Source organism: Electrophorus electricus, chromosome 16 (assembly GCF_041902795.1).
Source record: "Electrophorus electricus isolate QZ-2024a chromosome 16, ASM4190279v1, whole genome shotgun sequence".
Lineage (NCBI taxonomy): Eukaryota > Metazoa > Chordata > Actinopteri > Gymnotiformes > Gymnotidae > Electrophorus > Electrophorus electricus.
Window position 1 is genome coordinate 13480171 of NC_137512.1, and position 72089 is coordinate 13552259.

The window sequence follows — 72089 nt, forward strand, 5'->3', positions numbered from 1 at the left end:
ACACCACAGCATTGCTGAGCTAATGCCAATCACCTTTATTGCAATTAAAAGAAGTGTGTATGATTCAAATGATGACAAGGTTACAAAGGAGCTATATGCATCAGGAACAGCAAACTCATTAAATCTTATGGAATATCAATCATTAAGCATGGACAGTGTTTTAGTTTTTGATTGACTGTGATCAAGCACATTGCAATAGGTTTCAAGACAGATATTTCCTTTTGCGTTATTAATTTTTACCATGGGGCACTAGAAGTACAATATTCCCAAAGTCTGCAAGCCAGCTTGAGTTCATTTGGTTACATCCACTCTTTTTTAAGAGTGTCTTAAAACACTTATTCCTCATAAACTTGATGTTCACTTGTACTGTTGACCTGAATGAGCTGTGCTAGCTAAAAGCACTATAGTGAGAACAAAAAAGGTTCTGTGTGTGTGCACGCGCTTGGAAGGGTGAGGGGTGCACTTGGATCACATGTAACATGTGACTGCTTGGCTTTGGCTTCAAAGAGCAGAGTGAGAGCAGCTGGAGACAGGAGGTACATTGGAGATCCGCCATACTGCCAAACATCTCTCAATAAAGTAAACAAAATGTAAACCACAGGATGTCAATTTCAAAACCACTCAGTAGCCTACTGATAGGCATTGTACACTGGTTAATGCCATTAGCTTTTGCAAGAAAAGTATGGGACCAAACTATAGCAAAGTGTAATTAATTCTTTATACTTCCCCTGGTGCAGAGGTCACTTTTAAAATTGCCAGCATACTTCAATCCTCTTCTCTCTGCCAACAAAAAAAACACTATAGAAGTGTGAAAGCCAAGACAACAAGACTGGCAAATAGTTTCGACCCAGAAGCAGTCAAACACTTGTGTCCTTTCCCCATACTTTACACTCAGGCACGGCTCACACACTCTGTCCCCTGAACTGCACTGATCACTCCCCATATACATACATACTCATTGAACTGTTCACACACCACAATAGTAGCAGCTGCTAGTTAACAATTACTGTTTTGCAATAACACATTGCAGTACTGCACCTTATGGCTGCTACTCCTTGCATCTGTGTACAATATACACAAGCAACTTTATAATTATTTAACAATAAGCACAATACACACAAGCAACTTTAACTCTGTATAGGTGTCTTAGTTTTTGTTTATTCATAGGTTGTTGTCTTCGTGGTCTAGTTTTGTTTTACCTAGATGTCCCTACTGGTCATGAAATAAGTAAAAATCGTTTTGTCCTGTGTAACTGTTTCTTTATGCTGTTCAAGAATTTATTGCCATATGCACTTGAAACTAATCTAGATCAATATTCAGATTTTATCTAACTGGCAGCAGTTTGTAGATTTGAATGGAGAATTCTCTGCATAGACAAAAGTAAAATTTGGTAGCCCATATTATTGAACCACTGATTTTTGGCAAACAGTCAAAACTGAGAAGAAAATTAAACAATACAAAAACAAACAAACAGGACCCAATAACTTTACAGAATTGAAGAAACTAACTGGACACCAAGATATTTTCTCTTAACTTGGATTGCAGGTGAGTAACTACACTGTACTGTAGTAAGAGATGTAGAGATATTCAAAATTACAATGTATTTTTAAATTAGCCATCATTTCAGTAACTCAATTTAATGTAATAAATGAGAGATTTGTGTCTCTTTTGTTGCATGTAACACCCGGCACTACATCCCCTAGGGGGCTCTATTGCTCAGCTTTGCCAGTGCATTGATTACACACCACTTCCCAGCAAACACCTGCAGGACATTAACTAAATCCTTTATAAGGCTCTGTTATGCTCAATGCAGTCTCTTGTTACTGAGCCTTTCCTGTTTAAAGTATTTACCATTTATTGAACCTGGTTTTGATCTCAGATTGTTTTTTGACATTGCTTTTGCTGTGCCTCTCATTCTCCTGTTTGGCCCCCTTACAGTCATGGGCAAAAGTTGAGACTAGTACAAATTTTGGTTTTCACAAAGTTTGCTGCTTCAGTTTTTATGGTGGCAATTTGCATTAACACTAAATTGTGAAGAGTGATCACATGTATTGCAATTAATTGCAAAGTCATTCCTTGCCCTGAAAATGAACTTAATCATAAATATTACTGCATTCCAGCTACTGCATTTCAGCTCTGTCACAAAATGGCCTGCTAAAATCATTTCACTGATCTTATCGTTAGCTCAGGCGAAAGTGTAAACAAGGACAAGGCATCTGAGATCACTCTGTCATGCTGATTATGAGAGCAGTCTGGTTGCTTTAAAAGGTTGGTGTTGGTGTTTGTTTTGTCTTGTTGGATTATCATCTGGTTGGTTAAGGTAGGCTCTGAGTTCACTTACTTTTGCATTAGATTCTGTGAAATTCAAGGCTTGTTGTCTAAACCTAGTTGTTAGTTGCTTGTTAAATGTAATTACTCACTACAGGTGTAGTTTTGCCCTGACCTTAGGTGTGAATTGTGGAGCAGGCTCAGCACTTATTGAACCGAGTTAAATTAGGATGGTAATCAACATTTGGAGAAGGTTTGTTGGTGCTCTCAATCAGTTCACCTACATCTCACCTACAGGACTTCACAAACTCAGCTAAGTATCTTCTCATTATCTCAATCCTTTATCCCATACATTCACAAATCAAGCATCTGAAACGTGTTTCACAATTCTTGTCCACATATCCCACAGATCTCCTTGACGCAATCATAGACGGCACAATCTCAGCAACCTCACTGACTCTCAATGCTCGGCCCCATCACCTATTGTGGTGGCAGGAGGGCTCTGGAACTGCCAATCTGCTGTCCAGAAGGCTGACTTCATCTCTGCATTAGCATCCCTCCACTTCCTACACTTCCGTTTCTTTAGAGCCAGGATCACCCCGAGAACTTGGCGACTCCAGCTGCCCTGTCCTCTGCCTTTTCATTTATACATTCTCCGTGGTGTCTCAGCAGAGGTGGTGGCACAGGTTTACTATTGTCTCAAGAGTGGTGTTTCACTCCACTTTCCTTCTCTACTCTTTCCATCTCCTCTTTTGAATTTCATGCAATTACAGTGTCTTCCCAACAAACTTCTTAGCATTGTCATCTACTGCCCTTCAGGTTCCCTAGATCCTTTTAAGTCAATTCTCCATTGAAGAAAATCCACTCACTCATCCTCCTTGGTGACTTCAACCTTCCATCAGACAAGCTGCATTCTTCCTGCATCCTTCCGCTGTTGACAGCATTTGACCTCACCCTCAACCACTCTCCTACGACTCACAAAGTGGGCAATGTTCTGGACCTGATCTTCACCCGTACCACCACAACATTGGACATCGCAGTCACCCCCATCCACCTCTTGGACCATCACTTTCTATCCTTCTGTCTCCCTTCCTTCTCTTTCCATCCAGTCCTCCCAAAATGTTCCTCCTCCCTCTGTCGCAATCTGTACTCCATAACTCCCTCTTCCCTTACTTCTACTATTTTGTCCACCCTTCCTCATCCTGACACTCTATACTCTCTCTCTTTGGATAGTTACAAATTCCTTCATTTCTACACTCTCCTCATCAATGAATCTTCATTGCAACAATCCACCAGTTCTTTTCCTTTGTTCCCACTCCTCCAACCAGTGTGCATTTGCCAACATCCAACTGAGTTCATTTCCTCCTCTCTCCTCAGATGAAATTCTTCAACTCCTGACTTCCAGCAATCCAACTACAATCCGCTGGATCCAATTCCTTCTGCTCTGTTCCAGACAATCGCAAGAGATCTGCTTTCTTTCATCTCTGTCATCATCAACAAGTTTTTATCTTCTGGATATGTGCCTACTGCATTCAAAACTGCCAGGGCGGTAACAATCCTCAAGAAAGCCACACGACAGCTCCAGCATTACCAACTACAGACTGGCATCACTTCTCTCTTTCCTCTCAAAAGCCCTTGAACGAGCAGTTTATAATCAATTGTCTCTTTTTCTCACCCAGAACCAGCTGCATGATCCCAATCAGTCTGGCTACAAACCGGCACATTCTACAGAAACGGCCCTCATAGCAGTGATGGAAAAAAGTTATGTTGCTAAAGCTGCCAAACTGTCATCTGTTTTGATTCTTCTGGACCTTTCAGCAGCCTTTGACACAGTGAACCACAACATTCTTCTCTCTGTTCTCTCCAGGCTTGGTGTGACCGGCTCTGCCTGGAGATGGTTTCAGTCCTATCAGGTGACATGGAGAGGATCCACATCCAAAACGTGTAGACTCTCCACTGGTGTTCCATAAGGCTCATTATTGGGCTCCGTTCTCTTCTCCTCTTTGTATACTCACTCATTCTCGATGTTATGCTGATGATTATTTATTTCTTTTCCACCCTCTGACACACAGGTCTTCAGACGTATCTCAGCATGCTTGACATCGTGTCATGGATGACAGCCCACCACTTGAAGCTCAACCCCAGTAAAACCAAGCTTCTGGTTCATCCTAGGTACTCCCAACCCTTACCATGACCTCAGTTTCCTTTGAGAACTCCCTGGTATCCCCATCGGAAGCTGCCTATAGCCTGGGCGTAACTTTGGACAACCAGTTGTCACTCTCAACTCATGTTTCTAATCTAACCCGGTCTTGCAGATTCCTCCTTTTGTAACATATCAAGGATTCGACCCTTTCTCTCGCAGGAAGCTACGCAGGTGCTTGTGCAGTCTCTTGTGATCTCCAAGATAGACTACTGCAACTCACTACTTCCTGGTCTTCCTCCAAGAGCCATCAAACCTCTACAACTTGTCCAGAATGCAGCAGCATGACTGGTCTTCAATCATCCGAAGTTTAAACGTGACTCCACTGCTACGCTCCCTTCACTGGCTCCCTATAGCTGCATGCATCAGATTTAAAACCTTGATGCTTGCCTACAAAGCCAAAAATGGACCAACCCCTTCATACATGAGGTCAATGGTCAAAGCGCGAGCCGTACCTTGAGTACTTCGAACCAAGTATAGCTTGGCTTGAAATACCTTGGTTTAGGTCTTATGGACGACAAGCATCGAGAACATTTTCTGTCCTGGCTCCAAGACGGTGGAATGAATTCCCACTTGCTGTCCGGACAGCAGAGTCCCTTGCAGTCTTCAAACACAGACTGAAGACCCATCTACTTGCAGAATATTTAAAGGACAACTGACACTGCTCCCATATTGATTGACTAAATTAATACGTATTGTAGGGTATTGTTCATGTTGTTTAACATACTCGAGAGCACTTATCATTGTTTAAGATAGACCTTATGTATTTTGTACTTCTAGGTATCAGTAGTCATCCCTGTATTCTAGTTCATCGGTACGTTGGATTCTAACCTACTGTACTAGGATATATTCTATGAGTAAACGACAAAGCACTTGTGTAAGATGCTCTGGATAAGAGCATCTGCTAAATGCCATAAATATGTTGCTTTAAAGTTTTCTTCTGTTAACCATGGTTACTGCCAAGGAAACATGCGCAGTCATCATTGCATTACATCAAAAGGGCTTCAAACGCAATGACATTGCTGCTTGTAAGACAGCACCTAAATCAATCTTATGGAATCATCAAGAAGAGAGGTTCAATTGCAATGAAGGATTCAGGGTGTCCATGAAAGTCAGTCAAGCTTCAGGATCATCTCCTAAAGAGGATGCATCTATGGAATCGGGTCACCATCAATGCAGAGCTTGCTCAGGAATGGCAGAAGGCAGGTGTGAGTGCATCTGCATGCACAGTGAAGCAAAGGCTTTTAGAGGATGGCTTGGTGTCAAGAAAGACAGCAAAGAAGTCACTTCTCTCCAAGAAAAACTTCCAAGGGCAGAATGACATTCTGCAGGAAGTATAGGGATTGAAATGCAGAGGGTAAAGTCATTTTCTATGATGAAGCCCCTGTTTGGGACATCTGGACAAATGATTGGAGAAGAAAAAGGTGAATGCTACCATGAGTCCTGTGTCATGTCAACAGTGAGGCATCCTGTGACCATTCATGTATGCATTTGCTCAAAAATGTTGCCCAACAACACTGCCATGAATAAGGAATGGTATCAAAACATCCTCCAAGAGCAACTTCTCCCAAGGATCCAGGAGTGATGAACAATACTTTTATCCAGCATGACTGAGCACCATGTCACAAGGCAAAAGGGATAACCAAGTGGCTCGGTGAACAAAACATTGAAATTTTGGGTCCATGGCCAGGAAACTCCCCAGATCTCAATCTTACTGAGAACCTGTTCTCAAAAAGAGGTTGGACAAACAAAAACAGAAACTGTGATCAACTCCAAGAACTGATTAGGAAAGAATGGGTTGCCATCAGTCAAGATTTTGCCCAGAAGCTGATATCCTGCATGCCAAGGCAAATTGCAGAAGTCTTAAACAAAGAAGGGTCAACACTGTAAATATTAAGTCTTTGCTTACACTGGATGCATTTGTCAATAAAAGTTTGTTTTGTTTTTTTTTTAAACTTAGTGCTTATAATTGTACTTCACTATACCAAATAAACATCTGACAAAAGGATCTGAAAAAAAAAAAAGGCAGTAAACTTTGTGAAAACCAAACCTTGTCAGTCTTAAAACGTTTGGCTATGACTGTACATTCTGACTGTTTTTTTACTTTGACCTTTGCCTACCTCGCATATTGTTTGCCGCTCATTTACCTGCATTTTTGCAATAAAACTCTTCTTCACTCGCTTCGTCTCATCAGCAGATCTGTTACATACTGCTAGTCACTAAACTGAGTGTCTGAGCTATTTTGGATGAAGTGATAATGCTGCTTTCAGTTTTGATACCTTGCTATGAATTTGATTACAGATTCACTGAGAGGTCCAAGAGATTCACTGAGCCAGGGGTTAGTCCGATGCCCTTTTTGTTTTGTTCAGGAATGCATGTTTTCAAGACCTGCAGATTGTAGCTTTACAGCTAATTTTAGCTCAGGCAGGACTTATGTTTGATAGCCCAAATTCTTAAATCATAGGATGTCCAATAAAAACAAAACATTTCTTGTGGTCATCAGACATACTGTTTTTGCTGAGCCAATGCCCAAAACTTAAGTAACAACTTGCAGGTTGAAATTAGATTTCACAGTAGTCCCTTGACAGGGACTTGAGTCAGGCTTGAGATGCACTTGCCCTTATAAATTCAATACTTACATATTTACAAGGGAATCCAGGTAATCGAGAGCATTTAAGTTTAATTTGAGTACATCCATATCTTTGATTTTATTACTTTTACCATCACCAAAATAATAAATAGGGAAATACAAACAGCTTGTGTATAAAAGTAACTTTGACAATGTGCTTAATTTGAGAAGGCTCTTGACTACTTTGACAGTATAGTCTTGACTTTCTCCTTAGACTCGTGTCACTGTTGTCTTATTTTCAACATTCTGCATGAGACTCTATTGTGGCAAAGCGGCAACACACTAAAACAATGCGAAACCATACAAGCCCATGGTAAAACAGGAAATAATCATGATGGATATGTCCACTATTTAATGTGTGTGGAGGTTTGGATAACTCAGGTCATTGTATGGCACCAATCATGTCATAGTGGTATATTTAACTATGCATTCTTGTGCAATGATCTGCATGTGTGTGTATTTATTTATATATATATATATATATATATATATATATATATATATATATATATATATATATATATATATCTTTACGAGTCAAATCCCACTTAACCCCCATTTTGTATTTATGCCCAGTTGTCCTTGAACTCCAACCTGCCTTATTTCAAGAGTTCCAGGAACAAAAGGCAGGACAAAGCCTCTCATCTTATCATGGGCTGAAAAAGTCTCTAGAAAAACACCCTGGATGCAGTGAGGTCATCAAAGATGAGTTCCTCAGGGTGCCATTTCCTTGGCGCACACGCCCCCTGCTGGATAAACAAGAAAAAAAAAAACAAGCCATCAGAAATACTATGTTTTTAATCATAGGCATGCAAATGGCCTAAGACGTCATGTCATATGCCAGATAGATTGCATGGTATGGATTAAAATACTACTACTACTACTACTACTGTATAAACCATTACCAAAATTGTTTTACTTTGAGCAATAGATGCTCAGATAGTGATGTCTCTGACCTTGGCATGGACTTAGAAATAATCAATCATTAATAGTCAGATGTCGCACTATGTATTGAAAATCACATTCTGATAACTTGAAGACTATGGCATTTCTTCTTTTGCTGCAACAAGTTTATCCTATTTGTTAAATAGTGAGTCACCTTAAATAATGGCTGTGTTATTTGCCTCTAAGATTGCGCTGATGATCTCACCTAAGGAGGCTCTCATGTACGCAGGGTTAGATGTCTAGCGCATTCGCATATGTAAGCTGTGCTTGGGACCATCCACTCTCTCCAGCTTCTCAAAATGCTTCCTAGCATTGCGAATATTGATGAGGGTGGCCGCAGATGCTAAGAATAGGAGAAAAAGGGAAATGAGAGAGGAAGAGAAAGAATGAGGGACTCTGCTAAGAATCATACCATCCAGAAAGAATGCAAGATCATTACAAAAACTATAACAAACAAACTCTGGTCACATACAAATACACAATTTCCCAAATAAAAATATCACAACCATACACACATACAAGCCCTCCCAGCACCCCTGAGAAGCGTTCAGAATAGGCCTTACGTATAGAAGGGTCAGACATGATCACCATGACATAGGTATTGGATGTGAACACATCAATGAAGGCAGCAAAGTTGGAGTTGCGCACTTCCATGCTCTGGAAAGAGGCAGCCAGTTTACTGTGGGATGAGGTGCAAGGGACAATTGAGTTTGGGACCGAAATTAGTACAGCAAGTCAAAAAAGCAAAAACAGTATATCCTGGGGGGTGGGGGTGGGGGGTAGGTTACCTGCAGCTCAATTTGAACTGTTTAATAATGTTGCTTATCTTCTCAAAGCGATGGGCATCTCGCTGCTCCTTGCACTGATAGTGTGAGATTACCTGAATAAGCATATAATGTGGAAAATGACTCAAAACCTCTCATAATATTTATGGGGAGGTAAAAATACAGTAGCAGAGGTTACCACTTTCAGTCAAGTAAAAAAAAATAAAAAAAATAAAAATAAATAAAAAATAAAAAAAATCTAACATGAGCCTTATTAATTACAAAAGCATAAAGGCGACAACCTATAGGTGTAACTCAAGCGTCTGGAAAGAAGGAAAACAATTGGTTACAACTGTAAAAGAAAGAAGAGAAGATAAATAAACCCGAATAAAGTCATCAGGGGCTGCAGTAGTCTTTATTATCTGCCCAGGGGATGTGAGAAGCTGGAAGAGAACAAAAGCCTGCTCTGTCTAGGATCTTTCACTATACAGAGCCTATGCATTGGCTGGGTTCCTTCACTACCTCATATGCACAAAGCCTGTGTTTAGGCTATGGATAAGGGTATGGCAAAGACCTGGGCCTTGGGTGGGTTAAGAAATACCACCACCTGAGAACTACACAAACACCTCAAGGCTAAACAAACACCGTCTCAACCACCAGATTTACACACATCACCCTCAGCCAACCTACGACTGAATCCCTAAAGTGCTGCCTCTGCTATGTTTCACCTACTGCCAAATGAAACCACCATTTTTTTTTAACTGACATGAACATGGAAGTGAAAGTTATGGAGCTGATCAAGCCCTGGTTTCCTGCATCCAAGGCCTGAGTCACATAAGCATGTTGGAAAAATTCTAGAAAGCAGTAATAAAGAGAAACAGTAAACCAAAGGTAACATGAGAGGAGCCTGGTTTTCTTCATGCTTACTAAGAAGGTAGCTCGTTCAAAAAGCAGGACCTCATCTGCCTCAATGATCTGGGCGAAGTTGCGCAAGTTGGACTCCAGCTGCTGCACATTGGGGATCAGCTGATAGACAATGCTGGACCATGCCTAGAGTACATGCACAGAAACAACATTTTTACATTTATATTTTCTGAATTTGGCAGACACTCTAATCCAGAGTGAAATTCAAAACTGCTTTGTCATATACTCATACCTAGTACAGTAGGTCAGAGTCAAAGATACTGTTGACCCAGAATACTGCTAATATACAAGAATAAATGCTGCTACCTAAAAGAAAGGCAAAATAAGCCAGTGAAGGGAACACAGCAGTGGAGTGACGTGTGAATTTCACACTTTGAAGGTTAGTCATTCTTCTGTGTTCTGGATCAGTTGTAGAGGTCTGATGACCTGCAGAGGAACACTAGCAAGTAGTGACCTGCAGTAGTTAAAATCTGAGATTAAAAGAGATTATACAAGAATCTAGGTAGCTTCATGTGAGAGAAAGAGCTTTGTATGTTACAATCTTTTGTATGTTACAAAGGAGAAATGATCGTGTCAGGTTTGAAGCATGAGCAAAGAACAATAACTCCAAAGTTGTCCACTGTTATGTCAGCACTATGAGCAGCTCCAGACAATGATACCAGGGAGTTCTTGGAAAAAAAACTCAGATTAGGTCATATTATCCACACAGTGGATCTTATGCTGAGGCAACAAAATAGTAACCATAATTTCTAATTGGCTATTCACTCTGACTGCACATGTACAAAGCATGGGTAAATGGATAATTTCATAACTTTCATACAGGCAAATCTCAATCAGTTATGAAAGGCTGCCATCTCACTTATAGCAGCACTCACCATCATAGCCAGTTACAACTTTACAAGGTACAAGCAATAATACTGCAATACTGTTAATATGCTTTCTTAAAATGAGTGCAAGCTCACTGATGCATCAAACTCTGCATGTCTTTGCACTGGGGTGATGAAACAGATGGCTAAATAAAATGCAACATTTTTTACTCTTTATATAGTATTAAAGATTTTTAAGCACTACTAAGTAATACGTGATGCTTAGTCAAGTTTAGTAATAAGTGATGTTAATGCCAGTTTCCGCAAAACGAGACTAAAGTAAGAATATTTTTCAAAGGTTATTTAAATGCTTAAACCATTTTCAAGAAACTGGGCCATAAAACAATACTTACTTATTAGAACTCAGAGACCATTGCTGACACCCAGGCCATTATATGTGTCAAACTGCTTTTGTGCTTGTAATGGAAGTTTTGATCCTCTGTATTCTACTACTAAATAAGCACATTTACTTGAAGAAGCCTAATTCACACAACTAATTCATTGTAAATACCAAAAGGAGTACATACATACCTTATAAAGTGTCTCATCCCAAATAGAAGTTCTGAAACAGGTGCACGCAAGAGGGCGAGACAGTCTTTTCAGGTCCTCCTCACGCTCTTTAAAGATCTACAGCAACGGATGAGCATGTCTGAGCAATCATCAAGGATGCATGCACAATTTGACAGTCTGACCAATATTCTTACCAGATCTCTTTGATCTTCCTGAACTAGGTCCATTTTGTGAACTAGACAGAACACCTTGGCATCAGGTGAATTCTGAAGGATAGCTTCCAAACAGGACTGGTAGTAATGCATGTCTTTCTCCAATTCTCGGCTCTCCACATCAAACACATAGATCAGCACCTCCACGTTGCGAAAGATATTATCTCTCTGACTGGTGAAATAGTTCTCCATGAAGGTGTCCTGTCTAAAGAGGCAAATAAATAAAAACAATACCTTACATGAAATTTTACAGCTACATACTGGGGGGTCGACTAATTTAGAGAGGTGCTTCAGCACTGGGCCTTTTTTTAATATGTCCACAGCACGTGATTATCAACATATCAACTGCAGAATCAGCGAGGCCTTAACACTCCACAGACTTTGTAAAGTAGTAGTATAAAACCTTGGAAGTAGTCCAAATGTAGTACAGTGATTTGGAGGCTATGCTTACCCTCCACAGTCCCACAGGTTCAGTACCAGATTGCCAAGGAAACGCACATGGGAATGCTCCACGTCAACTGAAAGGAACACATAGTTGTTAAGCTATTTCTGCTTTGGTTGACAGTTGATTTGACATTTAGCCAAATGAAAAACTAAGGGCCTTAGTGTTGGATCTGAACCTGCCACAAAACTGAAACCACATGCAAAAAATAACCAAGTGAAACCAAGCTGGATCGCAAACACCTGTTTCTGTTCTCACTCTACAAGGCATGAGACATGACAAAAGAAACCAATGGTATGCCAACAACATGCAAATATGACAGACTTACACCTACTGTAACACCATGATGTACAATACTACTTATGTTTTTGGTATAACATCAATATGCCACCAAAATAACACAATTTCTGAATTTATGCAGAAGTGGAGACAAAACAAACAAACAACCCCCCCGATAAACAGTTAAAACAGTTCATTGAGCTACAAATAGCATTTCTAACCCATTATTTGATCCAGACCAAATTAAAAACACTATTAAATGAAAAAGTGATGAGGATTAAATGGGTTATGGTGCTTTTGGTACTTTTTTAAAAATCACATTGTGCATTTGGGGCCTATTTCTTTGAGCATGGACTTCTTGGTTCCTTTTAAGAAGGGCACAAACAGGTTGTTGAGATTAATAACCGCAATGTCACAAGACTGATCCCCCCCCCCCCCCCCCATTTTTCCACAAGTTATTCTTAAATTGAACGTTCAATAAGGACTCAGGTGGAACAATGAAAAGCCAAGAAGGCAGACTATGAAATCATTCATTTGGTAGGTGCTGAAACATCTTACTTGTGGCTCCCAGTCGGCGAGTGTCTCTGGCAATATAATTGGCAAAAATGATTGACCTCATGCTGGTCTTCCCCGACCCACTCTTTCCCATCAGCAGCACCTACAAAGCATCAAAAATATGATGAATGCAGTTTCACAAATGCACCACTCAGATGAGCTCCAACAGCATCGTAACAGGGTACAAGCAGAACTAGAAACCCCTGAAGCTAACGTATCTAATTTTCAGAAAGAAGACACACAAACATAAATAAGCATGGAATTCTGTGAATTACAAGTACTGAATGTTTCTGAAATACAACCTTAAGATCAAACAATGGTAAATATCTATGTTTAGTTTTTTTTTTAATTTATTTAATTTATTTTTTTACACGGAAAGGCATGTTATTTGTTTGTTTGGTAGCGGCATGAACACATTTCAGAACTGTTGGTTAATATTTTCCTTGTTCTTGTGTTTGCCGTGGCCTTATCTTAAATAATACATACCATTAACTTACCTAAAACATGCCTTGATTCAAGTGGTCTGCGACGGAAATGTAATGCAGCTATTCACAGTAAAAATGGTTACGGAAACAGTCACTATTAAAGAACATGAGAGCACATTTATAAAATTCACCTTTTTCTTCATGGCTGTACTTGACATTTCCCCTGTCTGAGACAGAGTTTGGTTTACACAATTCCAGCAGGGCACACTCCAGTAAAGGGCGAAGACCTTGAGTTCTCAAATCTTAATCGGAAGAAAGGAAAGTTTAAAAAAAAAAAAAAAAATACACTGGATTAGAACAGCCATGCCACTCATTTTACGATTGTCTTCTCTGAACTGTAATACTAGCTATAAAACAGGAACAGGCACAACTTAAATGCGTCATCTAACGTTTTTTGAAAGGTTTCAAAAATAATGAGCCAGAATAGTAAATAGCGTAGACCTGCAACTTGAGAAACAGCAGTCAGGTGACTAGCTAGCTAGCTAAGTAATCACAAGTTGTCGTGTTAAAGCTGTCAGGCTCAAACCTTGTAGACCTGGCCCTACAATGAAACATTGCGACAATATATATCACAATTATACAAACCCAACTGACTACACATTATTTTAGAAGTGTATTTAAAAGGGGGAAACCGAAATGAAATTTTGAAGTAAATTATCTAAAACACAGTTGTTTTTTTTCTTTTCAAACTAAATGAAGCGACCTATGTTAGCTAGCTAACCAGACAGTTTACCTAACGGAAGTGTAGCATTATAAAAATATTGGTGAAACATGGAACCTTTTTTTTTCATTGTTTAAGATTGATGTCCCGATAGGCTAACAACAAGATAGTTAGCTACTGGTCTCATTACTAACCAGCTAATATTAGGTAGAATAATAACATTAGTTAGCTGGCTGGCACGGTACGCGTAGGTGTTCGTCTAGTTAGCTAACCGAGCAATAATAATAATAATAATAATAATAATAATAATAATAATAATAATAATAATAATGAGCTAGCTAGCTTAAAATACATGCCTACTAACACTCCACAAACTATTCATGGTCAATGCTATGCCTTAATTTAGCAGGTAATGTTTAGTTAGTATAGCTGGCTAGCTAGTTAGCGTTTCTACTGCTGTAGCTATAGCTAGCGACCGAATACACAGCAAGCTTATTATAGTAACAAGCCGTTCGTGAGCAACTAGCTAGCGTTAGCTATCTTAGGTTAACAAACCAGCTGGAGAATGAAGAAAATCGTCGAATACCTTGGTAGTTAATTCCTTAGTTTCCAACTAAATCCATTCAATGAGATCTCAAAGAAAATATGAACTGCATCCCATAATTTGTTCAGCCGGACAAACCACTATTCCAAGAATTCCCTTTAAAAAGGCTGTTCGTCGAAGAGCGAGCATGTGACCAGTTGTAAACACCGGGGAAATTCAAGTAAGGGTGCGTTTAAGAAACGCAGATTTCACCGAGCGACAGCTCTGCATAGATTCACCTTGCAGCACAAGCAACAACTGAATCAAATAATAAACTTTACTGTATACAGTGTGTAATTTTAATAACTAAATCCAGTTCAATGTAGCGTTATTGTGATGACTATACCGGATTCAATTTTGACAACTAACTAGCGTTAGCTAACTTATTAGCTAGCTATCTAGCTAACTAAAATATGCGCATAAATACTTCGTAGACATGTGTCGGTTCACCGAATATAATGTTTTTAATAAGGAAAAATCAAACCCCTCAAAAGACACAAAGTTAATACATACAATGACTTAAATATATTATCTATGATTGTTACAAGTCAGTTATGACATACAGTACATGGTAGTTTTAATGCAAGTTCTAAAAATAAAAATGTTGATGCAGATAATTTTTTTTGGAATGTAAGTTTTGTATCTCAAAATAAAATGTTCAGTATCAAAAAGTGTGGTCTAAAAATACTGGCATGATAAAAGATGAATTGGAGCTCAAAGTAAATTAACAAGATGATTACATGTACAGGTAGGCATACAATATAAGATATTGAATGCATTTGTCCATGTTGCCAATCTTTTTCTCTATTTTTCCCCCCCAAGATAATCTAAAACACTGAGACACTGGTTAGGGAGTTAGTTTATGGACCTAAAAACAACAGTAAAAATAAACGTTCAAACAAACCACGGACTTATTTTAGCAGCTAGCCACATAGACGGAAGATAATCCTCTTTATGTCTTTTTATGCTTAATGACATTCATTATTCTTAACTTAAAGCAAAAGTAAACGTAGCAAAATTAAAGGAAAACAATAGGTCTATATACACAGTAACAACGGTGCCTGTTAACAGTCTTTGTATCAGCTTTGGTTACATTTCCAAGAAACTGAAAAACCATGAGAGCAGTAATACAGTAGTTTACACTTTTAAAGCTTGTGCAGAGGGAATCAAATGTCTACAGAGCCCTTCAGCTACAGCAAGAAACTTTAATTCAGCAAGAATAGGTAACCAAATATTGGGTATGTAGGAAACTTTAGTATCAGCAAGCAGTCCTGTTTCAATCTTTAATCTGATGTCAAATGGACACGCAAGTGACAAATGCAGGAGGCTCCTTGGCTCCTCAGAACTACCGCGCCCTCTGTTGGACAAAAACTAACTAGGCCGCTTTGAAGGAACATTTCATGTGAAATCCATCATTTATCAGAGCAATGTGTCATTCCTGACTGTGAACACAGTTAGAAAATGTTTACCATTTCTTTTGTTGGTTAAATGAATTTGCAGTTAACTAGTGGTTATGCATTCTCAGGTTTTATGCTCTGCTCTCATCAATATCTGTCTGACTGGTTTAGACACAGTAGTATTAGTGACATATATGCTTTGCAATGATCACATAATTTGCATGAACTAAACTATTAATTTGCATAATTAGTGATCAATTGATCTTTTTTATTTAAACTTTAAAAAAGGTTTAAATATACTGTGTAAGTAAACCATAATTAAATCTCTTGCAGAAGTGATCATTTTCACTTGCATCAAGATCCAAGTGGTCCTCTTTGTATTTTAATATATTACAAAATGGCAAAATGCCCATTTGCAAAGCTTCTCTGAAGTACAATTCTACCAAATCTGGGAGGCTTTAAGGGAAATGTAGCCCATTACTGTCACCACAAATTCAGCAATAATGTTAAAAAATAATGTTAAAAAAAAAAAATAATAAAAAAAATACTAGGCTAATCAAATATTGGTCATTAGCCACTTTTTAAAACAGGATCCCCCATTCTGAGACCCCAAGCAGGGGTCTGGCTATATTAAACTATTGGTCTTATGATGGGGTTAAATAAATTACTCCAAACTGCCATCAAAGACAGGAATGATCCCATATTAAATTATGGACTTTGTATGACATGCTCCATCAATAAAAACTGCTTTTGTATAGTATGGGTATATATTGCCTCTTATGTGCCAGTCTGTAACAAGTTTAATGTTTTGTTTTGTTTTTTCTTGGCATGATAAAGAAGTTAAGAATTACAAGAAATAATGTGTGTTGTAGACCAGCACTTCTAGAAGACATTCTGAATGAAGTAGAATTCTATTAGCTACAAAATATAAGGCATTCATATGTCAGTTATACTGAAGGAGATACAACTAGAGTTATTTGAAATATAATCCAATACATGTAAATATGAATGCCCCAATGCAATATTGGTCATATGAAACCCTGAAGACAGAGGCTGACACAGTGAAGCAATATACCATAGTTACAAAGCTCAGTGAGAAAAGGATGAAAAAAACAATGAAAAAAAACCAAACGAATGGTTAAGCCTGAAGTTGCAGCATTCAACCTAAAATAATACAAAGCCACTCTGGAATGGCCTTTGCACCATGAAACAGATACAAAGGACAAAGAGTACACAGTTCAGAGTCCAGAAAGAAGGACTTACAGAGTAGAAGCTTTCTTTATGGCCTATAAAGGACATCAGCAGCTATATAAGGACATTTCACAGCTACTGGAACAGGTTAATGAAACACCAGCACCCCCTGCAGGAGATGTTGAATGTTGGCCTGACCACATAATTCACCAAGCTTGGCTGACTGAGAGCTGATCTTGAAGAGAGTATTTAATTATAGTCAATAAGAGTTGAAAGGCATACAAAGATTCTATAGCCGCACAGTGACCTATTTGTTACATATGACCCCTGGTCAGATAGAGGCACTTCATTCTGGGTCTTTTTCATCCAGCACTATTTTCTATTTAAAATGTTAATTTTTTTTTAAGCACTATATCTATGGGGACAATGTAGAGTTAAAAGGGGAGTATATGAAATCATATAAAACATTTGTCAAATAAGGCAGTCTGACAATTACAATTACTCATTCTGGTCCAATGATCATAATTTCCATAAATTTATCATTGCAGGCCAATGTAATCTCATGGGCTAAAAGAGTATCTTCTAGCATCAGAACATCAAAGACTTAACTTCTTAAAACTACAGTATTACTTTCATGGTCATATTATATGGCACATATGTAGTGTTTTAAACTGAAGTGAATTTAAAGTACTGGATTAAGGTGTTAAGGTTAGACCTAAATAAAACTGATTACTCTGTCAGGACGTTGTTAAATTACATATATGAATATTTTTAAAGGCTCAAATCCCAGTTATGCCCTTTGCAGTCCCTGGTCAGGGCTCGTCAAGAACGCTAACAGTCACATTCTCCGAAAAAGGTGAGGAAGGCCACATCCTGCCCCATCCAGCCTTGCTAAACTACGCAACAAGCATGTTTGTCTTAGCTCACTTTCCCTGCTCAAAATGCCCATCTTGCCAGTCGAGGGCAAATGGCCGGCTTCCTTGGCGCTGGAGGCGGAGTGTGCTGGTGTCCACCCTCCCAGATTTCTAAAGCTGGACAGCAGGGTTGAGGCAACAGTGAGAAGTCCCTACCAACTAACTGAGAAAATGAAGCATGAGAGAAAATCATAAAATAAAACTCTTAATCCAAAGCTTCACTGAGACCAGAAAGGGACTATTCATGCTCAGTTTGAGCTAAAAAGAGAGACATTTATAACAAATGCATATCCATATAGGCTGTCCAACCAATACTGACATATTTGTTTGTACATGAACATAACTAGAATGTATGTATACTAACATATAAGGACACACTGGTGACAGCAAAACAATCTAGCTCTCCCAATGTCTGATGTATATGAAATATTATTTATGTTGTGGTTATGATATAAAGCATTCTAAAGAATGTGAGAATATTTCTTATCTGCAGAGTACACTGAACTCCAGTCATTTACCAGGGCACTCTTTTCTATACAGTATCTACGAAAACTTTGGCACCATCTCCCTTTTCGCTTTCACTGATAAAAGTAAGAATATTGCCATTGACACGGGCAAGAGACTCATCTTTTTGTTAGGCAGTAAAAAGCACTCAAACACCAAGACTTACTGTAAAATAACAATAAACTCAAAATGCAACCATTAATGGGGGTGTTAAGATTTTTCTCACAACTGCCAAATGAGGAAGGAAGTCCTTGTGCATTCAGTGAAGGCTACTGTATGACAAATTTTAGCCAAGGTAATCAAAACATTGAATTTGCCTTGTCTAGGGGCTGTATCAAGATAGATTATCTGATTTCATAAAAATATAGAATCTGTCCACCAGATTAACCATTTAATCATCTATACGCAAATACAGTAGACAATAAAGTCCCATTTTCTTACCCTGGTCATGACAGAAAACAGATCTGTGTCACAACTAAGTACCTACTGACATCAAATATAAATGATCTGTTTCTTCCATGCAGAAATTCTAATGACAGATTAAGGTCATTGTTCTCAGTATGGTCTTGGCAAACCAGAGTTTATGTGGGCTAGTTATTGTGACCGTGCGTGACGAGGCCAGTTATGCCCTGATAGGCCCCGCCCCCTCCCTCTCTCCTGCCTCCCCCTTCCACCCTCCCCCTCACTGCCTCTCGATGACCAGGTACTGGAGAAGCACTGCGAAGAATACAGCCAGCACGACGAAGCAGAGAAGCAGTGCGGTGGCGAAGGACTCGTCAGCGAGTGGCCAGCCCCTCTCAGTGTGTGGGCGAGGGCAGCCACCAGGGGGTGGGGCTTCATTGGGCACCTCAGTAATGGGCACAGGCACAACGAGGCTCCAAGGACCCCAAAGTTCGGTGCCGTCCTGGGCCTGGCGGATGGCACAGACACGCAAATGGCATGCACCACCCCCAGCCTGCCCCACCCACGCGTATGACGTCGCTGGGCCCTTGTAAAGCTAGAAAAGAGAGGAGGTGAGACAACAATGGTGATGCTTGTTACCAGGATGGCAGTGAAGTGAAAAGTACATCACTAGTGAACGGTAATGAATCAGTAGTGATGGGTTTGAGTTTGTTTAGCAAAAAGTTAATTATTTATAAATTGTGAAATGATTTTGTTACTTTTCAGGATGGGTTGCCTACTATGTACAGTACGTTACATTACATATTTTTCCTCAAATCAAATTCTTATGGATACCTTAATGGCTTGAGTATAGATTGTGAATATGCAGACTTATTCATCTGGTTCTATAATTAATAAATCACAAAAGGACTTAATTTTCATGTAGGGTGTTTTGTCTGCTGTGTAGATTACATATTTGTCCACGATTCAAATCCCTGTGGATGCCAGTAGAGAACATTGGACTTACATTCCAAAATTTTGTTCTTTAAATTTTTTGGAAAGACCCTCTAGTGATGGTTAAACCTAATCAGGCACTAAAATTATCAGTTATTTACAGTTATATTTGTCTTGTTTAGTAATTGCTCTTGAATTGTACTGTATTTTGTAAAATTCCACTCTAGCTCTTATTCTTTCAACACTGACATTTGGTTTTAGAAATCTCAGTCAAAGGTATTTTGGACTTGTGCTACCTTATGCTAGCTAAGGCTACTTTGATTACACAAGTGAAGCACTTTTCTAAGGCTTTCTGTATAAGAGCATCTGCTGAATGTCACAAATGTAAAGGTAAATGATGGGTTTCTACGCCTACCCTCCCTACCTGTTCCATCTCCCGCCCCCTGAGAAGCTGTAGTGCGTACACGATTGGGTCTCCTCTCATTGGCTGAAGCGCCTCCCACGTGACCATGTGCTTATTCCCCTCGACGGACTCCAACTTTGGGGCTGTGAACAGCGAAAGAGAAGAGCACCATCAGCGGTTTGTGGGGCATGGCAAATGTGGCCGGGTAGTGAAACAGCTTCCGGCGGCTTACCTCTGAGCTGCAATGGAGGTGAGCGGGTGGTGCTGAAGGTGTAGGGCGGCGAAAGAGGACCTGGGCCAGACTCGCTGTGAGCCTGGATGCTGAAGCAGTATGCTGTGGCTTCACACAGTCTCTGCACTTTAAATGTGCGGCAGGGGCCGCTATAGATGCACACCGGCCTGGGACACAAAAATATGTTCACTCTGCAACCACCATAATGTTGTGAGGTACAATTACATTTATTTATTCAATTTATTTATTATAATAATGCTAATAATTATTTATAGCACTTCTTAAAACAAGGTTTACCAATGGATGTATTTAATTTTTCAAATATATCTGAAGGGCTTTAAAGACTTTTGATATGTAGCGAGAGCGACACCATGTGGTGGAATGCAATTAGACTGAAAAACGTTAATCTACAATGGTTGCTGTTTCTACCAACCATATTCATAGCTCATAATTTAAGCATTAGGACATACTGAGAGATTGCAGTATTTGGACTACACAGCCTATATAGGTCCTCAAATAATTAACTTCAAAATGCATGGAAGCATTTCCTTTGACATCCTCATGAGCTATGGATTCATTGGAATCATGTTTATTTTGTCTGGCAGCCCTGTTGTCATGAGTCTACTTGACAGTAGCAAACTTTAGCAACATGTAGTAGACACTCTTATCAAGCACGACTAACATATACCTCAACATAACAGCATATGCGATCTCTGGGAGTCAAACCCATTTCCTTTCTAGCACTTTACACTACCTGCTCTACCAGACGAGCTACAGGCCCACTGGTAGCGAGCAGGCTGGTGACTAGGTGGGTACCTGTCTGAGGCAGCCTGCACTTGCAGACAGTAGTGCGTGCTGCGGCTGCTCTGGGACCCGCCAGGGCTCTCTCCCCACTTCAACTTCAGGCTCTGTGGTCCTGCCACCACACACTCCAGCAGCGGCGGCTCCGGGGGTGCGGGCGCTGTCTGGAGCCTAAGCGTGGAGCTGAAGGGGCCGGCCCCCACGTCATTCACCGCCTGTACTCGTATCCTGAGGCACAGGGAAATGGCCAAACAAATGTACTTTACTGATGCCCAGGGGAAAATGCGAGTGCACAAAAAGACTATGAGCTACATCATCAAATAAATCAGACTGGGACATAATGCAAAAGTAAAAACAATACAAACATAAGCTGCTAGTGGGAAGTATGAGTGGTGTTGTGTTACACACACACACACACACACACAAGCCAGGGTGACACTCTTATCCAGAGCAACTTACAAAAGTGCTTTGTCATTTACTCATATATCCTAGTACAGTACAGTAGGTTAGAATCAAACATACCAATGTACTAGAATACTGTAGAATACAGGGATGAATGGTGATACCTAGAAGTACAAAATACATAAGGTCTATCTTAAACAATGATAAGTGCTATAAACAATGAGTGCTAGACTTTGTTAAACATAAACAACAAACAATACCCTACAATAAGTACTAATTTAGTCAGTCAATATGGGAGCAGTGTCAGTTGTCCTTTAAATATTCTGCAAATAGATGGGTCTTCAGTCTGCGTTTAAAGACTGCAAGGGACTCTGCTGTCCGGACAGCAAGTGGGAGTTCATTCCACCATCTTTGAGCCAGGACAGAAAATGGACTCGATGCTTGTCTTCCATGAGGCCTGAAACACGCTATTTCAAGCTGAGCCGTACTTGAGGTTCGAAGTACTCGAGGTACGGATCGGGCTTTGACCAATGACCTCATGTATGAAGGGGCTGGTCCATTTTTGGCTTTGTAGGCAAGCATCAAGGTTTTAAATCTGATGCATGCAGCTACAGGGAGCCAATGAAGGGAGCGCAGCAGTGGAGTAAAATGTGTGAACTTTGGAAATGTGCTTGTTTACTTTCTGGTCTTACCTGTATGTGGTATCTGGCTGTAGATTTTCCAGTATATGGTAATTGGTCCTGCCTACACACAGAGGGAGCTCTTCCCCAATGTCTATATTATAGCCAGTAATATCTGCCCCGTGGCACTGAGGCTCTTTCCACTGCAGAGCCAGAGATGTCGCAGCCATGACACCACCGAGAGGCTCCTCCTCCACCTCCTCAATGTGCTCCACAGCAGCTGGTACTGAGGCCGGGGTGGTTACAATGGCAACCCTACTGAAGAGGCCTGCCCCAATAACATTGACTGCCTGCATGTCCAGAGAGAACAGTGTTATGGGACATTGGCTGCTGTTAGTCACTGTATTATGCATTAATACACTCATCCATGCTTCCTATGCCCTAGCTGGTGTGGGTGGGCAGAGGGTGCCATTTGGCTTGTTGCTCCTACCTGCACTTTGCAGTAGTAGTACGTGGCCGGCTGCAAGTCTCGCACTTCATGCTGGGAGAAGGGGCCAGAGTACAGTAACTCTAGGGCGCTTTCCTCTACCCCCCATGCCATCCTGAACATGCACACCTCTGCCCCGTTGCACACAGGGGTCTGCAAAAAGGGAGGAAAAAATGCATTTAGGATGACTAGAGAAACATTAGAGAAATGGTTAGTTCCTCTGGTTCCCTGGGGCTGCTGCAGAAGTTCAATTAAGCCTGGTTGCCTGCTCACCTCCCAGGTAGCCAGGACACTGGTGGATGTGGTCAGCACTAGCTGCGGGGCATTGCACTGCTCTGGAACTCCAGGTGTGGTGCAGGCCTGACACATTTCTGATGCAGGACCCCACTGCAGAGGAAAACACAAGGTCGTTCTAACCTATACTGACAGAAGGGCTACATATGATGGCCTTTGCCCCTTACATTCCCACCCAGCATCCCCCCAAAAAGCCTAACATGTGGATGAATACTGGAACCCTGAAAAACCCGTCATATTAACAAACACTCCCAGATCTGCTGACTAGTACCATGAATAATGTTAACAAGGTTAGTCTGAGCTTACCCCTGCTGAGTTGGAGGCCTTCACCCAGAAGAGGTAGGTTCTGCCAGGCAGCAGCTGGCCCACGGTGCAATGGGCGTCTGTGCCCTGGAACACCTGCTCCTGAGACCCCTCTGCTGAATGGGCTATCTCCACACAGTACTGGGACACTGCTGCCCCACCATCCCACACTGGAGGATCTGGAAAGGACATAGAGGCAGTCCAGCCTTAACTCTGTTTTAAGTTGTACTAGTGGTCTGCATGCTGTGATAGTAAAGGGAAATTGTGAACCCATCATGGATAATTGGATAGATGCCCATGTATTTGCAAATGTTGTATAGTACTAAGGCAATGAGCATAGAACACCAGTAGACCATAGTCTGTAAAACATCATACAAGCTTACAAGTTTAAAGTGCAAGTTACAATTATTGGCACTCACCCCAAGAGAGTGGAATCTCTGAGGACGTGGCTCTCCCTGTGGTGTGTAATGCTTGGCATGGTCCAGGAGGCAGAGGTGCTGTCATGACAGACAGGCTCTCTGATACCTGTGGAAGACAAAGCGGAGATACACCTTACCTGAGGATAAAATGAGCACTCCCGTGACATCATAACTGGCAGGATTCCATAAATACACAGTGCACTTGCCTTCTGGCCTTACCTGACTCTTCCCTCCCTGACTCTGGCAGTACACTCGCAGTCTGTACCATGTTCCTTCCTGCAAGCCCTCACATACATATTGTCTTAGAGGCCCACGATATACAATGTCCCACTTGTCTCCTGCACACGCATGCACGCACACAGGAACATCAACAATACTGCACTTTAATGTCAAAACTGGCATCTTGATTCTAGTCTGTGATTACTTAGAGTAGGTTTGATTTGATGCATAAGCAGAAAACATGTCTTACCACTATGACTAAGTTCCAGTACATAGGTAGTAACTGGGGAGCCCCCATCATCCTCTGGGGCCTCTGAAATTCATGCAAAGAAGCCATGAGAGGCAATTGGCCACTATGGATAAAAAGATGTCATTTTTGGTAGCCCGATTTGACATGAGATTTTCTTCTTTTGAAGACTCTTAAAAATGATCTGTAAAAAACACTGCAAACCTAACACAAATCTCAATGAAGGCTTTCAGGAGCAAAGGCCTGGGCTGAATATAGTATGTGTCCACATCATGCAGTGTTGCATGAAGCAGAGTGGGGCCCTAGGGCACAGCATCTTACCCCAGACAGTGTGTAGCCTGTGTGGCTCAGCAGGGACATGCAGGACTGGTGGGTCTGGCCTGCCAGGCTTCTCTGCCTGGGTCCTGTACTCCACCGCAACGCTGGGTTGGCTGTGGCCTTCTGAGTTGGCTGCCACCACCTGTGAAGTTTGTATGTGAAGGCACACATGAGACCCAAGGTCCATCCTCGGCAAGCAGGCTCGCGCCACTGTGTGAGGCACAAACCTATGCTTGCAGGTGTGCCAATAGAACGTATAAAGCACATAAGCATGTAAAATCTGAGCTGAGCTAAAGGGATGCCTCTTTATTTTCCTGTGCTTTGTAATTTGCGCTCAGCCGAAGAGTTAGGCTAGGCTCTGTCAGCGGCTAATGACAACTCACCCTGAATCGATAGGCAGTGAACCTCCTCAGCTCCCTCACAGTGCAAGACAGCTCCTCTCCTCTGTGCTTCAGCTGAAAGCCACAACTCTGGACAGGGGAAAAAACAAAACAAAAACACATCCCAATAATGTCATCTAACTGGCTCCGAAGTGTTTTGAACACGGTGAGGTCACTGTGATGCTGGTCTCTGCACAAACACGTTTTCACAACAGGGTTATTTTGTTCCTTTAAGTAGCTACTGTCGAGGAGCAGGGTTGTGGTCAGTGGTTCGCAGAGATGTTGGGAGAGTGTAGGGAAAACATGTGGAGCCTCGAAAATCTGCATCTTCCAAGCAGCGGCTGTGGATACCGCCCAGGGAAAGCCACACGTGGGCATCAGGTTTAGGGATTCTAGAGCCAGGGTCAAATACTGCACACACGTCATCTGATCTGTTCGAATAGTGGTTTCAGTCTTTGACCCACAACTTAATTTTCTTCTGTTTCATTTATGAAGATGAATATTTTGGCATTTTATTGTGTGGGTATTTGAAAAATGATGTCAGTTTGCATTTTATAACAAATGTAAATCTTGCTTTATTCATCTATTTATAGCATTCTTTTGAAATACACAAGTTGGTAGTCCAGTCAGTATGAGTGCATTTGAAAATAAGTAAAACACATAAAATAAAATAAAAATTCAAATTTTAAAAAATCTGACAGATACACACCATAGATACATTCCCAACTTGTATGTCTCAAAAATGACTTCACTGGACCAAGCAGTGATCTCAGCCAGCACTCATATACTTTTTGCTTACTCACCGATCCAATCTCCTCCATCTCCACAATGTATGAGAGTGTGTCTTGGCTGGCTGGTCCACAAGGGGCGCTCCACTCCAGACTCAGCCACATTGCTCCTGCCTCCTTGAGCCGAGCGGCAGATGGCGGGGCAGGCGGAGAGGCAGTGCAGGAAGCCGTACAGCAGTTCAGAACAGCACTAAAGGCACTGGAGGCAATACACACAGAAGTACACACGCATGGATACACATGAACACACACACCGCAAGATTATCTCCATTTACTTGAGCACCGCATCTAATTTGGAATGTGCGTCTTTAAGCATCACATACTACATTCTGAAACATATCCAAGGATAATCCAATAGACAAGACTACTGAAAGTAGGAGAGGTCACTGCGGACATCTGACTGAGCTGCACAAAGGCCACCCACCTCATTCCTACATTGTTTTTAGCAGCAAGTCGGAAGGCGTATTTTGTTGAAGGCATGAGTCTCATGACTTTGTACTGCTTGGCAAGGCCACTGTAAACCTCCTTAAATGCCCTCTGTTCTCCCTGCGGACACAGTGCACAGTACAGATGAGCCCAGGACTATTCCAATGCAACAAAGGTCATTAGGTTGGAGAGAATGGGAGCTGCCCCCTCACCTCATGGTATTCCAGGCAAAACCCAGTGACTTTGGAGCCATTGTCGTTGGGCGACTGGTGTGTACAAAGGTGAAGAAATCATGAGCTGGTGTGTATTATGTGATAAGATAACCAAACAAAACAATTCGGGTCTAGGTTACTGAGTACTCAACAGGGTATGCAAAGGAACATCAAAGCAGAGAGAGTATGACACCAATACCCGCCACTGAAGGCTTATGGAGCTCTTGGTGCGATGGATGAGGCGTGGGGTGGCGGGGATGTCCGGTACTCCGTACAGTGTGGTGAAAGTTACCGTTTCAGAAGAGACTCCCTTCACCAGGCTGCAAGCCACACACACCCTTCCGCATGCACACAAAAAAAAGTGGGGGGGGGGGGGGTCACAGTGGCATGCCCACACCTATCGTGAACTGCACAGGTGAGTACAAAGGTGAGTGCAGCTTACCTAGCGTAATAGGTTGTGTCAGATCTGAGGTCTTCCACTGTATAAGTAGTGTCCTTCCCTCTGGAACAATTAAGTAATGATACAGACTAAGACTAATGGGTTTCCATGGTTACAAACTAAATCTATTGGTTTCCAACAGACTAAACTTGACTTACATAATGAACATAACCACTGAAGCCTTAGTGTGAGGTAATTTGAGGTCTTCAATGATGAGTAAAATCAAGTATGTGAAGTTAAACAGCTTGAATACATACCACAATGTTTTGTGATTGTGTGTGTGTGTGTGCATGTGTGTAAAATGTGTATGTGGAAAAGGCAAGGCCAGCGCTCACTGGTACACAAGTGTGAAGTCTCCCTCTGTGCCACTCTGAGACAAGGCCAGCTCGTAACTGAGCAGCAAGCCAGTGTGTGCGCATGTGGACGAGCCCGCATCCTCTTCTGTCTCCTTGGTGAGCGGTGAGCACCAGGACAGGACCACTGAGTGGGACGTGACTTCACTCACCTAGATGGTAGCAAGAGAAGGAGGGAAGAAGTGAGAGAGAGAAAAGGAAACAAATTGAGTTAAACGCTTGAAATCGGACAGGTCAGCTGCACAGGTAGGGCAGCATGAACACTCACTGCCGGTTTGCATACGGTGGACAGCAGCTCCTGCACTCGCCTCATTTCCTCTTCTGGGTCTGTAGCAATAACAAGGAGTCACTTTTACATTGTAGCCACATATGATGGGGCACAGACAAAACAACAAAGAACTGTGCCAGTGGCCAATCACAGTCTACAACTGCATGCATGTGTGCATGTATGTCTATGTGTGCGAAATAACTCACCTTTAATGTTACAGTCGGTTGGAGGTGTGGCTCTGGTCCGGCCAGAGTGTTGTGGAGGTGTGGGTGAGGGGGCAGAGCCTGCATGGCTCTTTCCGAGGCCGTTGTTTATGGCAACCTGGCCCCCTTTACTGAATGGCCCAGGTCCACTGTGGATGAGTGGGGCTGCCCTGGCCCCGCTCCCATGCCCACCCTTCAGCATCTGTTGCATCTCCTCCTGCACTTTCACCAAATGGTCCTCACAAACAGGTACTGACATATTGTGGCACATTACATCTAGGTGTGTGATGTGCCAGCCACACACACACACACACACACACACACACACACATACACACACACACACTTAGCATCACCAGCTACAGCACAGTAACAGACACCTCTTTCCCGATGGCTGGGCTCTCACCCTGATCAGTGTAGATGGGGACAGCAGGCAGCTGGTGGATGTAGCGTGGGCTGAGCTCGGCGGGGTAGATGTGTGGGTGGTGCAGCACGGACGGGTGTGGTGGGCTGTATAGTGGCGCATACTGTGGGAAAGGACTCAAAGAAGGGTGGAACTCCATACTGTGGGGTAGAATTAGCACTTTCCGCATGCCGTTCTCCTCCACCACCTGTAGCGGCATGCGAGGATACAACAAAGTTCTTGCCGTGGCTGAAATGGAGGGGGCCTTAAGCCATTAGCAACCCAAGAAAAACAAACAGCTGTTTATTATAGAAAGAGATAGGAAAGGGAAGGATGGACAATACCTGAGAAATGTAACCTGGAGGCACAAAAATGGGAGGCATGGTGCCATTAGGAGAGACCATGGGCACCTGCGCTGGGCCTGGAAAAATCCAGCATGTAACGTTATGCATCACTGTTTATGTGGCTGTATGTGTGTGTGTGTGTGTGTGTGTGTTTGTGTGCAAATCCACATGCCTTTACCTGTAATGCACTGAAAGTGGCCATCCTCTGTGCGTATAGTGAATGTCTCTCCTGGATTCACCTGCACAAAGATCATCTGGACAGGTTGTAAAAAAAAAATATTACAAATCCAGCAAACAGACTGGTCAAATCAAGCAAATCAACCATGTGTGATTAGCAATATAAAGAAAAATAAAAACGAAGATCACACGCCATGCTTTGCTTCGCACCCAGCCAGAAATGTGTGCTACTCCAAACCATATGTTTTTGGCCTCAACCATAGCCAACATACACCAAGAGCATCATAACGGCTTACGTTGCTGGAGAGAGTTATATTCTCTCCACATTGTTTGATGAGACTGCATTTTTTAAGTATTCTGTCACTACCTGTATTGCATGTATTACACTTGTTTTGCACAGAGATGAGCCTACCTTATATGCATACCTTCAATGAAGAAAAATTAGCAATTTCTTCAACAGAGCATGATAAACAGAACAATGGCTTTGTACTTCAGCACATTTATTTGGCTTGTCTCCTTAAAGCCTTAACACCCTATCTAGGATATAAAAAGGGGGTCAGTTTTGCATGAAAGCAAGCGTTTGGTGATTCAAAGTCAGGTGTGTATATACAGAAAATGAACTCCAAGCAGGTGTTAAAACACAGAATTTTGGTTATGACTTAAATTAGTGGTATACAGTGACGCACAGCTTCATGAAATGTCTATCTGAATGTCGCACAATCACAAATCCAGCTATCCGTATCCCAGGTTCCCAAGTTGGCAAACTCGTGTCTGTCCATCCAGACATGCGGGGAAAGAGCAGTGAGCCACAGAGGCGAGAGCTGTCCCTGTTTGAACACTCTGTTCCTTTGAAGGGTGTGGTGTTCCTCTCCATTGCATGAATACAAAACAAAGCTTTTGATACTGAAATGAAAACTTAGAAAGCACTTGATATTTTGCTTATGTTAGCTTCTCTCAGTCAAACTTACTGCCCGTCTACAGCACATCAGGGGAAAGAAATCAGGCAGAGAATAGGGGCGAGAGCAAGAGATAAGTTCAAAGTTCAAAGAGGTTTTATTGTCATTTCAGCTATATACAAGTACACAACAAAAACGAGACAGTGTTCCTCCAGGACTATGGTGCAACACAAAACAACAGTGCAACAGACAACATAAGTTTGCTGGAAAAAAAAGATCGAGAGAGAGGGCAAGGAAGGGGAGGGGGCCAGTATGTGAGGAATGCAGGATACAGACAGTGAAAGAGGGGCCGAGGTATGCACGGAATGTCCCGACCAGCCCCCAAATCCATTGCCAACCCTGGGAGCTGGAGCCGGAGGCGGGGCTAGGAAATGAGAAGAGAGGGAAGGAGGAGGGAACAAAGAAGGGAAAAGATAAAGGGGTAGGAGGAAGAGTTGGGGCACCCAAATAATTGTTGCAGTATCATCCTATTTCTTAAAAACATGGAACCAGTATTATATCAACAGTGTAGCACTAGCCCAAAATATTGTGCCAATGTGACTATGCTTTAATTAAAATATTAATTAACCTTAACACTAACTGAACTAAACTTATTTTAGACCAAAACTGCCCAACCTGTCTAATTTGTTCCATTACCATTCATATGAATGCTAAAAGCAGAATGGAGAATACTATGCAAAACCTGAGATTTCAAACATTACAAAAGGTTTAATAAATGGTAAGCGTTCTTTACATTTTTAAGCAAAAAAGAATTTAGTTTTAGTTTTTGTAATTCTTCTGTAAAAAGCCTGCTTCTGTATACTGCTCCAACACTCCATATGAGCCTTGAGAAAGTCTGAGAGTGGGACACCAGAAATGAACTACATACCTAGACTCTGAAAGGACTACAGTGCACAAACGCTGGCCAACATCTTTATTGGGATGTTTTTGGATTTTATGACAGTGACATTAGCTCTTTTGAAATCTCCAGAAATCTGGTTTAACATATCTTAGTCTGTAGTTAACTAACATCTAAACCAGTCAACACTGGCATTAGCATGAGCAGGTATACATGCAGAAGTAGCATCAGCAGGTATAGATGCAGAAGCAGAAATATTTATTTGTGTCTATCTAGATTTGTATAATTCACTGCCTCCTTAAAAATAAATAATTGGTTCCATGCCATCTTAGCAATATTGACAAGAGTATGCCATGGTTTGCCAGAGCAGGCTTTATTAACATAACTTGATTCGAACGTGTCCAGTGCACCAGAAATCACACTGAAAACAAAGCCCAAATGTGTGAGCTCCCTCAGAAACTAAAGAACAAGTCAAGCAAGGAACCTGCAATTTCAGAGTTCAAACCAATAGGATGCATCATACACAGGAATTGGGAAGAGTGCTGTCCAATCAAAACGCAAAAACATAAACTACAAGCCTCATGCTCATGTGTGGCCTAACAAAAAAAAAAAGAAGCAATGTCACAATATGATTAGGCTGAGGAAGCAGTCTTGAGAGTGCTGAGTAAATATTTTCACTCCTTCAACATCAACTGGAGGGAGTGACAGGGGACAAGTCGATTGCGACAGGTCAGCCACATGGGTGTAGAACCCAGTAATTCATGGCACAGCAGACATTTAAACAGGATGAGTCGGTAGGTATGCACCGACCACAGCACTGTTTTTTCATCTACAACACTGCAGTTCTGTGTTGTTCCAAATAAATCCTCCTCTAATGTCCAAACATTGGCACAATTCCAAAAACTGACTGGTCCCAGGAACAACCTCTGGTAAAATGCATGAGAGCTAGGATGTCCGGTCACTGTCTGTATTGAGTCAGATTATCACACAGGAATGACAATGTTGTTGCTCTAAAACAATTTAGAAAGAGTCATGCACTTAACCAAAGGGTTCAGCAGTAGAAAGGTATCTAGCATGGTGTTGGGGTTAAATCCAGTGTCTTACATCTAAAGGGGTGACAGGACCGCACCAACCCCCCGCCCCCTTCACAAGTGACAGAAGGCAATGGGGCGCAGTGACCTAGGTTGTTCAAGGGTAATCTGACATTGGCTCTCAAGGAGATAAAGTTGCTCAAAAGCAGTGCGCCTAACTCAAGCTCTCATTCCTGCTCTTTGTGTGGCCTGGAAGTGCCCACCAGGCTTTGATCCACCAGCCAAACGACAGGAAAAAAGGTTTGGAATGTGGCTTTCTTCCTAAGGGGGAGACGTGAATGAATACAAGAACAAAGCAGACTCACTTTTTGTTGCTATGTAAGAGAGCAGTCTTCTACACTGAGAGAACCAACTGGGCAAACATACATAGTGTAGAAACTTTAACATTACAACATATCCCAATGTGTTATGATACTGAATTTGTGCTGGGCTGAACAAAGAATCAACAAAATGTCAACAAAGAACTTCCTTTTAAAAATTGTAACCTTTATCTTATTTTACATAGGCATATATTTCTTTCTGTAAACTGATAATACCCCTTCCCAAAGTTCTATAGAAACAAAATGCAATTACGCAGCTATGTTATACATGGCAAAATAACCGGACATCTCCTTAATGCTTTACATTCAAATGTTAATGTGAAAAACACAATCAGGGACAAGCATGCATGTCTCACACACACACACACACACACACACACACACACACACACACACACACACACACACACACACACACACACACGAAAACTATCAGGATTGAGTTCCGGATGTGTATGCCTCCTGCCCCTCCCCCGTTCTCTTTGCCTCCTCTTACTGGAAATGTTGCTGGCAGAGTGTGGCCATCAGGAATGCAGACGTGTCTCTCCTCTCCTTGGGGCTTGGCTAACTCCAAAACCCAGAGCCTTGTTCAAAGAGTTCTGCCCCAGCGTTCATCCTCCTCACGGGGCCCGAACCCTCTTCCCCGCACACACACAGATGGCCCTCAGGTAATGTAAAAAAAATCACTCACCCAAGAGTCTACACACTATCCTAACATTCCAACCTTTAGGCTTTTAGTGAGTCCTGCCAGTGAATGACAGAACTAATGTTGTTTTAATAATTAGCAGACACATGTTAATGTTTATCTTAAAAGACAGAGGTCAAGCACTAGTAAATTAATTGCCATATTGTCCTTCCTAGTGTTAAGTTGCCTAATGTCCAGTGGGATGGAAGAGTATTACTGTTAGAAGCCAAGTGTAGAATAGAGTAAAACAATAGAGCATCCAGGTGTTAGCCAATGCAACACAATATACTTTTTTGAATGGACACTTTCCAAATAAGTGCCCTCAGATTTGCAAACGTTTTTTGCTAACAACCAAGAGCCTATAAACAACAAATATATGCTCCTCAATCAGGGCTGCCTGATACTTATTATCATGTAAATTTTTTCCTTACCACTGCATCCTTACCATTCCTAAGTCTAGGCTGTACTTTCAAATGAGCAGTTAGCAATTAATATTACCTATGGAAAATTCATTATCAGTTGAGTGAACAGCCCACCTCAGAATAACAGAATACCTTATATTAGCACCACGCTACAACCTTTACTACATTTCAGTGCAAGTTAAAAAACTCACAAACAATACCATGCATACCTCTGGCATCCATATTAGCTATTTAATAGACACGAGTGGCTAAACTTCATAGTTCTAAAAGTAATGTCACTATTCTCTCATATCTCACTTATATCTCTGAATGTAAATAAACTTGACTTGTTTGTAATATCCATATCTCCTTGTCTGCATTCAATAAAAAAGTGGCCATGATAAGGTAAGGTACTTCACTATGAAAGAGTGCTACCACAAATGGACTCCCAGTGGTTTTAAAGAAAACCTAACAGCAAATAGCCTCATTTAAAGCTCTAAATTGTTGCTGTTTACTACTTAAGAACCACTGATAGAAAAATTCTGGAAAATTAGATATAGTAAAATGGGATAAAAGTGCAATTTCAAGTTGGAGCAGCAAACTTGGTGAGCAATGACGCCAAAGGTGTAACAGGAAATGTGTGACAAATGCATTACACCACACAGCCAACCATCCATCCGGCTCCTCTAGCATGACTAAAAATGCAAACTCACTGCATGAACTCACACACACTGAACAAATCTGCAGATTTATGCATTGCATAGTAACTACGCTTCCCCATACCAATAACACCCACTGATACAGCCATTTTAGCACCTGCCATCACTCTGGCAAATCCCAATGTCTAGTGTTTCAGGGCTGCTTTGATGTTAGTGGTTGCGAGGCCTTTCATGGGACTTTCTTACCTGTCAGTGTCTTGTTTACCTTGTTTTAGCTGCAAAAATACCTAAGCATTTTGGGACAACGTTTTTCTTTTTTTGTAAAACTTCCAAGTTTTGCAATTCTAAGGCTAAAATTCCTTAAGCTTGGATCAGCGATAGTGATTGACCTAACAGTAAGCAACTGTTTCTTTGAGTCTGTATTTCAAGCAAGTCATTGTTTAAAAATAAAATACAGCTCCCTCGTTGGGAATTCAGTTGTTAAGACATGGTGCTTTCATTCTAATGTGGAACGCTCACCTGCTGCATGCAGTCCCCACTGAGCATGTGAGGGAGGAAGGGCACCTCAGCCAACATGGGTGTGGCCTCCAGAAGTGGGAGGTGCTGATCTGTCATCATAGCTGAAGAGAGCTTTCATTGACAGCAACTCCTATGGAACAATGTTGAAAATAAATAAGATGCCTTAAAAAAAAACATTAATGTTGCAACTTGGTTGTGTTGAAGGAGCAGAGCCATCCACTGAACTAAAGATTGGTAAGTTTACATTTACGGCATGTAGCAGACGCTCTTATCCAGAGCGACTTACAAAAGTGCTTTGTCATTTACTCATAGAATATATCCTATTACAGTACAGTAGGTTAGAATCAAACATACCAATGAACTAGAATACAGGGATGAATGCTGATACCTAGAAGTACTATTTAAAATTCCTGTTAGAAAGCATATTGGTATGAAAATTGTTTTACAAGGGAAGATTTATTTTACTGAATGCCTAACATATTTGTGGTTCCTCTGACAATGATTTCAAAATGAGCAATTTACTACCAGTGAGGTCCTTCCAGCACAATGTTGCATATCTTAAAAAGGAACTGAACCAAATCCAACCATGAAACTGAGACTGAGAAAACTTGGAAAACAAAGATGACTTCTTCCCGTCATATCTGGACATTTTCTTTTACCTCTGCACAATCTCTGTGCATCAACTGGTCAAGCCAAAGGCACTCAGGCCTCTGGCCTAAAATGAGTAGATGGATCATGCATGGCATGGTGCTCTCTCTGCACTTGCTTTTCCCATCTGGGGTCAACAACCCTGTACTCCTCCGCACAAATGCAGCCCTGGCTGTAAACAGGAAACATGAGGAAGGCATGCAACACAAAGTGCAGCGCTATGCCAGAAAGACGGCATGGAACAACCTGCCCCTTCATAGGGAGCTGCAGGGAGAGGTCTTCAGACCACAAATATTTCCCCTACATGGTATCATGCTATGAGAACTGGCCTCCATTATGTCAGATGAGAGAAAGACAGAGAGAGAGAGAGAGTAATTTCTGAAAGAGAGAGGAAAAACTCACAAAATAGCATCACTGACTGAAGATGGTTTTCTCTCTCTCTACTATGAGTTAATAATGTTATTGACCTATATTTTATTTACCATTTAATAAGGAAAACATGTCAATTACATATCGATACCATTTTCCATATCATATGCCACATTAACTGTTTTGCATTTTCATTTTTAAAAAATGGCCTTTTCCTTTATTGAATATAGCCTAATTAACATTGAGGTGACCATGAAGCCAATTTTAATTATTCTTTATTATAAAAACTAGAATTTCAAAAGCCTTGCAGGATGTGAAGATAATATTGTATTATTACTAAACTGCTACATAGTGCGATTGCAGTGTATTTTGTGATACAGTAAAATACCTTGGTGAAACCTTAATGTGACGAATTATTTTGACCAAAATGATTTACGTTTGGTCAATCATTCATCAAAGAAAAAACACAGTCACCGGTCAGGATGATCAAAGCACATAAAAAAAGGTGTGTGATTTGTTATAAGGCTCATTAACATACCGATCATTCATCAACTGGTGCTTTATATTTTTACACTTATTCAATCATGTGACTCTCTCTCTCTCTCTCTCTCTCTCTCTCCTCTCTCTCTAATAAGCGATGATAAGTGGACAGATCCTGCTCTGGGACTGAGGGTGAAGAGCCCTGTCAGTGCCAGGCACCCCTTGGCTAAGGGCCCCTGTGCCGCACAATGACTCTTTGACATGTGTGGCTGCTGACTCCTTCCACTCCCCTATGTTCAGCAGCTGTTCCTGCATGGAGCAACCCCCCCCCCCCCCAAACTCACTCCCCAACCCCTAAGCCCTGCTCGCCTGTCCCACATAACCCCCCACCCCACCCACCTGGCTCCTCCAGCCCTGGTCACCTGTCCCTGCTTTCTGAGCTGAGGCCCTGACAGGCCCGGGCCCCACGATCCCTCCCAGTCCACAGCATTCACTGGTGGTTTCTGGGGCCATGTTCTACCAACAGGAGGCGTCACATGCACAGCACCTACTGCCCTGGGTTACCTTGCCTGAGAAACTCTGTGTTGCGATACATCTGCGGTACAAAAAAGCCTCGGAAAAAATGAAGCCAGCATATCTCAATGAGATACTGAGTGGGAAAAGCCCCTTGGGGTGTCCTGCATCAGGCCAGCTTTTGAAAAGGTGATGGGGTGTGGGGCACAGAGGAAACTGAACCCTTCCCAGACAAAAGATGCTGAAATTGGGAATCTCGATGTGACCACTCCCTTTCCTCCCTTGTCTCTCATCGGTGATAAAACCTTCATCACGCCCAGAACCAAAGTATTATCTAACAAGACAAGTCTAAGACAGAACAGAAATAGTTCTTAGCATCCCTCAAGTGCTGTTAGTTCGTTTTTGGCACATACTTTGGGCCTTCTCCAGCACACATAAACCTCCATCCTTTTATTAAATCTGTGAATGGCCTAGTTGTCACATGTGGGGCTACTAATCCCTAACAACATAGCAAAACCTTACCTTGGAGATATGACAAAACATTGTCATAATGTACTAATCCCTAACAATATGACTGACTATGGCTGTGTTGCACAGCAGGTTGGGTGGCAGTGTTTGACCAATATAACCTTCATTTATGTCTGAGGAACGATTTCTTAACTATTAAATAGACCTGAGTAGCCTATTTAAATATCCTAGAATAGTATTTCTGTATTATGATATTTTGAAAAACAGGCACCAAAAAAGCTAATGCGCTAGCATGCAAAAGACCACGTAGATCAGATCATGTGGCCCACCGGCAAGACAAAGTACTTCAAGCAAGCTTTTAAGTTTTTGTACCGCAGATGTTAACTACTCGAACGACACTAGAGTCTACATTATGAGTGCTTACGTGACAAAGCCAATTAAAGAACGTTTTCAGACTGCAAATAGCAAAGATTTCGACGGTCTCATATAATACAGTAGTGCCACGTACTCCCATTTCATTCTGCTCTTATGGACTACAACATCCTGGTGCAATTCAGCTGCTCGCAACGCATTAAAACTAACGCGTACTGTTTTGCGCCGCACCTTATAAACTCGTATAAATACAGGTACCCTTTCTATGTGTTGTAAGTTAACCAAACCGCAACCGGTTTCACGAAGAACCTTCACGCGTCAGGGAATTATTAAGACTTTCGATCTTACTTGCACAGATCTATCTATCTATCTATCTATCTATCTATCTATCTATCTATCTATCTATCTATCTATCTATATGTGTGGTGGGTAGAAACAAAAGTTAAGAAAATTATAAGGAAAAGGCCATATTTATGGCGTCGGCTAAATCAGTCACTATACGGAGGGATTGTAGAAATTAAACGGATCCAAAACACGTCGCTGTTTAGATGACTATTAGGAAATATTCATAGCCTACCGCAATACTGCCGGCGCGGAGACGATGGGCACAACGGACCTCGCATGTGATTATAAGCAGTATGAGAACTAGAACCAATTTTAATCCACCTCTGATAGACTCTTTATTCCGTCAATTTCTCTTTTTGGTTCATTCTGCAACCTCCTTGCCTGAAATAGCCTACATCTGAAGTGAATTCCGATCTCACAGCGCTACATCGCCATCAAGCTATCCAGGAACATGCGCAGTGTCCGCTAAATTCCTTAGGATTGGCCAATCTTCCCGTCGTCGAAGAAAGTAAATTTGGATAGAAAGTGTGGTTGTTTTATTTATAATGCTGTTCAGCGAATAAACAGTATAGTGCACTACAATGCATTTTCTATAACATACCAGCCAATTTGAGGGCCAATTTTTAACCTAAGGAAGAATTTAGCTATTACTTTAAGTTATTTTTGGGCCTACGAAATAAGTGTATCTAATGACTTCAAAAGTGTCCTATAAACATTGCATGATATCAGCTTTAGGACTGGGTCAACAATACTCAATAATATAGTTTGGTTAGAAACTATATCAACGCTCAGAATAATCATTACCATTTTATGCAATTACAATGATTGGTCACTAGATGACGCAACAATACCACCAGAATTGAAGGACCGATTAAGCCCTGGACTAGCCGGAACCGACACACACGCCTGGAAAAAAACCTGCAGAATTAACATAACTGGTTTATTTTCACATCACAAAATTATTATTATTTAACAATTTGTATTATTTTTCAAATTGTTTCACACAACACTTCAAACATACACCATCAAAAATATACACTATGTACATTATCACTTATTTGAAACTTGAAATTATAATTCACCTAGCAGTGGTGAAAATATAAAAAAAATAGGCTGCTGAAAACAGACAACTGGCGTAAAAAGCACTGCTAACCCATATATAACATGTTGTATAAATTCTGCATGATCCTTTTGCTTCCTTCCCTTTCTGGATGTTTATATCAGACTTTCACGTCTGTTTATCTATATCTTCCTTCTCTTTTTGCACTGCAGACACACTGTCCTTCAAATTTGTCCTAAGCTTCCATTATGACCAACTACCATTTTACCTTCATACCCTAAGGGCAACAGTTCTGCAGTTCATGTTCCTCCTGCTCCTGGATGCTCAGCCTCAAGCGACGTGGGCGTGAGGAACACTGAGCGTTCTCTATGCTCACTGACGTCTTCCGGAAGGTGGAGAGACGGCTACGGAAGTTCTCGCCGGAGAAGAAGTACAGCATGGGATCAAAGCAGGAGTTGGCAGCAGCCAGGCACAATGTGACCACCACCGACTTCTGCATGTAGTTGATGTCTTCGCATGAGGCACCCTGGTGCTGTTTGAAGTGCAGGTGCATGGTGCGCTGCACATGGTAGGGCATGAAGCTGATCAGGAAGGCCAGCATGACCACGATGATCATGCGGATGGCACGTTTGCGGGTGTTGCGCTGCTTATTCAGGCCGTTCGTATTGCGTAGCAGCACCCGCACAATGCCGGCATAGCATACCAGGATGACCAGGAAGGGCAGCCCAAAGCCCACCACCAACGAGATGTAGTTGAGCATCACCAGCTTATGCACCCTTCCCACCTCCTCCGGTGGCTCGAAGCATTTCATCTTCTGTGTGTTCATGTCCTTGTGCTGGCCGTAGAGCAGGAAGGGTGAGCTGCTGGCGCAGATGAACACCCAGATGAAGGCACTGACGGCACGTGCTCTCCTCTCGGTGGCCATGCTCAGGTTTTGCACAGGGAAGACGATAGCCAGGAAGCGCGTGAAGCTCATGGCCATCATGAAGAAGATGCTGCAATAGAGGTTGACGTAGAAAGTATAGGAACTAATCCGGCACAGGAAGTCACCCAGGTCCCACTGACCCTTCTTGACATAGTAGAGCACTCGCAGGGGCAACGTACTGACACACAGCAAGTCCGAGATAGCCAAATTGAGCATATAAACATGGAAGGCCGAGGACTGCCGATAGGTCCGGATTAGCACATACAGGGCGAAGCCGTTGCCCACCAGCCCAAAAACTGTGATGATGGAGTAGGTGGTGGAATAGACTTGGTTGCGAAAGTCATCAATTGAGGAGCAGTTATGTATCGAGTTATTTGCCTGGGCCATCTCTGGGTTTCTTTAAGAAAGAAAATACAACATGGACACATTTTAAAATGAAAAGAACAGTCTTATTGTACCTGTATGCTAGGCTCAGTTATTCTTCAGATTCTTCAGTTTAAAAGTTAGAAACCTTATCATGTTCTTATCATTCATCTCCGTGTATCCAGCACAAATGATAAACAAAATGACTGCTTAGGAAATAATTTTTAAACCCACCCACAGGACACACAAAATGCCTTACAGTACTGATTTTATGTAAAATAGATTACTAATATCAATTTATATAATAGGCTACCATCAAAACACTGTTTAAGCAATTGCGTAGAGGAAGACAGATGATTGATTTTATTCTGGTTTTGTCATGCTTATTAGGCTGATAAGGCTCGTTTCCATTTTCTAAACAGTGTACAATTCATGACAGTTAAAATAGTATGTCCAAGGAAATGCCCTACCAACTTTACACAGCCAAGTAAGGACTTGTTTTTGCATAGCAATTTCAGAGGAATTTAAGATGTGGTAGTGAGTTTTGCAGACTCAATGCCATTGTGTCTACAGCAATATAATTCAGCAAAAGTTAAAAGGTAAATGTCACATTACTAAGAAACACTGTATGTGATAGACTTTTGTATTTGGCAATAAGTGTACGCTAATGTTTCAGAAATACTTACCAAAATTATACACCGTTGTCTCGATATTTATCCAATAGTCTGAGCGTAGCCGAAACAGCGGGTGAGAAAGTGCGAAGTAGCAAGAAGACTTCCTTCCTTTCTCTAACATGAATGAGGTTTGTGTGTGATCGCGTCAGATTAAAGAAGCTAGTTAACTCTGATAGGCGCGTGCTCCACCAGCTACATTTGCTTGCGGTTGGTGAGTGTCCATTTTTGCAAGACTTCCTGACGACCGATGAAATACACCACATCAAGCATAGGTTAATCCATAGCTCATTCACAGTTTACCTGTGTGAATACAAGCTGTTTAACAAACAGTGACTAAAGTGGCTAAAGACCGTCACTAAGATAAAGGCGCCAACTTAATTTAAATATAGTAAACTGATTTCATACTTTATATTTTTAGAGTATAATGTCATTCAAACGGTCAGGGGCAGCTCGCTGTCATGATCCATACTAGAGTAGTTGTCACACAATACTTAAATATAGGATGGAAGTATTGTAGTGTCGGCGTAGAAGACAATCCAGAATACGCCATCTTCAATTTTAAATTGAACATGGAAAGATTGGGTGAATGAGGGAAAAGCAACACACACACACTTTACAAAGAGACCAACATACATCTAATTAACTAAATTACAGTCTGCGAGGAGACGCCATGCTCCTCCCTGCTCTCTCCAGTCCGTGGCGACACCACAATATATTGACAAATGTGTTATATTAAATAATGAGTACATACACCTGTCTATTCATGCAGCAAATTTTACATTTTCTCTTCACTAATGCAGGTCAGTTCAGCCTGAGGCCAGTCACCATTGATATGGTCATTCCAGTCTTCTCCAGAGTCTTCAAGTCAAGTTTCAACTTGTGGTTTCTTTATGGAATGTGGCCTTTGTTGAGTTTAGCCACAGCAAAAGATCATTTATTTTTTCCTCACTTGCTTTAGATTCTGTTTATTACATCTGCTTACAATCCTCCAATTGAAATGTAACTCTATACCACTATCTGAGAATGAAACCTGCCTGTCTGGATCCAAAATCCCCTTCCTCCTTATTTTTATAAAACTCGAGTACACAACCATCATGGTTTCTGTATCAAATATTTCCGAATATATATGATTCCAAAGACCTAGTGCAACAGAAAGCCTGGTTCGACATCACGCTTAGTTTACCTATGGGCTGTGAGTCGGAGATGTGCTGCTGTACAGAACATTATGAATAGGGGCTATAAAGCATATTAGGTCCTCTATCCTGAAGCATGGAGTCATTTAAAAGACCACATAAGAATTTTAAAATCATTTCGGTAACTATTAAGAGAGCCGGCATAATGCTGAATGCACAGGTGGGATGTGACTTTGCTTTTCACTTTCAAAATCTTAGCACTACAGTTTTTAGAAAACATTTCTCTTTCTAATGTTTCTTACCAGAGATCCCTTTAAAGTAACCATTCGAAATGCAGTTGCTGTACTATAGTCATCTTAGAAACCTGTGTGAAATGCAAGTTAAGTTGCTCTTGCAGTTGTATTACAACTGCTTATTCAAAAACCTTAGAAGGATTAATCCAGGCTTATAGCTATTCAGTACTTCATGATCATTTTTACCTTTTTGAGAATAAGAGGTCCAGATAGAACACTGCAAGATTAAAAGGTAAGGTTTACAATAGAGACAATGATTGGACTAATCTCTGGCAAACATGCTTCCTTTAACAATGTTGCAATTCAATCTAAATTACACAATGTTATTTTAATCTGTCAAATTATTTCCTTAATGCCTGCTACAATAGCATAAGTAAATTAAATTAAAAAAAAACTATTATTAGGTAGGGATTAGCTCATAAACTGACTTCTAAGGAAGAACTGATATGACAGTACTGACTGCCCACGTAAAAACTGAAGCTTAGAAGTAAAGATTACCACAGTGTTTTCCAACCTATTCCTCAGGGACCGCAAGACAGTGCACATTTTTGCTCTACACCTTAGAAAATGCAGGCTTAGCACTCCATAGTTATTGTGAATTGTCAAGGGTTGCAAAATGCATTTCAGAGTTATACTTTTCTCCAGATATGGACAGGCCCACTGGAATTTTGATATTTTAGGAGCCAAGGAACTTTAGTTAAAGCAGTATTTTTTTTCCATCTGTGGTGCATGTCTAGTTGACATACATTCTCTGCTATCATTATTTGGTCTTGTGTTTCAGTCAGATTCTATATGATCAGTATCCCTTACCTCCACATGGTATGCACAGCAGAAATGGAAACAGCTTCTGCTATAAAACAGTATATATATTGTGATTTCTCAGAACCTCTGTGGTACTGGTCATCCATGCTGAATAAATATACAGTCTCAGGTGTTCACCGTATGAGTGGAGTATTTACATGGATCTGTGAATGAAGGTTTGTTTTATTCTGTATATTATTTTTACCACTGTGATCAACCCACACTAAAATTACTGCCATTTAATTGTCAACCATAATTTGCTAACCTGTAGCCATCATCACTTTAAATATTCATTACCTGTGGCTATCATTTTAAATATGATGGCACATTACATGCCTCCTACATTTACATTCTGCATCTTAAGTAGGCCTATAACTGTAAATGACCAACAGTAGTCAAAAGGATAAATTACAGAAATAAATTACACAAAGCTTCATGAAATACTGCACCCATGGCACACAGAGCGAGATATGACATACTGAACCTCTGCTGTAAGAAACATGCTAAGTTGTGTTTGTGTGTTTTGTAGTGTTAGTAAAGTTTTCAGTTGGAAGTGGTTTGTTGGCCACTCAGAAGAACTTCCCAGCAGAACCTTTTAATGAAATGACAAGCAGTTGGTAAGTATCAAACACCCTGGGTCAGGGAGTGAGGGAGAACAAGGGAGGCAATTTTCATGGCATGGACCTCCTTTTGTTTCTTTAAACAAAAAGAACAACAAAATAAATAAATAAAATGAAGAAATGCTAATGACTGTTTCTCTCTGGTTTCCTAGCTCCTTTTCTCTGTGCATTTCAGCAACAAATCTTGGCTACCATCAACAAGCTACAGGTCTAACCAATCTTAAGTAACTGCTGGTTCAGATGGGCTGCTGCGCAGAAGATGCTCGGTTATGCCCCCACTCTCACAGCAAGCTGTGATTATTGCTTTGTTTATATTGGTACATATATATCAAGTAATATCAAGATTACTAGAAATTAAGAAACTGTCTTCAACAATAAATGTTTATGCTTTAATATCAATATAAAAACGCATTACTTTTACTTTACTTATTTACTTCATTTACTTGTGGCTTTCATTTACTGCCAATATTTTAATATTTATTTTTATGTATTGGCTTTATTTGTTAGAGTAGATGTTATGCTTTGCTAATACTGCTGGTTTTGACTTAAAGTAAGCATTTTTAATGTGGGTGGCAGTCCACTCAAAGAAAAAGAAATAAAAAAGCTGCTTAGTTAATTATTTCATGTTTCCTGTAATATGCAGGGTATTTAGCTAATTGCATTGGGTGCTCTGAGTTTTGTGAGCAAATGATTGTGAACAGACAAAGCTCAAGTTCAATGAGATAAATATGCAAGCAGCATTTGGAGATCTGATAGCAAGTGCAAGTCCCAATAGTACTGAGCCAGACAAAGTGCTCTGACTGTATAAATGATTGAGAGGAAATGCTGCATTAACCTGTGTGCACTTTGGACGAACTCTCTGCAAAGTGATATGTACTAATCAAATCAGTACCAGCATTTTTCCCTGGTTGTGGGGGTGTGAAATTATATAATTGCTTGTTATATGATATGATTGTTTAAGTTCCTTGACTTACTGAAATTATTCTTTGGAACATGGTTCATGGCAAAGCAAAAATTAACCTGTAGACCATGTGTAGTAGTGTTTATGATTTTTAATTTATGATTTCTTATGATTTTTTAATATGCTCTATGTTAGACACTTTTCTCAGCGTTCATTACACCACTGTTTCCCCATCACTATAGGCTTACATGGAAAGAAAAGGCCTTTCTGAGATTCATGACATGCTTATAGAAACTGTACTGCAATGGGTTTCCATCATCTACTTGAACATTTCTAGAAGGAGAGATAATATGATGACAAAAAGGCAGAGAAACCACCAGCATATTCAAGTGTCCAAAACATCCGTACATTTATAGCGATATCGTTGGAAAAACTTGGGAAATTAACTATGATCTGATTATGACCTTCATGATCTTCTCTAAACATTGTGACATATGACTTGTTTGTAAGTACGCTTTCATAATGGGTCCTATTACAACTTGGAACAGTCATTAGTGTCACACCCATTCACTTCCCTATGACTTTCAGTACAAAGCTAACCATCTAGGAAAAATCCATTAGTGAGTGCTTTGGCATGAGAGTTCAGGATTTTAAAACACAGAATTTATGTAACGATCAGAAAAAAATGTATGCGATAATCAAGTTTGATTTTGAAGACTCAAAGTTAATTCCACATCTTAAAGTTAACTCCAAAAACAGAAAGGGTGATTATTTGTTGAAAAGTAAGTGCATCACCTGTGTGTGGAACAACAATGAAATGAGGAAGCCAGTAGATCTGATTTTAAGGCAGGGCCAGCCTTAGAAGACAAACAGTTATAAATTGGTTATGGAGTTCTGAGATAGATTCCACCTTCTCATACTGTTAGGGACTTTATGTCACAGCAGCAAGGTCATGCTATTGGAACCTGGCCCAAAATAAGTACATTAAAAGGTGGAAGAAATATTACTTTGTAGCCATACAAAAGATTTACTGAAGTATAAAGAAGTACTGATGTTACTTATAAATAACTGCTATTTCTACTATTTCAGTTTTCTATTTAGACCTCACTAGTGTCAGAGCAGCAGAATAGCTTAAGTGTCATGTGGTGATGCATGTGCTGTATTTAGTTGAAATGTTTTTGTTGAGATCTAGCTTAGATAAGATCAACTGGGTCACATTCGAAAATATCAAGAGCATTGAGAAAGATGAAGCCTCATGTTACAGAATGTGAGAGATATGGTTGAAGATATGCTGTAAGGTTTTTTTCTTTTCTTTTTTGTTCTTCATCTTCATACTTTGCTCTGACAGTGTGAAGGTCATTCCTACACATGTGCACACAAGCTACAGTCTTGCTTTCAGGGAAATTGGTGCAGAACAGAAAAAAAACAAAAATAAAATGAAACACTACATGCTGATAACATTTTTCTTTTTTTTCTTTTTTTACAAAATAGGCCTCACTATGTGAGAGAACTTTGGTGATTGATGTTTTTACTTCTCTTGAATGTTCAGCAGGGGATGTGATCTACATTTTATTTCAAAGGCTTGTCTTGGTGTAAGCAAAGAAGAATTTACACTTTCATCAAGACAAACTTTCTTAAGCTTTATCACTCATATAAAAACCAGAGTTACTGCATCTATAGCTAAATTCATTCATTTAAATATTATTCTTACACAGTTGACACAGTAATTTGTATACTCAACCATCATTCTCCAAACTCCACATTAATTAATTAACTCAGTGTATTTTTGGGGGGATTGCTGTTAATGTGTCATACATGGTGCCATAATAAAAGAGTACTGTGGCCCAGTGTCAAGACAAAGTTTGCCATTGCTTATTTGCATCCCACTTCCAGTTCTTAACAGCACCTTTCATCTCTGGAACAAATATAAACTATGTTTTAGCATGGGAGCTTAACCCAAGATACCTAGCTTTAGTTAGATAGCTAGTTGGCCTTCCACATATTAGCAGTGTCTTTGCTGTCTCACTTTCATTAACAGCATCCTTTCTTGGTTTTCTGCAGTAGCTATGTGGGGTAGGGGGAGTGGGCACCAAGATGATTTTAGTTCAATACAACTGTTAGTAGAAACCATATGAAAATCTGAAGCGGTATTATGTTGAATTGGCTGGGGTCCACACAAAGCCAGGAGTGAGAGCAAAGAGCTGTATATATGATATGTAAGGTGTCACAAAGGAGGAGCTCCTGGTGCTTATCAGAGCAGAGACACTCACTGCACATCATTCCCCTCAGGTGTATTCAATATACTGGGCAGGGGCCATAAACAAAAATAGTCTGTACATGGCAGCTGGGGAATAAAAGTAACAATTATAATGTGCTTTATAGTGAGGATTTGTTTGATGTTTCATAACCCAAGATCAGACATGTATTTGGCAGTTACATAATGCAGTTCATGTATAAATAAAAGTGTCAGCTGGATAAAAGTGTCAGTTAAATGTCGTAAATGTAAATGTAAATAAATTATCAGGTCACACATTGTATAAAGATACCTGTGAGACAGTTTCAATGAAGTAACAGTGGTGACCTTCCAGAGGTTACATGATCTAAAGAAACACTGGCTGGCGTTATAAGAAGATATGGGCTTATATTCCCTTGACAAAGGTTGTTTCCATAACTGGTGACAGGATGATGATCTGTAGTGTTGGAAGATCTGCATCAGGACTTGGCACAGTGTTTGTTTTGGCAGGGAGATTAAAGATGTTCTTGTCCATCCCATCAGCATGCTCCACTATAGCGTGATCTACAGTTTATAGTCATTGCAGGGATAATATTTGACAGCCCTTACAGACATGTACAAAGTTCCAGAGCCACCCGCAATCAAGACTGTGATGGTAGAGTTAGTGAAATTAGCAAGTGACCCAAGCTCTTCTTCAAAGCCATGCTGTTACAAAAGCCAATGAAAAATTGCTAATGAATCAATTTAGAAGCCACTGCTGCTGCAATTTGAAAGTTACCCATGCTGACTTGTCACATCAGGTGAGGAAAAAAACTGCTCTGAGTACAAAAAAGTTAACAACAGTACTCTGTGGAGTTTGATTCATGGGTTACTGAGGTGCCTAATGACTTTTAAGGTAGCCTGGATTTGGACCAAAACTAGCTGCTTATGTCAGCTTACATCTTAATACAGCAGGCTATTTTCGTGTCTGTTCAACATGTGTATGTGTTTGCGTGTGTACGTATGATGATGTTCAATTTTCACTACATGGGGCATGTGTCACTACATGGGGCATAACCTTGGGCTGCCTGTTACCTAAACAGAGATCAATTAGTCATTTGTATTGACTGGTATTAAAAGATGTAACTGAATGAAAAACATATATGAAAATAATTTTTGTTTTTACAATACTGACATTATTTACATGTACTAATTCAATCAGACCTTTGGTCAAAGTGAGATTAGTGTGTTGTTCATAACAGAATGTTTGACCTGAAATAGGTCAGCTTCTGGTGTCTCATGGTCGATTTTACATTGACATGATTCATGTCTTCAACCTGCATAGACAGCTCCAGGGGATAAGATCTTCTTTCACTCACATGTACACATGTACATTTTAATCTTTCAAAAAGAGATGGTAGGACTGATGTCAGATCAGTGTAACAGTGTCAGTCCTAGATCACCTTCGACTGAACACTAATTTCACCTGTCTCTCATTTCAGTTTCTTTTATAGCCTACACGTTCCCATAGAATACTCGTGAAGTATTGTATTCCCATGCATACCAAGCATACCTTGTTTCTGTTGTCTCTCCTGGATATCGACCTCTGTTTTTCCCTCAGACTCCACGTTCCCTCCACGTTCCCATAGAATATTTGCGAAGTATTGTATTCCCATGCATACCGAGCATACTTGTTTCTGTTGTCTCTCCAGGATATTGACCTCTGTTTTTTCCCCAGACTACGCCTTCTTCTTAGCCCTTTAGACGACCTCGGATTCTGCCTACTGGTTTGGACCTAGGACTCTGACCTTGACCCTCCTCTTCGCCAGATTCCTCCCAAGTATATTTCCAATTCACCTATCCACTCCTTCCTACCTGTTGTCAAAATAAACTCTTGCATTTGTATCCATACTTACCTGTGTCCCAATTATTCATTACCGAATACTTCACTATTTCTCATGGCTCCAGCGGAGTTACAGGCCAAGTACACCAAGCAAGAAGGCATTATCACAGACTTGGGGAGAATCCTTCAGAGGCTTACAGGAGTTCAATCGTTTGTTTCTGCCAAGGCAGGTTTTTCAGGAGTAGCTGTGTTCAACCCAGGAGTAGTGCCTGTCGCCTTCCCTGAACGATATGACGGCTCACCTGATCTGTGTCAGAATTTCCTTATGCAGTGCTCCATGTACTTTACTTATCATGCTGCACAGTTCACTACTAAAACCCAACACATTCATTTTGTTCTGTCTCTGATTACTTGGGAGGCATGTGCCTGGGGTACAGCTTTGTGGGAGAGTCAAGATCCCTCCCTACAATTGGAGGGGGCTTTTATTCTTTGTTTAAAGCTGTTTTTGACCACCCTGCTTCTCGGTGGTACTCAGCTGATAGAACTACGCCAAGGGAGGCATTCCACAGCGGATTATGCTAGAGAATTCTGTGCCATTGCCACAGGCAGTGGTTGGAGCGAGACAGCTTTGCGAACTGTGTTTAGGAAGGGTTTACGGAGGGATTTACAAGCCGATCTTGCCTGCAAAGGAGAATTTACAAACCTTTTGAGTTTCATTCAGTTGGCCATTACCATCAATAATCTGCAACGCACCCACTGTCCTGGCCATGACATTTGATTAGTACATGAAAGAGACTTACCGACGCACAACACACATGCAGAGGAGGCAACGCACATACAGGTGGACTACTCTAGCCTATCGAATGAAGACGACATATCACCCTTGGTCTCTGCCTTTACTGTGGCGACGAGGGCCATTTTTGCATGCAGTGTCCAAGATGACCCAAAATGAGGGAAGCCATAACTCTGACACCAGTAAGGATTTCCTCAACAATATTTTCTAGACATAACCAGATTACCTTACCTTTGCTAGTATCACGTGGAGGGAGTTCAGAAGCCTTTACTGCCCTCATTGACTCTGGTGCTGCCAGAAACTTCATAGACTCACGAATAGTTGATAGTTGCATATACCCACCATAGCCTTGGACCCACCATTGTGTGTACATTCCCTAAATGGCCAACCCACTGGGAAGGGTTTAATTCCCCTTCAGACAGTTCCTGTGGTATTCCAGATCAGGTTTTTTTATTCTGAAACCATGCCCCTATCCCATGCCCTTTTCACATGACAATATCATCCTAGGCTACCCCTGGTTGGCTAAACATGACCCACACATATCCCGGTCTCGAGCTGATCTGATGTTGTGGGGCTCTTGTTACAGTGACTGCTTATGTCACTGTCTTCCTCTGGGCTCCACCTCAGTAGAGTCCCTCCGTACCAAAGCTAAAGACCATACCCCTTCCCTATAGAGTCTACAGGGATGTATTTAGTAAAGCACGTGCCTCTACCTTACCTCCTCACAGATGGTGGGACTGCGCTATAGACCTCCTTCCCGGTGCTCCACTCCCTAGGTGTGCTAAACCATACCCCCTCTTTCATCCAGAGGACAAGGCTATGGAAGACTATGTGCAGGAGGCTCTTAAGCAGGGGTTTATATATCCCTCTACTCCACCCCCACAGCAGGATTCTTTTTCGTGGAGAAGAAAAGGGGTGGGTTGCAGCCTTGCATAGACTATAGGTCTCTGAAAGAGGTATATATACTTACCCTTTACTGTTGATCTTCGTCACCCACGAGAGATTGCAGGGGCATCCATTTTCACAAAGTTGAACTTAAGAAGTGTGTACAACTTGATACACATTAGAGAGGGAGATGAGTGGAAAACTGCATTTGTGATGGCTCAGGGGCATTACAAGTATCTAGTTATGCCCTATGGCCTGGCTAACAGTCCCTCAGTATTCCAAGCATTTATGGATGAGATATTTTGAGATATGATAGACAGGTTCCTTATAGTATATATTGCTGATATTTTGATCTACTCCCACTCTCCATCAGAGCACATCCTACATGTCACAGCTGTTTTGGCCAAGCTTTGGCAATACCATTTATACGTCAAGGCTGAGAAGTCTGAGTTCCATCATGCATCCCTGACATTCGTAGATAGCGCTATATCCCCTGGCATGATCTCCATGGACCCTGAGAAAGTTACGGCTGTAGTGGACTGGCCCATGCCAGTTTCCATCAAAGAATTGTAAAGATTCCTAGGATTTGCAAATTTTAATAGAAGATTTATTAGGAACATCGTCTCACCCCTGACAAGTCTTCTTAAAGGGCAGACCAGAGGGAGACTGCAGTGGATGCCATCAACAGAGGAAGCCTACCAGAGACTAGTTGCTTGATACCATCTGCCATTTTGTAATTCAAAGACTACAGTTTTATTAACCTTTTCACAGCAAATACAGTGAAGGTTCTATGCTGCAGGTGTATAGAACAAGAGCAAAAACATGCAAGCTAAAACATATGCCCAGGAAAAACATTTTTCATTTTGCATTGTGATAAATTCTAAGCAAATTAAATTTGATTTGCTTGCACTGTGCAAATGGTCAAAAGTAAAAAAGAAAAAGAAAAAAGAAAAAGTGTAGATTAATACCCGATTATCATGCTCCTTGTTTGAGACTTAAAAACTGCTAACTGATCCCTATCTGATAAGAAGGGAGTGAAAAATGTTGTCCCCATCCACAATGGTGACATCTGCCATTTCAGGTTTCCAACTCAAACAAAAGGAATTGGAAGTGTGCTACAACACACATACACACATATGCATGCACTCAAAACACACAGAGGCACAGAAACACTAAAACAAAGAACACTGTCCTCTTCAGTTACACTCAGTGGTGCATGGAAATGTATGTGGCCTGAGGGAGCAAGAGCAGGCGTGAGCTGGAAGCAGCAATATTCCTGGACTCCCCTGGCAGTGTCAGACCACAAGCAGTGGTGACAGTCATAGCCATAGACCATAAACAGAGAGGGGAGCATGTTTTTTCTCATTTAATTCCCCATTCACTCCTTACTACCCCATCTGAACAAGAATACATGCATTAAATCCAAACTGAAGCCTGAGTTATATCCAGGCAAGGGTGACTAGAAGAGCCGCAATGGAACCATGGAAGTAAATACGACATGCTAGACCCTGCAGTATGAATTGCAATTGTAAGTAGCTTTAGATTTTTTAAATTTGTTGGTCTTGGTCAAATGTCAAAAAATGGTTCAGATAATATGAAAATGTATGTAAATACTGTAAATATTGCTTTTCAACCACCACAAGATCACTTTCCCCCTTTATCTCCCCTTAGTTTTTACTAAGTTTACTGATTCTGTCACAAAAGATAAAATATTCAAATAACTGAGCTGGGAATGTGACTAAAGATTATAAGACTTGTGTGTGTTTCTGTGTGCTCAGAGTTCTATCAGTTCAGTTAGATTCTGTCATCTCAGTTCATTGTGAGCCTCTGAATAAATGACATCTGAGGTGTTGGCAGTTAACCTGGTTTTATCTAATAATCATTTTTTGCAAGAACATTCAGAAAAAAAGGAAGGAAAGGAATGTGAGTTTCCAACTAAAGCATTTAATGTGAAATGAACGAAAACAAAACCAAACATGAAAGTGCACTAACTACAACAAATGGAACCAACATAAAATACAATGACTGACAATTCTCATGAACACAAAACAGGCTTAAATATGACAACATAATACTGTAGCATAATATCCCCCTGGTGGTTTGGCAGTAGGCAACACCCACCACCTGAGGGAAGCCTGGACAAATGGATAATTGACGTGCTAACACAAAAGAGAAACAAACAAAGTCCACGTGTTCACCGCCAGTAGCTTTCGGCAGTGGGATGGCATTGTGACAGTTTGTCCAGGCATAATATCCCCCTGGTGGTTTGGCAGTAGGCAACACCCACCACCTGAGGGAAGCCTGGACAAATGGATCATTGACGTGCTAACACAGAAGAGAAACAAACAAAGTCCACGTGTTCACCGCCAGTAGCTTTCAGCAGTGGGATGGCATTGTGACAGTTTGCTTCTAGATCACATAAATTATATTAAAATTCTATTTATGATTCATCAGCTGACACTGTAACACAAGCACAAATCTGCTGAAAACGAGTAGACTCTTGTCTGAACTATATCTTGTTTATAGTACTTATAGTCTTAGTCCATGATTTTTAGACATATATTAGGATCAGCAAGGCATCTGAATAAGTCTTGAATCAGCTGAGGCAGTGGGAGCTGAATAAGTCTTCCACAGGTGGAAGTGAGCAGCCCATGATCTGAACAGTATTGATGACCCTCTGAAAGGCTCTCCAGTATGCTACTAAACAGCTGGCATACTACACAGAGATACATCAGCACACTGTTGATTGAGCAGTGAGTATTCCTGAGTATCTTCAGCAAGTGGAGTCACTGCAATGTCTTCAGCGATGTACATACCCAGGAAACTGAAAGCAGGAACCTTTTACACACATTCACTATTGAATGTAGTCGATTATAGTGGATTGGCTCTGTCCTGTTCTTCTGGAAATCTGAGTTATTTTGTTTTTGAGGAGGTCAGGATGAGATTGTTCTTAGAACACCTTGGTGTCAGTCTTTGGACTTCATCCCTCTAAGCTGTCTTGTTTCCTCCTGAAATGAGTCCAACCACAGTGGTGTAATCCATTAACTTAATGTTGGTGTTGGTGAGATGGATGAGAGTCATGAGTGTATAGGGCATAAAAAGTGGACTCAACACATGAAAGCAGTGCTGTGGGGCACCAGTGCTGATTTTAAGGGTGGAGGAGAGGTGGAGGCTTAGTCTACCAGTCTGAGGGGAGTTAGTCAGAAAGTCTTTGATTCAGTAACAGTTGAGTTGGAAAAGTCCTAAGCCAGTCTGTCTGGGATGACCATATTGAAGGTAGAGCTGAAGTCTATAAAAACATTTTCAGATAGCTCCTTAGTGCTCAAGGTGGGTTATTGCTATGTGAAGAGCAGTGTAGATAACATCTTATGTAGACCTATTCACTCTGTAGGTAAAGGTGGATGGGAGACTGGCTTTAATGTACTGCAGGATTAGCCTCTCTAAACATTTCATAATATCCACTGTAAGTGTCACTGGATGGTAGTCATTGAGATTGCTGATGTCTTTTTTATGGCAGTAGAATGACTGTGGCAGAATTCAGATATGTTGGAATTATAGATCTAAATAGGGACAGGTTGAAGGTCTGGTCTTCACATTCTTCCAGCACCTTTCCTCTCACACAATAAGGGCGGGCACATCTGCCTTGCATCATGCACCTGCACTGTGAGGATGTGGCTGTTGGAGGCTGGTTGGGATGTCATATTTGCTTCTGCAGCTTCCACCTCATAGCAAGCAAAGAAACAATTCCAAAGAAGTTATTCTATCAGTGAGACATCTTTGTCTACAACAATGTGTTTGGTGGCCTTGTAACCCCTGAACTTTGGGTTGGATGTGTTGGATGCCCTTCCATACCCACCATGGGCGGTTGTTGGTGATCCTCAGTCTTCCTCTTTAGGCCTTGTTAACAAACCTGATGCATTGACTATAGTAGTGCTGTATAAGGCATTGGACCTGAAGGAGGTGGTACAGACCTTGAATAGAGTTACATATTCCTTTGTTATCCAGGGCTTCTGGCTGGGGTATATCCTGATATGTTGGTCACTGGTGACATTTTCCAAGTTCAGATCCTCAAACATTTTCCAGTTAAGCCTTTCAAAACAGTTCTGCAGCTACAGAGAAGGTCCTTCAGGTCACGTCTAAACAGTCTTTGTAGTGGGTTAAGCTTTTTCCTGTTCTTGAGTGTATGTTTATGTCAAGAGTACGGATCAGTGATCTAACTGGCCTAAGTGTGGTGGCATTGTTGTCCAAAAACCTATTATAATGTTGGAGTAAACCTTAATTAGCATATTTGTCTCCCTGGTAACACATTTCATATGGTGTTCAAATTATTCTACCTCCTCACAAGAGCAGTTTTCACAATGTAGTACTCGCATAGGCATTTCCCAGAACTGAGTACAGGATTTTATGAAGCTATATATCACAGATCCTGGTGGCAGGAGGGCTCTGGAATTGCCAAACTGCTGTCCAGAAGGCTGACTTCATCTTAGCACTAGCATTCCTCCATTCCTTGCATTTCCTACACTTCCCTACACTGGCTCTAACAGAAACCTGGATCACCCCTGAGAACTCGGCGACTCCGGCTGCCCTGTCCTCTGCCTTTTCATTCACACATTCTCAAAGGAATCTCAGCAGAGGTGGTGGCACAGGTTTACTATTGTCTCAAGAGTGGTGTTTCATGCCATTACAGTGTCTTTCCCCACCAAACCTCATATCATATCTACTGCCCTCCAGGTTCCCTAGATAACTTCATTGATGATCTTGACAGCCTCCTGAGTCAATTCCCCATTGAAGGTAATCCACTCATTCTCCTTGGAGACTTCAATCGTCCATCAGACAAGCTGCATTCCTCCTGCATCCTTCTACTGTTGACAACATTTGACCTCACCCTCTACCACTCTCCTACTACTCACAAAGCAGTCAATGTTCTAGACCTGATCTTCAACCGTACCACCACAACATCGGACATTGCAGTCAGCCCCCTCCACCTCTCAGACCATCACTTTCTATCCTTCTCACTCTGCCTTCTTTCTCTTTCCATCCAGTCCTCCCAACGTGTTCCTCCTTCTTCCATCGCAATCTGCACTCCATAACTCCCTCTTCCCTTACTTCTACTGTTTTGGGCACCCTTCCTCACCCTGACTCTGTCTTCTCTCTCTTTGGATACAGTTACAAATTCCTTCATTTCTACACTCTCCTCATCAATGAATCTTCTGTACCTTCTCTCCTCTAGACCTGCAAAATCCTCCCCACCTGCCTGCTGGCTAACAGAAACACTCCGCTGCCACAGGAGAGAACTAAGGACTGCAGAGGGGCGGTGGAGGAAATCTCACCTAGATTCAGACCTCAGCTCATACCAGTCTCTCCTTTCCAAGTTCTCACTGCAAGTAACATCTGCAAAGTCATCCTACTACAGAGGAAAATTCGAATAATCAGCATTTGATCCACGCAAGCTCTTCTCTCCTTCCCTCCCACTCCTTCCTCATCTCTTACTCCAGAGGATTTTATCACCTTCTTTTAGGAGAAGGTTGCAGCAATCCACTAGTCCTTTTACTCTGTTCCCACTCTTCCAACCCATGTGCATTCCCCAACATCCAAGTCTCTGACTTCTTTTTCTCCTATCTCCTCAGACAAAATTCTTCAAATCCTGACTTCCAGCAATCCGACTACATTGTCTCTGTTCCAGACAATCTCAAGATATCTGCTTCCTTTTATCTCTGTCGTCATAAACAACTCATTATCTTCTGGATACGTGCCAACTGCATTCAAACCCGCCAGGGTGGTACCAATTCTCAAGAAGCCACACTCGACGGCTCCAACGTTACCAACTACAGACCAGTATCACTTCTCTCTTTCCTCTCAAAAGCCCTCGAATGAGCAGTTTACAATCAATTGTCTCTTTTCCTCACCCAGAACCAGCTGCATGATCCCAATCAGTCTTTCTACAAACTAGCATATTCTATAGAAACAGCCCTCATAGCAGTGATGGAAAAATGTTATGTTGCTAAAGCTGCCAAACTATCATCTGCTTTGATACTTATAGACCTTTTGGCAGTGTTTGACACAGTGAACCACAACATTCTTCTCTGTGTTCTCTCTAGGCTTGGTGTAACTGGCTCTGCATGGAAATGGTTTCAATCCTATCTGGAGGGACGGTCCTATCAGGTGAAATGGAGAGGATCCACATCCAAGCCATGTAGAGTCTCTACTGGTGTTCCACAAGGGCTCAGTATTAGGCCCCCTTCTCTTCTCTTTGTATACTCGTTCTCTTTGTGATACAATATCTTCTCATGGTTTCTCCTACCGCTGCTATGCCGATAACATTTATTTATTTTTTTCCCACCCTCTGACACGCAGGTCCCCGACATATCTCAGCATGCTTTACTGACATGGTGTCATGGATGACAGCCCACCATTTGAAGCTCAACCCCAGTAAAACTGAGCTTCTGTACATCCCAGGTACTCCCAACCCTTCCCATGACCTCAATAACTCCCTGGAATCACCATCCGTAGCTGCCCGTGGCTTGGGTATAACTTTGTTGTCGTTCTCAACTCATGTTTCAAATCTAACCCGGTCTTGCAGATTTCTCCTTTGTAACATACAAAGGATTCGGCCCTTTCTCTCGCAGGAAGCTACCCAGGTGCTTGTGCAGTCTCTTGTGATCTCAAAGCTAGACTATTACAACTCGCTACTTGCTGGTCTTCCTCTAAGAGTCATCAAACCTCTACAACTTGTCCAGAATGCAGCAACATGACTGGTCTTCAATCATCCGAAGTTCACACATTACTTTGCTGCTGTACTCCCTTCACTGGCTTCCAGTAGCTGCAAGCATCAGATTTAAAACCTTGATGCTTGCCTACAAAGCCAAAAATGGACCAGCCCCTTCATACATGAGGTTAGTAGTCAAAGCCCGATCTGTACCTTGAGTATTTCGAACCTCAAGTACGGCTCGGCTTGAAATACTGTGCTTCGGGTCTATAGGTTTATTACACTAATATTGTAAAACAAATTCTAGAACTTATTGTTTATTACACTTATTTTTTAAGATAGATCTTATGTATTTTGTACTTCTAGGCATCAGCAGTGATCCCTGTATTTCTACAGTATTCTAGATTGGTATATTAAACTCTAACCTACTGTACTGTCACTCAAAAGCATCTGCTAAATGCCGTAAACGTAAATGTATATAATGAAATGGCTCAGAAACATTTAAAATATGCAGCAAATATTATTGTTGTTGTTTTTGTGATCTTTATTTGAAGAGATATGTATATCAATTTATCTGCACTGTTACAGGTGAAGTGATGCAGAACAAAAGGAAGGAAGCAATCTCAAGTCTCCAACTGAAGTTTAATGAAAATAAATGGAAACAAAACCGAACATAAAAGTGATTGTCAGTGGTCATGAAACTAAACAGGGCTTAAACAAGGGTAAACATAATGACATAATTTACAGGTAGGGAGGCCAATGACATAGAACAAACACCACCTGAGGGAGGCATGGCAAAAGCTAAGAACATTCAAACAACAAACAAAGCTACATGCAGAACCGCTGCCGCGTGTAACCCCAAGTAATGCCACCCACCCAAGTGAGCCAAGGGAGAGATAGAGGGGGAAGGAAAACAAAATCAATGGAGACCGTGCCTGTCAGGGCATGGATGCATTGTGCCATCAGGTGCATGGTGAATAGAGACCACCAATAATTGGCTTGCTACTTCATGAGAAAAATGAATTACAGCATAGCAATTTCTGGATTATACCAATAGCTTTTACACTAATGTAAAAGCTTGCCAGTGGTGGAGACTAGTTCTCACTTTGCGGTGTACTGGGAAAATGTTGAGATCAATACGCAGCACTGAAGAATGCTTAACTAGCTCACTGGAAAATGTCAGTCAACCATCAGAACAGGAGCTCTATTACATGACATCAGCTGCATACACCACAGGTCTCTAAGGAGATGGCAGGAAAAAAGGCAACGTATGTCTTGCGTGGCCCAGTTATGCCAATAAAGAATTTTTTTTTTTTTTTAGCAATGTATGTACTAAAACCACCCCAGCAGTTTTCAAATATATTGCATTTAAAGTAAAATTTGTGAAGTTTCACAAATCATTGTTGGACTGTACATTCCATGTTTTTTTTAACTGTACTTTAGAAGTAGAAATATGATCACTTTGGAATTCCTATATACATATAAAATCAGACCTTTAAAATCTTGTTTGCTTTTTATTAAACCGTTCAGAAAATTAAGGGAACACTCAATCATCCCAGTATAGCCTCCAGGTTTAATCTATCCAGTTAGGAAGCACAAGTGATTGTGAATCATTTTCACTGCTTTGGTGCAAATGAAAGTGACAACAGGTGCACTGGAAAAGCAACACCAAGGGGGGTCCAGCTCCTCCAGGAAGTCACATCCATATGTGTCATTGCAAGGTTTGATGTGTCTCCTAGCATAGTCTCAAGAACATGGATGAGATACTAAGACATGGGCCATTACACGAGGAAAGCTGGACATGGCCATAGAAAGGCATCAACCCACCAGTAGCACTGGTATCTGCTCCTTTGTGTGAGGGAGAACAGGAGGAGCACTGTCAGAACCTTACAAAATGACCTCCAGCAGGCTACTGGTGTGCATGTTTCTGACCAAACTGTCAGAAATAGACTCCATGAGCATGGCATGGGGGCCCGATGTCCTTTAGTGGGACCTGTGCTCACAGCCCAGCACCATGCATCTTGATTTGCATTTGCCAAAGAACAGCTGAATTGTCAGGTTCACCATTGTCACCCCGTTCAGTTCAGGTTCATAACAAGCACATCTGACAGATGTGGAAGAGTCTGGAGATTCTGTGGTCAATTACGCTGTCAATTACGACCACCCAAGGAAATCACTGATCCTCATATGGGAGGAGATCCACCTCAAATCATATCTACCTCTGTAGAAAGCCTTGACACCAAGGTTAATAATATGCTGCTTTTCATTATACCTAATGTATGCTTTCATGTATTTTGATATATGACATCCGAGTTTGAATATAAACCTGTATGCTGGTTTTCTTTTTACATGGATCCATCGAGGTATGCCAATAAAGGGAAACCCATAACTGTTCAATACGAAGGTAGCTTACTTCAGAAGTGGGATTTTGAAATCAGTGTTAAAAATTATTTTGCCCATTCAAGCCTAAATACTGTTACAGCTATTTAGAATTAAAGGTTAAACAATGTTAAATAATGTCTATGCACAAATACCCACTCAGCCATATTTTACTTTTAAACTTTAACGTCATTTTAAAGTACCAGTTGAATGATTCTGAAGGCTATGAGATAAATGTCTGCTGTGGGAACATAGCTGGATATTCTCAAATGTTCTAAAGGTGAACAATTTATGTTATGTTGGGGACCTTACTGGGACATTACCAAGTACATCATGAACATATGTTTTGGAATTTCTCAACAGGACTACAAATGGACCTGTTGCTAATGTCAACAACGGCCTAGGAATGTTCTACAGCAAATGTTCTAAAAATACCCAATTACAGACATTAGGGAATGTCCCAGGGGCATCTGTTGTTTGCTAGGATCCACAATATGAACAGGCTAACCATGGACTGAGAAAATTCCTGCACGTTTTCTGTAATGAGTCTGATTTGTCCCATTTCCTTCTCTAGGCCAGAATAACCCCAAACCCCTAACTAGCTCAGCTAAGGGTCTAAAATACCTTTGAGTGCACCCTAGGTTACCAGCCCTCAGAGCAACAAGAGGATCCAGCAGTGACACATGACCGAAGTGGACTCTTGCCATGGGGAGACCCCCCAACTACCATGTTGCATATTGTTCGCTGCTTGGATTATGTTTTAATTTCTGCACTTGGACTGGTAACACAACTACATTTTTGTCTTTCCCTTATGTACCATTTGTGGCTCATCATGTTGCTGATCTGTGCCTGCATTGTGACCTAACTTTTGGAATTCCCCATTACAAATAAACTTTACTGGAAGTGTGACTGATTTCTGTAGTGTTACACTCTGTAAGAATCATTGCCTCAAGACTTCACAACTAGTATATATGGACTAAACAGGCTTTATTCAGATCTCGTCTTCCTTTGATAATATTTACAGAGGTTTGAATGTTATATACACCTTGCCAAACATATCCAATTAATAGCAGTCACTATAGCTTTAGAATGAAATAACCTTTGGCCATGTCAAATGGTTCTATTTACTCATGGTCCTTCAAAGAATGAATCCTAATACAAAATTAAAGTATTTTAACGAGATTAATTATCACAACCCCAGAGCAGAGGTCTAAACTAATGATGAAATAACCATACAACTTGCCTTAATGTGGGTCACAAGACGAGGCTGCAAGGGTCTTTTATTTGCCTTTGTATTCGAGCAGTTGCTGATAGTTATTGGATTTCTTCCCTCTGTTTATGGCTTTACAGTTTATCAATCCAAATATTTAATTGCATGCTGTGTTAATTATATGCTGCTATATTTTACCTGCATAGGTTCTATATCCGTTTATAAAGTAAACTTGAGAAAGACTGTAATTATAGCTCTCAACTCTGCCGCAAAAAAAAAAAAAAAAACCCTTTTCTTGGAGCATTTTTAAGTTTATTTATCTAGACTTGTGAATATCTAATGATGTTGCTCAATAGTGTAATATAAACCATGCTCCTTTACTCCAAACTTCTGAGAAAGACTTGCAGAGATGGGAACCAAACTATTTAATTAATTGGCTAATTCAGAAATTGCATTAAAATGAATGCATTATCAACATTCTCTTATTAGTTTCAGATGTGCTGGTTCTAAACTGCTTTTGTTGGGTGATGGTGGAGCCAGAACTATATTCAGGGCTTGATTTGATGAAGGATGCAAGGAGATGCTAATTACCCAACTGCAAAGAACCACGGGAACAACCACCCCTCTCCCTTTGGATTATTTAAAGTGTTTGTAATCAGTATTTTCACTCTAACCATATGTGCGATTTACACACAAAGTTGGCTTCAGCATATCAGGAATTCATCATGTTCATCATGGTGGTTCGGTGGAGCTTTCTCTTTTCAGTGGTAACGCAATCAATGGTTTGGCGGATCATGCATCTGCCTTGGTTATCACTAGAAATACATCAAGATCTGTGGACTTTCGTCAAAAAGAAAAAAAAACAGTATTCAGCGTTGACCGGTGAAAGATGCTTGAGTTAATAAAACTGAAAATCTGCTCATATAATCTTAAGGGATTGTATTAATATTTAATTAAACAGAAGGTAGAAAGGGGCTAATACAAAACGTTACACGTTCAGCTGCATCATCAATGTGCAGTTATATAATTTAGTGAGATATTGCTAAAAGTGTGGCTAAGGCAGTGACCCTGATGGTAAATGACAGCAGAGCTAAAGATACTGGTTTACATCAAAAGATGAGTTAAAGAAATAAAAATTTAAACGTGCATGTGTCCTCAAATGCATACCATTTAAGCCTTAAACATACGGTGTGGCTAAAAGTGCGCCTGGGAAAAGTTTCACAACTTCTTGCGAGGGCGAGGAGTAGTTCAAGCCACGAGCTGCAGCTGCTTCGTGTTATGTGTGGGAAAAGAGCACGGCTAGCAGAAACTAGTCTGTCGTGACACCGAGGTTGGCAGCCGAACTGGCATTGGCAAAGTAAATTGTTTAAAATCAGGAAATGATGCATTATAAGTTTTCTTATCGATATATGTTTATTAAATGGAAAATGCACAAAAATATGCAAAAAGATAAATTATAGCAACAGGCCAATCTAATGGAGATTAGCCACTAGCTAGCGTTAACGGTTAACTGCTAACAAGTTTATAAGGTAAGCAACAAAAATAATATATTGTTAATAGTATTAAGTCAATTTAGTTATAAATGTGAAAGAAATGTTAAGCAACAAATCACCAAATTGAACCTAACCTTATCATGTGCATGTGAATTTAAATTCTTAAAGCTATTTAAATCGCCATAATAGCTAATGTTCCTGATTGCAGTGAATGTTAGAAACTGCACGATGGCAATTTTATATGAAAATCAGAAATAAGAAAAGAAATAACTTTAAACTGAACATTTATTCAGAGAGAATGGCACAAGCTAAAGTAAAAAAAAAGGTGGGGGGTGGGTGAGAAGTGATACTTGAAAAGAACTGTAGAAAGATTTTTGTGAAATGGGAAAGCACCGTTATGGCAGTAATTAAGAGCTGTGCTGCTTCACTGGACCGAAATGTTTTTAGTGCTTTGTTAGTAAGCTAGGTATCCTTGAGATTTTAAAGTTTAAGTGTTATGTAACAGTAAAATAGGAAGTAAAAAACTAGAATGTCATGGTACATTAAGATGTTAGGGTGATACTTGTATCTAAACCTGGAGACTTTTTAACTTCGTAGTCCAGTATTAACATTATTATAAGGTGTACAGGTTATTCTGTCAACTTGCTCATGTACTCAGTGTTGAGAATTAAACGAAAAAATGCCGCCACACCTAATAATGTCCCATGTTAGCAGTGCCAGAATATTCAAGTTATACATGCCTTTAATGTTGATTTTAGCTTTTGCTACTTTTTACCATGCAATGTTATGGACCAATAGTCATTAAATATTGACGTAGGATTTCTCATTTGCCTGTGAGTACACACCTAAAGCAAATGTCTCCCTACTGTCAAAAGCTAATAAAAAAAAAAAAACATCAAAAAACGAACTTCCTGCCTGAAGCCTTAGCTTACTAGGTATTGAGTAACTTGAAGAGTGTCTATGAATTCTTTAAACTCCACGCTTGCTCTGCCCTCTGCTGGACAACAGAGGGAACATTGTATCAAACCGACTGCCCACATAATCTTAAGTCTATCTTGCCTGTTTAGAATACAGAAATAAATCAGCCCCATATCAGATCTTGAGCCCAGTTGCCTCTGCCATGATGAACAGCAAAGTAAGGAATTAAAAGGATGAAAAAATGCTGTGCTTCATTGTGGCCCGGATGACCTAGCACATGTCAGCCAGATTCAAACCCCCGCCCTTCTCACAAAGCCCACACCTCCCCATTAAACCCCATTTAGATGGGGTTCTTCAGGGATCCTGCAAAGAATGGATGTCAAGAGGAAATGGAGAGATCAGAGATGACAGAAAAACAGGAAGAGTGAGGAAGTTGCTTCAGATGAACTGGGAAAGGAATAGACAAATAAAGATCGAAGGAAAATATGAGGATTTTGGGACAAACACACAAGACGGGGGGGGCTCCATTTCACACAGATGAATTTTAGATGGGCGTGAACAGACACAAACCAAACGTAGAATATCTTGCTTGGTTTGCAGTGCCATTACCATTAGAATGTTATTTTTCACGAGTCTCCATTTATTGAATGTGTAAAGTAAATCTTATGAGAACAACGGTATTCTCAACATGGCCTGGCCATAGCTTGGCCACCACAGAGCAGGAATTGTTCAGCAGTTCCCGGAACAAATCAATTAAAGCGAAGGCTTGGGGGGGAGGGAAGGAGGAGGGTTGATTGGAACAGCTACTTTCCCTTTATGCATCCACAGTGCATGACAATGGAAGTTTAAGTAGTTTTGGGTTCGGATTGCTTTACCAGCTATATATCCTGAACTCCTGTGCTGTCTTCTAACATTCCAATAACATGCTTAACCTGCTATATATACTGATTTCCTGATTTTTCTGTAGTTTCTAAATAAAAAAACACAAACATATGTAACATGATTATATATGATTGCCATTACACAAGGTTTTAATTGGGGGATTCAGGGAAAGTGTTTTTGGTTTTAGGAGCAGTGAGCCTTAGATCACAATAGTATATGAATTTCCATAAAGTAAACTAGAACTGCAAAAACACAGTTGTCCCCAAAACAGCTGTGCTCAATTCCTGCTATAAAGAGTGGGGGTAGATAGAGAGCTAGTGCACATAAAGGGAGAAGGAAAACAGAATTCATGTGGGGGGTTGGGGGTCCTCGTGTTACTCATATCCTTTTCGCTAAATATGGCTCCACTGTTATGACTAGACGCAATGGAGCTGTGTCATGTCAAAGCATTTTTAGAGGGGTCTATATATACACACTCAGGCATATGTTCAGTAGAGTGGAGCGTGCAGATAGAACCGTTAGACCTAAGAACCTGTTAGCAAAATAGCACAGTTGCATAAGAGCATCAGGTAATATGAGGCCTCACCCAGTGTGATCCAGGGGTCAGGTGCAATCTCTTTGTATTTTGCAGGATTGTGAATTGTTTCCATAATGTCAGGCCTCTTTAGGCAGACCAGAGAGTCCGTCTGAATGACAGGAAGGAAGAGAAGCCACCCTCAGCAATAGGGAACACAAGGGATGGGCAGTGGCTGGCGCTGGTTAAAAATACGCACTATAGCCTAGTCATGCAGACCAGAACAGTAGAGGAAACAGCGAACCGAAAAAGCAACAGTCGACCACCACCTGTGTGTCCTACTTGACCCTTCTTTTTAGAGCATGAGCTCAACGATGCATTATGTAGCTACCTAAAGCTGATGTAAGCACTTTTTTTATATAGCACTTTGGCTAAATTGTCTTCATATCCTGAGAGCAATCTCTAAAATAGAAACATAGATTAAAATTGTGTCTGTGAATGCCTGGGTCAACCAAACTTTTATATATGGTGTGGTCGTATTTACGGATAGGTCCTCATAGCCTCCTAGCCTGTCAACTGTGATCATGGATAGGCAGCACATAAATAGGCAAGGCTATTTGCTTATTGCTATCTTGACTGACTAGGACACATGCCTCAGGTTTCCATGGAGTTTTAAAGAAGAAGCAAAGAAGGCTGACATTGTGGAAAACACTGTACAAATCGGCTAGAAGCACTTTGCTCTTGACTCCAGTCTCTTAAGTCCATGTCTGAAAACAGACTCTTGAAGCCAATCTCTGAAGATGTCTCAAAGTGCTTCTATCTCTCAAAGTGCTACTACCTCCAAAAAGCTAAACCAGGCAGTTTGTGTACCCAGATAACAGGTATGTACACAATGCTATGAACGTGGGCCTACATTATAATCTACAGATTGTTGGTAGATTGTGGATGGACTGTGGAAAGATAATGGACAGCTTGTCGACAGGGGGACGTGTTTTCTGCCTCAGCAATCTGTTAATTTCATCTTTGTATTTAATACAAAAATTCTACAGCTGTTACAAACTAAGTTGTGCCAGCTCTCTGTGCTAGACTCCATCTGTTGGAGGATCCCTGATTTCCTGACAGACAGGAAACAGCATGTGAGGCTAGGTGTGTCCACCTCAGACTTTCGGAGCCTGGAGACCTGGATCTTCTAATGGTTGCATGCTCTTCTATGGTGTTTGAACTTATCAGCAATGCATATATACATGAAGTGGAACTTTTGGTGTCCTGATGCAGTTTCAACAATCTTGAGCTAATGCTCTAATAGCAATTGTGGTGAATTTATGAAGAACAGTTCCACCAGAGCTTCCTGGGGTGAATTATATTTCAGATTTCTTGGATCAATAATCTTGAGGAATCTCAAATGGAAAAACATCAATTCCATCATTAAGAAGCTGTAGCTTCTGAAAAAATTAAACCAATTATAGCCATTAACAAATGTATATTCAGCCATTAGAGAGCCTGTCCTCAACTGACCCAAAATGTTTAGATTTGATTTATGACTATACAAGAAAATTTTAATATTTTGTAATGAATGGGAATCTGAGGGTATAGGATGTAAAAATAGTGTAACGTTGTGTAACTTTGTTTCAAACAAATTTTAAAGGACTAAGTAAAATTCTAAAAGTATTAAAAACCAAGTAACAACAGAACACTTGGATGCTAGGAAACAAAAACGGCCAGCACAATTCCCTTGTTTGCAAAACCTAAGCAAGACTTCACAGACAGAACACAGGGATGACAATACAAGATTATAGTCCCCCAAATCAGGGCATGGCCTGGGTAGAACCGAAGCTAGGAGGTCCCAAACAGGAGCAGATGAGACGGGCAGAATTTTGATGTCACACTCAGATTTAACCCCTTTTCTGTTATTTTGTGTTGTGAAACACTGCACACAGAGTAACCCATCTCAGTATAAAACAATTTTAAAAAGCTGAAGAAAAAGAAGAAACTGTGAATCATGATCGACTTCCTTTATCTAAAGAGATCCTTTTTTTTTTTTTTTTTTAAAGATTACCAAATTCTTCCATCCTAGAGAGAAGGATCTTGACTGCAACCAGTTGCTTACTCTGTTTAGCTGTGCATTGGGCCTTGGGTCAGGACAAACTGAGGATGGAATTATCAATTGTGCAGTATTAACAGTGTCACCCCAGGCTCAGAAAACAGTGGTCGGATAGGGACTGGGGCCCTTGAGGGAATACTATAATGGGAAGACACTAGAAAAACACTGGCAGCAAGAAATGGATAAGGGAAGGCACATGTAAAAAAAAAATAAAAAAAAAATTATATATATATATATAGAGAGAGAGAGAGAGAGAGAGAGAGTTGATTCTTTTTTTCCAATTCATTTGTTCCTTATTTTTGATTGGAACTACAAATATTTATTCACGTGCCAGTTAATTCACACTAAGATTAACTTTTGGATTTAGATTGCCAAAAAATATCACTGCTTTGCTGATGCATTTTTTGTAAAAGCAAAAAATATATACATTTTGTATGTTTACAAATACTAAGTTGTCTTTACAAGGCAAATATAGACAAATATTTATAAGTTTTCATTCCCCTTAATTAGACAGTTTAAACTAGCTATTAATCTTCCCTCTTAGTTAGGGGGACAAAGGGCCCGGAAACATCCCAACCCATCCCAGACTCTGGAACCTATGCAACACTGGGGGGAAAGAACTGGGCCTGATTCCTCAAAGCTGGAACATCAAGCAGACAGTGTTTAAACAGTGAAAACAGGTTATGTATTTGTGCTGTGTTGCATTTCCTTAGCTGTGTGACTAGCGTCAGTTAAAGCATGGCCCTTTGGTCCCCCTGACCCCATGACCTTGGAGGCCATTTTGAGTTGCTGCTGATGACTACAGAGTTGAAAGCAGCATTGGGAAGAACAACTATAAGTTGTTACACTATAAACATTCTCAGACATGCCTTCCCTGTCTTTGTGGGTTTTTCACAGGTGGTTTACACACACACAAAAACATACACAAGCACACATGCACACACACAAACTTTGTGTCTCACTCACTCTGTCTTGCTCTGAATGTCCTTTTTTTATTGTTTCAAATATTTCAGGGTTTAAGTGGATATTGTACAAATCTGCGACTGGCCTTTTTCAGGGACTTGTTTATAGACCATGTCAGGCCTCTGTAATTAATCTGTGCTCAAAACTATTGCAATGTATCATGTCAGCGAGAGACACATGGGCCAAATCTTTCATTGTTTTTGTCTCCTCCTACTTCCTAGACACCCACTGACCATCAGGCCACTCATCCTTCCCAGCCCCACACCCACACATGTCCCAACCAATGGAGAAAACCCAGCAGCTAGGGAGGTCAAGTACCTCTATCCCAAATCGCAATCAGCCGGATAAACAGACATCCCTTGCAGTACGCATGAGCCACAGCGGGAAACCAGAGGCCACTGTCTCTGGACACATTCCCAGCAATGGATCTTATTGGCCCAAAGTGGGGCTTATGCCTGCACTGCACCCAATGCATGCCAGCAGCTCGCACCTGTAATGGTAAGCTAATTGCTCTGAATGAAAGGTACGGGCTGTCCCAGCCAGCTCCACATGTCAGCCTTTACAATCCTGCGGGGCAGCTAAAGCTTATCTTTTAAAGGCGTTGTCAAGATGAAACTATGCGTGGCAGTGGATGGCTCAGTGCCATCAGGGATGGCAGCCCAGTGGTGAGGAGTTTGGAGTTTGAGTGCTATCTTGGATACAAAACAGTCAAGGATACTGTGCCATAAATGACCCCTGCCCCTTCCATTGCCCAGTCTGGATGGCAAGAAGGAGGGCACTGTGGGCTTTGTGGGCAGTCAGAGCTGAGGGCAAAAAGAACATGGTCTGTACGCAGTTACAAGGAAACAGTTCAGGTCTCTGTGCTGAGAAATAAATTTATACATGTCCAGTCAGGCCTCTTCTCTGCTTCAAATATCTGATTGACATTGTTTCTGACTGGTTAGACCTTTGCCATTACAATCAAACTCTGCAGTACCAGAGCTCCCATTTCACATGCATACTCTAGAATTTACACTTGGTGATGCATGATGTTCTGGTAAACAAACTCAAGCAACTGCGCTTAGATACTAAATCCTTGAGAGTGTATGTGATAAAGTTGGCTCTTTTTGATAAAGTTGGCTGGTTATTCTCAAATGCAAATTTCAAACACAGTCTTTTCCTGGAATCCCCCGATACAGCTGTTAGGGCTCAGGAAGTCTATAAACCACTATCTAACCACTATCTAAACAAATTGCCCTGCATTATTTGGTTCATAGAATTAACTGCAAACAATAAGCATTATTGTATATGCAGTGATACGGAAAGGCCAACTCTATACATCATGAACTTATTTTAATTTATTATGGAAATTTGTGCTGGCACACAACAATGAATCCATTCTTTGGGCAAAGGTTTGCAAATACATGGCCCTTGTTTTTATTCATAATCCATTAAATCCAAATAATTTCCAACAGCTGAATGGTGCTTGTCTCCCTGCAAAATGGTTGTTTGAAGAGAGAAGGAACACAAGTGCTTGTATTATGAAATGATACTCAGCTAATGCAACTCCAGCAAAAAGCCACCGGTGAACCCGTGTACAGGGCCTGATGTGTTCACCCTGAACAGACTCTGTCTGTTCCACCCTCCCTTGGTCACTGAAATGCATAGGAATTTCTGTCTTTTGGGGAGGGGTAAGGGCGAATTTGAAAAGGATTAGCTCCTTAAATCCAGCGTTTTGTGGTCTGACAAAAACAAGATTCCCAAGGGTAATATATAAAGCGTTTATCGCCTACGGGTGACCTAGTAGAGGAATGGTGGCGTGGGGCATGGGCTTCCTCCTTCTGTGGGTCCTCCAAAGGGAGTTCATTTGCCAAATAGCAACTGCCTCAGAATGCTTCCACAAGTAAAAGAAACTGGGCTTTCACTACTTGCTTTGGGTCCTTATATCAATCTTATGACATCTGGAGGCAGCTGTAGATCCCCTAAACCTGAAGGGCTTGAAAGAAGAATGTTCAGTCACTGAAATAAGGTGGACACATGAAAGAAATGCTTTTACATGATAATTTATAAAGATGAGACTCAAACAAAGTGTAACACCTTTTTTTCTCTCAATCAAAAGCAAAAAACTAATTGGCATAATGTAACAACTGACCAAAATGCTACTTTCTTGTGCTCTCATATTACCAGGGTTAATCTGATCCAAGCTAAATACTTGGAGGTTGAAGAGGGATTTGAACATGTGACTTACATGACCATGCCAAGGCCTGCTGATATCAGTCTGCTGAGAACCAGTGCCTCTGGACCCATCCAGCCCAACTACATCAGTATAAACATGGTCAATTTTGAGGAATGCTAGATTATTCCTAGGCAGTGTCGCTGCAGGTGGGCTAGGACTTGTTTACCTGGCATAAGGCCTCCCCATAGGTAAAGATCTGAAGATCAGTATAGTTCTATAATTTTCCTATTTACCAAGTGTAACCTAAACTGAACAGATGCAGTGAAACTGTGCACCTATTTATGATGCTATTACTACATAAGTGAGAAAAGACTATAAGCAAAAATTAAATATGCTTGTTAGACAGATTTTCTGAAAAAATATAGATTTTGTCACATAGATTTACCTCACCTGCAGACTCTATAAAACTGCTCAATTTTGTCAGGCAAATGTTTTATGAGCTAATTCAATGTGGTGAAATGTACCTCTCTCAGTCAGCAGACAGAGTCCTTAATGGTATAGATAAAAATAAAACACAAGCAGTGAAGTGATTTATAGCAGGGTGATAAGATACTCCCTGGCTATAGATAAATTTGCACAGACGCAGGCTGGAGCTATAGGGTTCTCAGGGGTTTATGTGACGTGTTTACAGACAAGGCCACTGTAGATGCAGTGCCAAACATACAAACCAACCAAGCTAAGATTAATGGGATTTAATGACATCAGTGATTAAAATTACGCTTTGGGAAATAATGCACTGTTATCGAATTAACAGAGATTTTGTTTTGTTGTGGTCCATGTTCATGAAATTAGGATGATTTTGCATGGTAGGACTAAGGGCTAAAATCTTAAGTCTGTGTTGTTTTGTACAGCACATGCGAACAAACCTAATTCTCTTATTGGTTTTGTGTATGCACAGTATGATTCGTGTGATCAAATACTGTGCATCTAAAAAGGTTAAAAAACCCTGGTAGAGGGGCTACAGTGATACAACATGAAAAAACCCACACATATTTTTAACAAATTTATTTCAGAAATGGGGATTTTGAACCTGAGAAGGGAGCATCATGTGTTACATCACCAAGAACCTTCATATAGGACCAGATAATTGACACATCTGAGTGTCAGCTGTGAATTATGTTGGCTGTCTACCAATAGGTGGAGATACAGGGATGACAGGCCAACCCTGACCTGATGATTTCATGTCTGAACTAAATTCCTCTAGAGTGAACACTTTTTCTTACTGAATGATGTGAGCTCACTTTTGCTAGAAATCATTTCACCATTTATTATTCCATTTATTATTTTGAAGCACACAAACACCTGAAAGCATATGTGCTTGAACAATAACTCTAGCAGTCAATGCCCAATGCCAGTTTCAATGCTTCCACTGGACTTTACTTGGAAACAAGCTGCATTTGAAATTCAGCCTTTTGGCTAAATTATACATAGTAGCCTATAGAAGTCTTATCAATGTACTGTCTATTAAATAAGACAATAAAAAGAAGTATTTGAAACACATCATATATCCACTTTAGAAACATACACAATAGTGTCTCTAAACCTCTAAAAAGCCTGTTCTTTCTGAGTGAGAAGACTGGTTGAATTGGAAAATGAGTGAATAATAAGTGGCTGCATGTGACTGGTAGAGTGGCTGTTGCTTGAAACAACATGACAGAGGACAGCAGTGACGGAAGGCTGTTTTCAGAACATGCTGGAGGTACATGGAGAGCAGGATGTCCTGTGCTCTCCATCACCATTGTCCAGTATACTGCTTGCCTGGGACCTAGGCCCAAGGTCAATATCCCCTTTGTCACACTGAGCCCCCACTACATATATACACACACAGATGCGTGCACACACACACATCTTACGCAAAGATGCACTTATACTCAACATGCTCAGAAATACAGTATATACAAACATTTACATACATGCACACAGATGTATGTGCAATCATACAGACACACACACATACACACACAAAGATACATTCATAGACCTTTGATGGTCACCATAGATTGTAAACAAAATCATCCTGTGTTAGGTTACATGAATTACACTCAAATATCAAATAGGGCATTGATTTAATGTGAGTTCAATCATATATTTTCGGGACAGTTTCTCAGATCAATATTAAACCTTGCCTGATCGAGGCTCAAAATAATGTTGAATGTCTTGAACTGTTTTTGGAAAATGACAAGAATATCAAGTGTCTAGACTATGAATTGTGGCTTGCACAAAAAAATAAATTTACAAAACAATTGCTGACAGAATAAACAGAGCTCGTCCTTATTATTAATATATCATCCTTATTATGTCTCCTCAAATAAACAATGGAAGGAATTGTATTTCTGTGGATTAAAGGCAATTACAGTCTTTTAAAAAAATGCTTATTCCGTCAGTTATTGATTTGTAATGTGAGGAGTGATGACGACCGATTCGGACCCCCCCCCCCCCCCAGCACCTTCCCTCGCGCCCCTCCTCTCCAGCCACCGAAGTCCTATTGTCTCGTTTCCTGTGGCCGCTCGACTTGTCGGTTTGAGTATGCTCCTCAGATTAACTACAGGACACCGTTATATAGCTCTGAACTAACGGTTTCCCAATCTCTCAGGTTGGTTAAGCCTTTTTAGTAAGGGTGAAAGACCAGACTTCGACATAGCCTTTCGTTTGTTTTTTTCGGCATCGTGCGTTCGTTGAACAGCTCAGATCGCGTGGAGGTTTAAATTAACTTGTTGATGTTTTCTCACGAATTCACATCTTTTGAGAACTTTGCGGACGAGTGTCAAGGAAAGGGATTAAAGCATCTTGCAGATTCTCGATTTAAATTCCCGAGTCAGTCGTATGACAGGGACTTTGAATCAATGCGTAAGGGAAATACAATGAAAGAACTGAGGTAAGTAGCTAGTTACACTGAGTCCCTACTTGACAAAGGTAGCTATAGTTACCGCTATAGTTCGACAAAATGAAAAAGAGCATCACTCACTTACCCCCCCCCCCCCCTTTTATGTCAGTAGCTACCTTACTAATTTTATCATGGGCGTGATTTTTTAGTTAACAGATGAAAATGAACCTCACTAAACTGAATCTTACCGAAGTCGTGGAGAAACGTAGACTATATGTGACAGTAAATAAAGAGATGAGAAAGAGTTTTGGTTCA

At 40.9% G+C, this 72089-nt stretch overlaps 5 protein-coding genes across 11 annotated transcripts in view; 2 read left to right on the forward strand and 3 right to left on the reverse strand.

Moving 5' to 3' along the window:
- Positions 1-7128: 7128 nt before the first annotated feature.
- On the reverse strand, positions 7129-14501 carry rraga (Ras-related GTP binding A). Of its 3 annotated transcripts, none has more exons than XM_027004888.3 (11): positions 14327-14501; positions 13211-13321; positions 12598-12697; positions 11770-11836; positions 11301-11523; positions 11128-11223; positions 9734-9856; positions 8831-8922; positions 8606-8721; positions 8248-8385; positions 7129-7843 (listed from the first exon to the last, which is right to left on the reverse strand). In XM_027004888.3, exons 2-10 carry the CDS (start codon positions 13235-13237, stop codon positions 8282-8284), a joined length of 948 nt encoding a protein of 315 aa, XP_026860689.1. In that variant the 5' UTR covers positions 13238-13321; positions 14327-14501; the 3' UTR covers positions 7129-7843; positions 8248-8281. The 3 variants fall into 3 exon arrangements, with proteins under 3 accessions (XP_026860689.1, XP_026860688.1, XP_081555654.1); XM_027004887.3 differs by having other exon boundaries at positions 7129-7846; XM_081699528.1 differs by lacking the exons at positions 13211-13321; positions 14327-14501 and adding an exon at positions 13092-13115 and having other exon boundaries at positions 7129-7846.
- Positions 14502-14764: 263 nt separating this feature from the next.
- Positions 14765-37524, reverse strand: LOC113574173 (fibronectin type-III domain-containing protein 3a-like). Of its 4 annotated transcripts, none has more exons than XM_081699526.1 (26): positions 37299-37524; positions 33872-34001; positions 28404-28479; positions 28226-28302; positions 27885-28089; positions 27482-27754; positions 27276-27334; positions 26990-27159; positions 26658-26717; positions 26415-26535; positions 26216-26269; positions 26002-26123; positions 25593-25776; positions 24793-24879; positions 24413-24551; positions 24095-24157; positions 23845-23963; positions 23626-23731; positions 23210-23385; positions 22883-22996; positions 22613-22762; positions 22195-22472; positions 21116-21328; positions 20300-20466; positions 20080-20210; positions 14765-19326 (listed from the first exon to the last, which is right to left on the reverse strand). In XM_081699526.1, the coding sequence occupies exons 2-26, from the start codon at positions 33968-33970 to the stop codon at positions 19012-19014; spliced, it is 3558 nt and encodes a 1185-aa protein (XP_081555652.1). In that variant the 5' UTR covers positions 33971-34001; positions 37299-37524; the 3' UTR covers positions 14765-19011. The 4 variants fall into 4 exon arrangements, with proteins under 4 accessions (XP_081555652.1, XP_081555651.1, XP_026860692.2 ...); XM_081699525.1 differs by having other exon boundaries at positions 26415-26553; XM_027004891.3 differs by having other exon boundaries at positions 20089-20210; positions 26415-26553; positions 37299-37523.
- A 468-nt stretch (positions 37525-37992) lies between these two features.
- Positions 37993-40407, reverse strand: cysltr1 (cysteinyl leukotriene receptor 1). Its single transcript, XM_027004941.3, has 2 exons — positions 40101-40407; positions 37993-39448 (listed from the first exon to the last, which is right to left on the reverse strand). Exon 2 carries the CDS (start codon positions 39436-39438, stop codon positions 38404-38406), a length of 1035 nt encoding a protein of 344 aa, XP_026860742.1. The 5' UTR covers positions 39439-39448; positions 40101-40407; the 3' UTR covers positions 37993-38403.
- A 31279-nt stretch (positions 40408-71686) lies between these two features.
- The window catches only part of lpar4 (lysophosphatidic acid receptor 4), a 5370-nt gene continuing 4967 nt past the window's right edge, over positions 71687-72089 (forward strand). Inside the window, exon 1 of one of the 2 annotated variants that reach the window (XM_027004905.3) lies at positions 71687-71825. The gene's annotated coding sequence lies outside the window, so the exon portion shown is untranslated. The remainder of the gene's footprint in view (positions 71826-72089) is intronic. The other variant, XM_027004904.3, reaches the window with a different exon arrangement.
- Positions 71726-72089, forward strand: part of p2ry10 (P2Y receptor family member 10) — a 15939-nt gene continuing 15575 nt past the window's right edge. Inside the window, exon 1 of the mRNA XM_081698939.1 lies at positions 71726-71825. The gene's annotated coding sequence lies outside the window, so the exon portion shown is untranslated. The remainder of the gene's footprint in view (positions 71826-72089) is intronic.

Bases quoted from the DNA above. Each gene is read 5' to 3' on its own strand.
- rraga (XM_027004888.3), bottom strand. From the start codon at position 13,237: ATGTCAAGTACAGCCATGAAGAAAAAG. The intron at 12,698-13,210 runs GTGAATTTTATA...GATGCTTTGTAG, and splicing joins GTACAGCCATGAAGAAAAAG to GTGCTGCTGATGGGAAAGAG. The intron at 8,722-8,830 runs GTAACCTACCCC...CTCATCCCACAG, and splicing joins CAGTTCAAATTGAGCTGCAG to TAAACTGGCTGCCTCTTTCC.
- LOC113574173 (XM_081699525.1), bottom strand. From the start codon at position 33,970: ATGATGACAGATCAGCACCTCCCACTTCTGGAGGCCACACCCATGTTG. The intron at 24,552-24,792 runs GTGAGTTGTCAT...CAAACTTCACAG, and splicing joins TCACTGCCTATCGATTCAGG to GTGGTGGCAGCCAACTCAGA. The intron at 23,732-23,844 runs GTAAGGCCAGAA...TGTCTTCCACAG, and splicing joins GTCAGGGAGGGAAGAGTCAG to GTATCAGAGAGCCTGTCTGT.
- cysltr1 (XM_027004941.3), bottom strand. From the start codon at position 39,438: ATGGCCCAGGCAAATAACTCGATACATAACTGCTCCTCAATTGATGAC.